This window comes from Lycium ferocissimum, chromosome 5 (genome assembly GCF_029784015.1).
Source record: "Lycium ferocissimum isolate CSIRO_LF1 chromosome 5, AGI_CSIRO_Lferr_CH_V1, whole genome shotgun sequence".
NCBI lineage: Eukaryota > Viridiplantae > Streptophyta > Magnoliopsida > Solanales > Solanaceae > Lycium > Lycium ferocissimum.
The window spans coordinates 70,826,391-70,897,930 of NC_081346.1; the positions used below are offsets into that span (position 1 = coordinate 70,826,391).

The 71,540-nt window shown below is 34.3% G+C and overlaps 6 protein-coding genes, 1 long non-coding RNA gene and 1 pseudogene across 7 annotated transcripts; 6 read left to right on the plus strand and 2 right to left on the minus strand.

Annotated features, from left to right (window-relative positions):
• The first annotated feature begins 4,276 nt into the window (after nt 1–4,276).
• Nucleotides 4,277–5,683, plus strand: LOC132058520 (F-box protein CPR1-like; annotated as a pseudogene).
• A 5,244-nt stretch (nt 5,684–10,927) lies between these two features.
• On the plus strand, nt 10,928–17,815 carry LOC132057277 (dnaJ protein P58IPK homolog). The gene is made up of 9 exons (XM_059449811.1): nt 10,928–11,170; nt 12,549–12,714; nt 13,846–14,047; nt 14,150–14,310; nt 14,672–14,765; nt 15,226–15,438; nt 15,598–15,678; nt 16,416–16,634; nt 17,317–17,815. Exons 1-9 carry the CDS (start codon nt 11,065–11,067, stop codon nt 17,491–17,493), a joined length of 1,419 nt encoding a protein of 472 aa, XP_059305794.1. The 5' UTR covers nt 10,928–11,064; the 3' UTR covers nt 17,494–17,815.
• Nucleotides 17,816–19,477: 1,662 nt separating this feature from the next.
• LOC132057278 (serine carboxypeptidase-like 50) lies at nt 19,478–21,368 on the plus strand. Its single transcript, XM_059449812.1, has 2 exons — nt 19,478–20,656; nt 20,872–21,368. Exons 1-2 carry the CDS (start codon nt 19,617–19,619, stop codon nt 21,224–21,226), a joined length of 1,395 nt encoding a protein of 464 aa, XP_059305795.1. The 5' UTR covers nt 19,478–19,616; the 3' UTR covers nt 21,227–21,368.
• A 4,311-nt stretch (nt 21,369–25,679) lies between these two features.
• On the plus strand, nt 25,680–27,270 carry LOC132057279 (fasciclin-like arabinogalactan protein 12). Its single transcript, XM_059449813.1, has one exon. It carries the CDS (start codon nt 26,345–26,347, stop codon nt 27,086–27,088), a length of 744 nt encoding a protein of 247 aa, XP_059305796.1. The 5' UTR covers nt 25,680–26,344; the 3' UTR covers nt 27,089–27,270.
• Nucleotides 27,271–30,296: 3,026 nt separating this feature from the next.
• Nucleotides 30,297–31,321, plus strand: LOC132057280 (fasciclin-like arabinogalactan protein 12). Its single transcript, XM_059449814.1, has one exon. The coding sequence runs from the start codon at nt 30,408–30,410 to the stop codon at nt 31,140–31,142; it is 735 nt and encodes a 244-aa protein (XP_059305797.1). The 5' UTR covers nt 30,297–30,407; the 3' UTR covers nt 31,143–31,321.
• Nucleotides 31,322–37,824: 6,503 nt separating this feature from the next.
• On the plus strand, nt 37,825–53,474 carry LOC132057281 (uncharacterized). Its single transcript, XM_059449816.1, has 11 exons — nt 37,825–38,385; nt 40,754–41,065; nt 41,147–41,255; nt 41,350–41,443; nt 42,887–42,974; nt 43,069–43,152; nt 49,673–49,766; nt 49,850–49,937; nt 51,025–51,130; nt 51,218–51,310; nt 52,579–53,474. The coding sequence occupies exons 1-11, from the start codon at nt 38,206–38,208 to the stop codon at nt 52,960–52,962; spliced, it is 1,632 nt and encodes a 543-aa protein (XP_059305799.1). The 5' UTR covers nt 37,825–38,205; the 3' UTR covers nt 52,963–53,474.
• Nucleotides 53,475–55,076: 1,602 nt separating this feature from the next.
• Nucleotides 55,077–62,472, minus strand: LOC132057282 (uncharacterized). The gene is made up of 8 exons (XM_059449817.1): nt 62,333–62,472; nt 60,572–61,066; nt 59,164–59,338; nt 58,055–58,340; nt 57,127–57,199; nt 56,964–57,054; nt 56,225–56,304; nt 55,077–55,735 (listed from the first exon to the last, which is right to left on the minus strand). The coding sequence occupies exons 1-8, from the start codon at nt 62,429–62,431 to the stop codon at nt 55,484–55,486; spliced, it is 1,551 nt and encodes a 516-aa protein (XP_059305800.1). The 5' UTR covers nt 62,432–62,472; the 3' UTR covers nt 55,077–55,483.
• On the minus strand, nt 58,360–59,157 carry LOC132057283 (uncharacterized). The gene is made up of 3 exons (XR_009415122.1): nt 58,919–59,157; nt 58,593–58,664; nt 58,360–58,533 (listed from the first exon to the last, which is right to left on the minus strand). It is a non-coding gene; the product is annotated as an uncharacterized LOC132057283 (long non-coding RNA).
• Nucleotides 62,473–71,540: the final 9,068 nt, after the last annotated feature.

A 71,540-nucleotide genomic window follows, 5' to 3' on the forward strand; every position in this document is an offset into this window, starting at 1 on the left:
CTTTTCGATGATAATAAGATTTACCTAACTTCGAAGCTAATCAGATTAGTACTCATATTGGTTTGTCTGGCTGATATCAAACAAATTTGGTTCTTAATCGATATTTACTGCAAGTTTTGGATACCTCTTTGGTGGTGGTGCTTCATTTAGTTGTTGATATAATTATTGATCTATATTATATAGTTTACTAGTTATGTGCACTGGATTGTTTGCCCAACTTATTAATATTAATATGCATAGATGTGTAACAACTTCATAATATTAGGTACACACATGCATTGCAAAATTTTATGAATTTTTTGACTACCTCTTTATAAGGTGCTGCTTCATTTAGGATGTGATATAATTGTTGAATTTATTATCTTAGTTTCCAGAACTGTGCTTTCTATGCGTACGCATAAATGTATATGTTTGTTACTGCATCTTTATAGGTAAACACATGCATGTGAATTGTTCTAAACGTGTCGTATCTAATAGCTATTTACTCGTTCATCCCAAAATCTTTCGATTTTTCCTTCAATTTTCTATAAGAAAATCTTCTACTCCGTAAATGCCCTTAAATTTTAGGCGAATTTAGAGGAGTATGATACTATAAGTAAGTAAATATGTAAGATCTTTTCTTTAATTGCTTGAAACAGTCAAATAAAGAGAATATATCTATACATAAGTATGGAAAGTTGGCAGCCTCATTAGTTAAGTTGCCTTCGTAAGGAACAATTGCTATGTACCCTGAAATTTTTGGAAATATGCATGAATATCAGTTCTACTACATTTTTTTTTCTTTCCATGAATGACAAGTACCTTATCTAACTCAATAGTTGGGATTTTCTCTAGTAGCTCCAAAAACCCTCCAACTCCCCTCCTTCCCCTTGAATTTCTTTTTGTATTAGTATTTATTAAGGGTTTGAGAGTTAATTAAGAAGATTGATTTCTTTCAAATATATCCCATAAATTAGAAAAAGGTTGAATGTTAATATGATCTTAGTCTGGGTTGTTTATATCCTTTTTTTTTCTTTTTCCAGAAGTGTTTATGGAGACGGATGGCACCATGACAGAGTAGCAGCCCTAATTTTAGATATTGGAATTAAAGCATCAATTTAGCCCTCGAAACTTCAAGTAGATATACCACTAGCGTCTTCAGATAGTGATCTCTTTTGCTATAGATATTGATTAGGATTACATTATAGATTCATTACTATAATTATCTATGCGTCCCTAGATATTGTGGAATTTCGAGAGAGAAATGGTGGAATTTCTTGTAGTCAACAACTGAGAGAAATGAGTCCAAGTACAAGCCTATATAGCTACGTAACCGATTAATGAATAATGTAACTAACTAGCTAACAACCTGTGGTAACTACAGATTAACTGTGCAGGTTAAGTTAACTATTCTAGTTGACTAAAATATAACTAACTTGACTAGTCAATACTCCCCCTCAAGTTGGAGATTGTAGAATGTCAAACACTCCTAACTTGTAGGTGTGGGCGTTCGGTTCTTCGATTCGGTTTTTTCAGTTTCGGTTTTTGAAAGTGGACACCGAACACCGCACCGAATTAATTCGGTTCGGTTCGATTTTTTGAAGTTCGGTTCGGTTCGGTTTCGGTTTTTCTAATTCGGTTTTCTGCTTGTAAAATGGACTTTCTTTTTAATTAAAAATGAGCTATTTCGATTCAGGAATTTCTCCATTTGAACCTCGGTGTGCAATGTTGTACGCTTGAAATGTTTGTAAAGGCTGTTTATTGCTATCTTTTCTTCTACCAGGAAGTGGATAGAGAGGTCTAGCCAAGCATCCAACAAGAAGTAGCAGAAACTTTCTGTGATATAAGGGACAACTACCTTCAATCCCACGGTAGTTGGGTTGCCCACATTAATCCTTTATATTCCTTCTGTGATATAGTTAACCCCAGTTATATTATGCACCATCATTATATAATAAAAAAATTACTACATCATAGCAATTGAAATAAGTAAATATCTGGCTGAACTTTCAATTTTATCCAACTAAGAAGTAACTAATTAAGACTGCTCCCCTTTTGATTTGGAGCTAAGATTCCCTGTTTGAATATGATACACAAAAGAGTATAGCAGCATTTTCCAAATTCAAAAACTAGCCTTCCCTTCTCAATTAATACTAACTAACATGCATCTCCAAGTGTGCATTTAGAGTAGGCAGTAGCCTTAAAAAAATCAGTAGCTAACAAGCAGTAGCAAGGCAGCGAGTGGAGTGGGCTTAGGAATTAGGATAGTTGGACATATTAATTTGAGTCTTAGGGATGGGCTTCAGGGCTTGGATAGTTGGATATATTAATTTGGGCCTGAGAGAGTGGAGTGGGCTGAGTGATATGAGGGTTGTAAAAATTATTTAGTAAATTTTCGGTTTAACCGAAGAACCGAAAACCGGTGAACCGGAACCGACCAAATTTTCTATTAAAAAAATCGAAACCGAATCGAAAAAATGAATTAATTCGGTTCGGTCCGATTTTTTAGTTTTCGGTGTTAATGCCCACCCCTAGGCTACCATATTTGCTGCCAAACGGATCCCTTTTACAATAAATTAAATAGTGTATTAGAGGGCAATGACAAAAGCCACAAAAAGTATTGACTAAGAAAACCTTGGGAATTTTTAGCTATTTAAATTGCAGTTGAGAATTGCCGCTAAAATACAGGACTTTTTCCGGCCATTATATGGTCCTTTACCAGCGATCACTTGAATGGCCGGTGAAGCCTTTGCCGGCGGCAGCTTCAGCGGCCAATTTGCAATTGCCGGTAAAGGTTTTAGCGGCCATTTGTATTGCCACTAAAACTCATATTTATTGCAGCTAATATTTAGCCGTTTTTTTGTAGTACATAATTATAACTGCTACTGTAAATTATTAAAAAATCAGGAGCTATACCCAGATGAATAATTAAAATAAAACAACATTATTTTACTTACCAAATGAATGGAAATAAACCATGAAGTAATGCCTAGTGCTACACCAATGAAATCCTTCCGAAAATTACGTAAATCGGGTGAGTTTTTTTTTTCCTTTCTTGAGCAACGTTTTTCTAAATAAAAGAAGAAAGCAGCAGCAGCAAAAGAGGAGGAGGAGGGGGTGGAGGGTGGAGTAAGAAACAAAAAAAAAAAATCAAAACTTGTTTTCAAGAATTTTTTTTTTGGGGCGGGTGGTGCAAAAAATCAAAATCAAAAACTTTTTTTTAAAACAAAACTAATTTTTTTGGCGTGGGTGGGTAGAGTAAGAAACAAAAAAATAAATTCAAAACTTCTTTTTAAGCTTTTTTTTTTTTAGGGGGGGGGGTTCAAAACTTTTTTTTTTAAATCAAAATTTTTTTTTTTTTTTCGAGGGTGGAGGTGGTGGGGTTGTTCGGGTCACGGGAGTACGTGGGGGGGGGTGAGGTGTGGGGGAGGAGGGGGACCGGTGAAAAATTAAAAAAATTAAAATATTTTAATTTTTTGGGAGGGGGTGTAGGGAAGGGGGTGAGGGTGCGGAGGAGGGGGCTGGTGAAAAAATTAAAAAAAAACATCAAAACTTAAAAAACAAAAATTGGTGGGGTGGGAGGGTGAGGTGAAAGGCGAGAGGAGGGGGAAACTTCTGAAAAAAAACAAAACAAAAAGAAAAAAGATTCAAAAAATTTTTTTTTAAAAAAATCGAGATAGGTGGGAAGAGGGGGTAGGTAAAAAAAGGCGAAACGTTTTTTTAAAAAAAACCGGGGGCGGGAGAAGGAGCAGGAGGAGGGGTTGGTGAATTTTTTGGGATTAAATTAGATATTTTTATATTTTGTAAAAATTAAGAAATTTTAAAATATACGTTTTAGACCTCAATTTTCCCCAAATTTAATTGGATTTTGGATTGGAGCGGTCCCCACATGCCGCCTACAGTAATTTGAACTCCTGAGTGTCAACCTAAGTTAAATCATCATTTCATTTTAAACAAAGTTTAGCAGTAGGACTGAGAAACCCTAGGAGAAGAAATGACACAAAAGAAGAAAGAATCCATTGTAAATACGATTAGCAATGGAGAAGAAAAGTTCAATCTTTTGTATAATCATGCCGGACATTAAAGAAAAAGTTCAAGATATATTCTTCTCTTATCTCGTTGAAAAAGAAAAATGCCAATGATTTACTAGAATATCTAACAATCTTTAGATAGTTATTGTCCTTCGACGACTAAGTTATAAAACACAATCAATTGATTATCCCTAAAACGTTACTTTGAAATTTAGTATTCTTTATTTGGTCAACAATTGCACGAGCTAAGTTATAAAACACAACCAATTCAAGGTAAGTTGTACAAGTTTGCTCGCAAATTTGTTTGTAACTCTAGGTGTTGTAGCTTTCTTCTTGGTTTTCATATACTCCACTCCATGTATATGTGTGTGCCTGAAAGATTTAACATCTTCAACAAATGAACTTCTAAAGCACTCTACTTGTCCTGTCTAGGTCATGGGAATTCACTTCCAAGAGGAAATAATGATGGACATCCTCATCAGGTTACCTGTGCGATCTCTTCTTCGGTTCAAATGTCTTTCAAAATTTTGCAAGGCATTAATCACTGATCCTTACTTTAAGATGAAGCATCACATTCATGCCAAGGATTACCAAAATCTGCACAAGAGAATCAATACTACTTCACCATCCAGAATCTGCACTGGCTGATTGTGTATGCGGATTGGGATATGACACAACTAGTGATGACTATAAGATCCTTACGATTAACCTGAATGCAAGTTATTGTGACAATGTTTTGATTGAAATTCTCGCGCTAAAAGTGGTTCCTGGAGAAGAATCGGTAAATATCCTACTAGCGTTCATCGTGTTAGGGGTTTTAGGGATTGTGGTACAGATGATTTGCCATTTGTACATGGAGCATTTCATTGGCTTGGTATGTTACGATATCCTACTATCATTTCACAATATCATACTATCATTTCATTTAATAATTCAACTGAGGTATATGGAGAGATACCGTTGTTGGAGCGAATGTTAAATAGATTCCACATGCAGTTCATCGAGCATGGTGTTTCAGTATTGAGAGGAATGCTTTGCTTTTACTCTACATACAGTGATACGTGGGAGGTCACTTTTAAGTTGTGGGTAACGAAAGACTATGGTATCAAGGAATCTTGGACTAAATTAATTACAATACAAGAGGCTAATCTTTTTCATTCCGCCAGACCGAAACATATGTTTGCGGATGGTGAAGTGCTGCTGTGCTGCAAAAGTAGCGGACGTCTTAGTTCTGTATTCAGGACATCTGGAGGACCGTTTGGATTTTGGCCTCAACGTACCACCGCTAAGCAAGGAATTGTTTATACGGAGAGCTTGATCTCACCTAAATTACTTTCTTAGTGTGCCTATGTATGATCATGAAGCTTTTTCCCTTTTTCTTTTCTCGAAGATCATGTAACAATCTCTTATTCTATTAAATTTATCCATTGCTGCTAAATTTTGGGTTTTGAATGTATTTACCAAAGCTGTCAGCTTACTTATTTAGTGTCCTCGGAGGAGCCATCTCTTTGCTAAGAAGTGATTGAAACCCCCCTCTATTTCATTTCAAATGTCTGTTAACTATTAAGCTTTGGGATTATCTGCAACATGTCACCTATACTCTTGTTTGTCAACAGATTGAAGTGGATTAAATTCACTAAATAAACTGTCATTTCAGATTACTGTCTTTCTTTTTTCTTTGTAAATTTCCTATTCTGCAAGAGTTAGTTGCTGATTTTGAGCTTTTCCTTCCCATTTGCCTTTCGCCCCCAACAGTATCCACCTCCTTTTATTTCACATAGATATCAAGCAAATAATTTTTACGATTGAAGATGTTACTCACAGAAGGATGCCTACTTGAAATGTAAGTTTTATAGAAGAGTTATAAGAGCGACTATGTCATATAGTAGTGAATGTTGGGCTTCTAAAGTTCAGCATATTTAAAAGATGAATGTTGCGGCGACGCGGATGCTAAAATGAATGTGCGATTACACAAGATTAGATAAAATTAAAAATGATCACATTTGCCAGATGGTGCAAGTAGCACACATTGAAGATAAAATGAAAGAAAGTCGCTTGAGATGGTTTGGTCATGTCCTGCGTTGTATTGACCTATAGATGCATCTGTCCATAGGTGTAAAATGATAGTGAGTTAAGGTGTTAAAAGGAGATGGGTAGACCTAAAATCACATGGAAGAAAGTTGTCTCGAAAGACCTACTAATCTTTGGGATCAATGCAGACTTAGCTAAAGAAGCTAAACGAAGAATTATATTAACTAGTTCTGGTTAACTAGCTGGCAAGAAGCTGAAAATAACCCCTTAATTTGTCTCCTATCTTTCTCCCACCATACAATTACCCATGCATCCGCCATGGAATTAGTTTTCGGAACCAATATACGTGCTAATGATCAGCAAAAACTGGCAATTATAGGGTAGTAATCTCGCCTTTATAACATCAACGATAATGTTCGAACAACCACTGAGAAGATGGACGGATTTGCATATAGCCTCGATGGCTGCCTTCTCTTCAAAATATTTTCAAGTTCCAAAAACTGGTCCCGTCGACCAGTTTTTGGGTGAAATTTCACTTTCACTCGCAAAACTTTAAGTTTTTTCCAAGTAAAATGTATGTCCAAACACAACCTCAAGAACTCAAATTTTCAAATTTTAACTTCAAACTGGAGCTTAGGTCAGAATATCATATGCATTTGAAACTAATGATTTTATCAAAACCTTAAATTCTTCTTTTTCATTTGCTTCATGACTACATCTAATAGAACTGTTGGAAATAAACTCTGTGTAATACAAAGAATAAAAATATTGTCCTCTCTCCTCTCTTTATTCTTGTGTCGCCCACTTTTATTTATTCGTAGTTGTCTTATATGAAAGGCCATTGTCCCTCATTGTTGTGAAAAAAACTTTCTTGCTCCTGACATTGAATTGTGTGTTATTGGGCTTGTAAAGAGTTAGTAAAAAGGAGTGGCCTTGTACCCTTGAGAAATGGGTTGGCAAGGTGAAACGGATCAATTTTCACTGCACGTGAGATATACTTGATGTCAAATCCAAATCCGATTTTGCAAATATTATTTTGAGCTAACCCGAAACGCCGAAATATATCAAAATAAATGCTTACAATGACAACCTATATTTTCGTACATTAGTTAGTTTAATTGCGATCTACATTTTTCGAACGTTAAGACGCGTTTTTGGTCTTCACCTTTACCTCCCATAAATTGTCATCTATGGATATATAAAAGTCCATATTTCTCTTGAAGAACACACATAAAAACCTCTCTCAATCATAAAGTGCGTTTGTTTTTAAAATTTTACAATGATTTAATAAGTCTAAATGATAAGATCTATAACAAAGTTTTTAATATCACTAAAATAGTATCGATATATGATTTTCTAGAGAAGAAATTCCATCTCACTATTATAAAACTACTACCAATCACCACCTATAACCACCATCTTCAACTCAATTACCATCACCGTAAATCACCACCACAATCAATCATCACCATTACTAGCCAGAATTTACAATTGTCACTGCTAACATCCATTACCACTTCATCCACTAATTACTACTAGCAATTAGCACCATCAACCACCATTGTGTACCACCAACCACACTATTAGTTTTCACCACCAGTAACTACTACCAACCACAATCATTAACCATTATCAACCACCATCACCACTAGCTATTACATTTCCACAGACGGTAACCATGGGTCGTTTGGTAGCTGGTTAGGCGTTATGCAGGTATTGTTAATACCTGCATAAGTTATTGGAGGATTTATGTATTACATTATGCGAGAATTAGTTATGTAGGGTTTAGTTATTCGTGTATTAGTTATTTTACCTTCTAGCCGGCATAAAATAACACATCGATTACCTCATAACTTATACATTTATGAGTTATATGTGGAGTTTCTAAGTTGCAAATCAAACATCGTATTAATTTTATACATGAATAACTTAGCTCTTAACAAACTACCAAACATGGTATTACTTATGCAAGGTTTGATTTATGCAAAACTCACCTCCAAACCAGCTACCAAAAGACTAGGGGTGGCAAATGGGCAAGTTGGACTGAATTTGGGCAGGTCAAAATGGATTAAGTTAAGAAATGAGCGGGTTATTGGCTTATTGCCCTGCCCAAATGTTACTCGGGCTGAAATGGGTTAAAAGCGGGTCAAAACCTAACCCGCCCAATTCTTACTAAGCTTTAATTACCTTATTGTTCTTTTATAATTCTTTAATACCTAATAAATTATTATTTTTCTTTATTATGGTTATATATAACATATCAAATAAATAAAAAAAATTGAACACATTTTCACAAAATTTTTCATGGATCAATTTGGGTTAGATATCATTTTTTTGCACGGATTGTCCTTCTTTTGGGGTGGTCTTTAAATTTTGCCCTTCATAGTTGTGGTCTTTAAGTTTTGCCCTTCGCTTGGAAAGATCGGCAAATACCTGAGGTTCTGGGTTCGAACTCCCGCTCAGGCATAAAATAAAAAAATAATTTCGCAAGGCAGGGCAGGGGGCCGTGTATGCTGGATCCGGCATACATGCCTTAAGGAAAAACCAAAAAGTTACAGGAAAAGTCCTTTAAAAGGCGCAACTTTTTCAAGGCAGTTTGCCTTATGAGACAAATTTTTAGTTATGCCCTAAGGAAAAGTTGCTCTATCGGGCATACTTTGTTATGCCTATCCACAAGCACACTTTAGTTAAGTAACTAAAAGTATGCCCCATAAGGCAAAACTTTTCCTAAGGCATAACTAAAAGTTTGCCTCGAAAAGCAAAAAAATAAAATATATGCCTCGAAGGCAAAGTACGCATCCGGTAGACTTTTAGTTAACATAACTAAAAGTTCATGAGGCACACTTTTAAAAGATTTTTAGTGGGGGTTCAGGCTAACATGAATTTTAAGCGAAACATAAAATTATCCCAAGAAGGGTATTTCAAGGAATTGCCCCTATATATCAACCCAAATTTCAATAGACTGAGCTAAAAAATGAGTGGATCAATAACCCGTTCAAGCTTGAGTGAGTTGGCGGGTTATGATTTCGTGGGCTAAATTTGTCACCCCTACAAAAAGACCCTGCCATCATTCAAACCACCACCAACCTCGCTCATTTATCCCCGGCTATCATTATAATTTTTCTTTAAAAATATTTTATTTATATAATATTTGATTAATTACTGCTAATATTTTATATAAATTTTATATTTATTAATTTTTTAAACAAAAATATTTTACATGTTCAGATTTTGAGAAAAAACAAAAAGACTTCATGTGAAGACAAAAAAAACTAATTTCTACCACTAAAGTATGTGGTGCAGAGGATGAGGCTGCTGAGGTCTCGGATTCGAGTCCTGAGTATGAAAAAATCCTTAATAGGGAGAGCTTTTCCCGAATGAGTCCCTATGAGGCGTGAATTCAATATAATCGCGCTCCAATACGGGTACCAGACACCGGATAGGAAATAGAAAAAAAAAATGTAATTTCTTCTAATCGAAACAAATTAAATTTAAGGTAAAATTTCTCAAAACTATGAACTTTCCTACCATTTGTAACTACTCCTTTAATTATTACCATTCGTTCAAGCGATTTGTCGATGTTTTCGCGTGTATTTGTTGCCAAAGTACGGTAAAAAAAAAAAAAGGCTCCTTGATTTTAGCCTCGAATCGTAGTGGTATTAAATGAGTATATTAATATATTTTTAACCTTCTTTTCCACAGTGTAATATTCCCTTTCCTTACACGTTTCTCTTCTTCCATGCATTCTTCAACATTCAAACGTAAAAATTCAAATTTCAAATTAAATCTTCAACAGCTCTGAAAATACATTAACAAAACAACACGATCAATCAACAGCCAATGTATTTGAAGTTTTCAATATTGATTTCGTTTTTTATTTACCTATGTATTTGAAAGCATAACTAATGTATTTCTTTCCAATCAAAATGTATTTTATATTAATATAATATTTGATTAATTTGCATCACCCATGTATTTAGCGGTATGTTTTATCAATATTGATTTCATTTTATATATTTGATAGCATAACTAATGTATTTGAAGTTTCCAAACAATTTTATATTAAATCTCATGTATTTGTGTGAGTAACAATTTGCATCACCCATGTATTTGATGGGATTAATTTGAACAAAATACATAAATATATAGAAAACTTACCATGTTTTTAGCTACACCGTGTATTTGAAACTAGATGAATCGATGGAATTAATTTGAACAAAATACACAAATATATAGAAAAAACAAAAATACACCACCAACCACAATAATTGTAGTTATATCATAGAACACACACAAATACATATATTTTTCTCTCAAAACCCTAAAAACTTTCTCTCTCCGTTCTCTCGTGGGGCCATAACCACCACCATGGCTTTCAAGCAAAAACAATCACTTCCACCAAGTTGATTTTGTGGAAGAATAATCGAAAATTTCACGAGTATTTAAAACGCTTCTTTTTCCTTTTTTTTTGAAAAAAAAAGAAAAGAAAGAATACGACTAATCTTCCTGAATAGTAAATAAATTTTTTGCGAGTCTGATCATAAAAGGTAAGAAGTTATGAGAGAAAGAATGTATCATATAATATTGTTATCCAATACGTACCAGAAATGGTCAAAAACCGATAAAAGTTATATTATTTATTATTATTATTAATTAAAATAAAATGTTATTAATAATTATGTATTAATCGAAACAAATTAAATTTAATTCCCCTAACGAGAGAAAAAGCACATAGCAAATCCGACGTGTGAAGATCTCAATGGACAAACCCACAGACACCAACTAAATCAAAGACACGTGGAGATTACTGATAGGCTAATCTAACGTGGTATGACACGATAATCCTTTTAACCTTTGAACTCTTTTGTCATCACTTGTAACACAAACAAATAAACTTCACATTGTTTCAAAAAAACACAAATCTATATATATCTTTCTTTGAAATTACACACACACACACACATATATACATATATATGTTATATGTATTGTATGTATCTATAGCCAATTAAAAATCTAAATAATGGAGCCATTGATGAAACTATGGAGCTTTCTATTTACAGCATTAATACTCAACTTTATATTTGCTTGCCAACTTTTTTTTCTTCAACCCCTTGTATCTGCATTAGGTAAAGATCAAATTTTTATGATTATATTGTTTGATTCTTGATTTGGGGTTTCTTTATTTTTTTTAGCTGTAAATTTGGATACCAAGATTTGTGCATTTTTGAATGAATATATGTGATTATAATAGTGACAGTTCATTTGGAGATTTAACTTTCAAGATTTGAGCAAAAAATCTTATGATTAGAATGACTATTGAGTATTAGAGTCTATCCACTTATGTAATTTCTACTTGGAAAGTATAAAAATCATAAATTTAATTGTTAAAGAAAGTAGTAGTGAAAAAGGATAAATTTTTACTCGATTAAAATGTATATTGTTTAGGCAATTTGCTTTATTTTTCTTCTCTTTAATGTTGATAATGAGGATGTGAGGCATCATTTTAGATAAGGATGTTAGTGAAAAAAAAAGGTTAGACAGAAAGTTCAACTGTGCCAATCTTAGGTTATGCAGTAGTGAGTGAAACTATATTGGGAAAACTGATGAAAAAGGGGTGATTATATTGCTGCAGTGATGAAAATGTGGGCCATTGGTACTTAAAATGGGGGGAAGGAGCTATTGGGTTGGGGAAGGGAATTAAATTGTTGTTCGATGTTGTCTTGAGTGAGACCAGCAGTTTGTATTTGCGATAAGGATGAACCGACGAGATCATGTGCCTCTTAATATCTTTAGCGTGATTCAAATTATCACGTTTGGAGCTTGAACTAAAAACTTGAAGACGTAAGGCTAGGAATGTGTCCCACTTGGTTTAATGTGGGTGGTTTGGAGAGACGTAGGAGAGCTTTTGAGGGAGTAGAGTCGATCTTTTTTCAGTTGAGGAGTAGTGTCCGATCTCTTATTTTCTTTTGGCGCACCCATAGATTTCCTGGTTGTATAGATGATTGGGTGGAGTTTGTAGAGAATCATATCCTGTTGTAGATGATTTACCTGTTGGTGTACCCGTTGTATGCGGTCAATTTTTGGCCATGTTTATGAATGAAAATACGTTTACTTGATAAAAAAAAATACTTCAATATTTTTTTGCTCATATTTGTCAAAGCTCATTTTTCTTGGTTGAAATGGGGAGGCTCTTGATGAGAATGATTATTTCTTATTATTCAAGCTCCTGCTAGCATCAAGTAATGTAAGTTGCATCTTATCGAGGGGCGGTTTTAATACTTAATGGGAAGGGAGTTTCATGCCTACTCGTTATGTGTCTAAGCTCCCCTCTCCAATTATTGCTGTTAGGATCAAGGAGATAATCTTCATGTAAGGGATGAAACATCAGGGTTTATTTATCCATCTAGTTAGGAAACACAAAGGAGCATGCTTTACAGATTTTTTGTCTCGTAATTGAAGTGGCGCATATTGTTCTCTGATATTTTTGCTACTCTTGACGTGTAGACACCAAACCTGGTGATGCTGCTGCATTGTTTGAGAGAGTTACAAAAAATGTAAAAGTTAAGAAATACAGTGAGGCACTTAATGATCTAAATGCAGCCATAGAGGCAGACCCAGCGCTTTCAGAGGCGTATTGGCACCGTGCATCTCTCCTTCGTCAATTGTGCAGGTTGAAATCAATAATTTATTTATTTATTTTTCTTATGCCAGCTCAAAACTCATGTATGCCTTTGATTCTAGAGATCAATTCACTAGCATATTAGAAGTGGGGTCTTCCTGATAATAGCTTGCTTGATGTATGTGGACATATATTTTAGACGCTTCCTATCATCTTCCATTTAATGCTGGGTAGATTTGCAGCTTCTAGACAGCAAAGAATTACGATGATAGTGTTTGTTTAGTAGGGTGGGCAACAACAACATACCCAGTGTAATCCCACAAGTGGGGTCTAGGGAGGGTGATGTGTATGTAGACCTTACCCCTACCTTGTGAAGGTAGAGAGGTTGTTTCTGATAGACCCTCGGCTCAAGAAAAGCCAGCAGGTTTGAAAAGTAAATACAGTAGTGAAAAAACCATGTTGCAAATAACGTAGAAAAGAATAGTAACAACAAATAATACAATAATTGAACCATGTTTAGTAGGGTATCCATTCAGCGTATTGTGCGTATTGTGGGATTTCACTGGGTATGATGTTGTTGTTGTTGTTTCAGCTAGTCTAGAATAAATGTAGGTTCGAGATATCTATGTTGCTAGCTGTGTGGATATGGAACACCCGTTTGTATTATGTCCGGACTCCGGAGCTTGAATGTGGCGGAGGTAGGATTTTTGCCAAGGGAATTCAAAAAAAAAAAAAATCACCTAAAGCTAAAAAGATGCTTCACTGTGGTTAGCAAGACTTGAACTTGTGTCCTCTAAGAGAATTTGAATTCCCCTTTACCACTGAGCTGAGCTTCTGGCTTGAGTCAGGGAGATTCAACATTTAATATAATACATAAAAGACAGATTTGACCCTATATATAAAGTGTAACTTACCGACAAAGGGTGTTTGGATCCCCTTCCTTCTACCTAAATCCGCCCATGCTTGAATATACCAGTATATCCTCAAAACTACTGTTCCCAGAGTCAACTCCTGTACCTCTTCATTCATTGGCATCTTCCTCAAGTTACCTAAATATCTCAAATTGTGGGCTACTTACTTTTGAATGGTGCATAAATGTTTCTATGATCCCTCAAGCCTTGTTTCTGATTAGTTAGCATTCAAGCATCTATGATTTTGGAGATCTCTTTTTGGCTAATGTAGATATGAGGAATCAGAAAAAAGCTACAAAAAGTTTCTGGAGATGAAACCAAGAGACTCAGCTGCAGAGAAGGAGCTTTCTCAGTTGCTCCAAGCCAAGAGCGCTTTTGATTCAGCTACCAGCCTGTTGGACACAGGTGACATTAAAAAAGCATTGGAATATATTGATAAAGTCGTACTCGTTTTCTCTCCAGCATGCTCCAAGGTATTCATTCTAACAATTTGAGGTTTTTGTCATCTTTAAGGATGTGGTTGTATTGTATTATTGATGTACCAATAATAATGTCTTCTACTTATGAATTTCTAGGCCAAACTCCTTAAGGTGAAGCTATTGCTAGCAGATAAAGATTATTCTGGTGTCATATTGGAGGCAGGATACATGCTTAAAGAGGATGAAGATAATCTGGAGGCTTTGCTGTTAAGAGGCCGTGCCTACTACTATCTAGCCGATCATGATGTTGCCTTAAGGTATGCCTGACAAACTATCAATTTGGTCCACTCTGTCCTGCCTCCCACTACACCAATCCAAGAAAAGGGAATTCAGCATAAAGGTGAAAGAGAGAACCCCAAAAAAGGAATTTTTACATTGTATTGCCATCTAATAGCCGGCAAATGTATATCTTTTGTATATTAATGTATATTTACATATAATATACATATTTTATACATAGCTAATGTATAATTTTTATATATTTGGCTAGTGGCTGTAATTATTTTGGACAAGTGGCCAAATTTATAACTTCCCTTTAAAAAATGGAGGGAATATTTGGAAAAAACCTAACGTTATGCTATGGAGATTTCTAAAGAAGCTTTTTACACCCTTCTTCAGGCACTACCAAAAAGGTCTCCGTTCAGACCCAGAGCATGGGGAATTGAAGAAAACGTATTTTGGCTTGAAAAACTTGCTGAAAAAGACTAAAAGTGTAAGCCTCCTTATCTTCCCTTTATCCTGTTTCTAGGCGTTTGGCCATAGATTTCAAATATTTCTCAATTTATTTGGAATTTATGGAGTTGGAATTGGAGTTGAAGATGGAGTTGTGTTTGGTTATACTTTTTGCAAAGAATATTTGAAGCCATGTTCATGTTCAGTTGGAGTTGTGTTTGGTTATACTTTTTGCAAAGTATGTTTGGAGCGATGTTCATGCTTGAATGTATTTAAATACAACTTCAAAAGTGAAATTTAAGTTGGAAAATAGTAACCTGCTTTCCAAATTTGAAATACAACTTCAAGTTGGACTTGGAATTTTCATGGCCAAACACTGATTTTCAAGTAAAGTGAAAAAGTATTCCGGAAAAAAAGTGAATGACTTTTATGGCCAAACAGGTCCATGTCTCCAAGAGGTGCTACAATGTGAAATTCTCAAACCCTAAGCTTTCATGCAGGCAGAAGATAATGCAAGTAAGGGTAAGCTTCGTCTTGCCGTGGAGGAGTACAAAGCAGCCTTGGCAATGGACCCCAACCATTCTGCACATAATGTAAATCTTCATCTTGGTTTGTGTAAAGTCTTGGTGAAGCTGGGAAGGGGGAAGGATGCTATATCAAGCTGTTCAGAAGCCCTTGAGCTTGATGGAGAGCTTATTGATGCTCTAGTGCAGGTTCTTTCTTTATCCGATTTTTACTATTTTCAACCTTTAAACAAATACAGTCAATGACATTAGGATGACCGAATTGTATTAGACCAAGTTGTTTGCTTAGAAATATCTAGTTTCCACCATAAAAAATGCTGAATCTTTGGGTTGGACATATTTTTGCAGAGGGGTGAAGCCAAGCTTCTAACAGAAGATTGGGAGGGAGCTGTTGCAGATCTGAAAGAAGCAGCTGAAAAATCTCCTCAGGTTTGTTGGCAACATTTTGCTGTGGTTTTCTTTTTCCCTTTTTAAACCTCTTCTCCTCAGCGTAATGTTTCTTAATGTAGTATACTACATCTAAGATGAGACAAAACGTTGGCAGGACAACTCAATCTTGCCCAACACCTGGTAGATATATGATATGATATGTGTTTTTCTCATAACAAGGATTAGATTTTGCAAGTTTTGTGCTCCCTCTGTTCCAATTTATGTGAAGTTTATGTGAAGGTATTTGACTGGGCACGGAGTTTAAGAGAAAAGGAAGACTTTTCAAACTTTCGGTCTGAAATACGCCGTAGAAATTTTGTGACTATAAATCATCTCATTAAGGCTAAAATAGAAAATTAAAAGTGAAAATGTTACTAAAATAGATGCGTCATTCTTTTTGGAACTGACTAAAAAGGAAAGAGTGTTGCATAAATTGGGACGGAGGGAGTAATAATATGACCAAAAAGTCGGCATATGAAAAGGAAAAGAAAAAGATACATGATTCAGTGCGCCTCCAAGTAAAGTAAAGTCGTTCCTTTTGACTTAAACTAAGTTCGTATGGTTTTTGTTCAAGCGATTGTTGTTGCTTATCTGCTGATTTTTGTATATGAATCCATATATGTATGTATGTATGTATGTATGTACGTATATATATGTATGTATGTGGCCCTTTCTTTCGAGGTTATCTTTTTAGCCTTAATCTGGTAATCAAATAATCCCGAAGTACACTTCTATAGGATAGGAATATTCGTGAAGCGCTGATGAGGGCTGAGAGATCATTGAAATTGAGTCAAAGGAAGGATTGGTACAAGATCTTGGGAGTGTCAAAGACAGCATCTGTATCAGAGATTAAAAGGGCATACAAAAAGCTTGCTCTGCAATGGCATCCTGACAAGAACGTTGAAAACAGAGAAGAAGCCGAAAACAAGTTTCGTGAAATAGCAGCTGCATATGAGGTTTGTCTTTGTTTCTTCCCCATTATTTTCGTTTGATCTGTTCGGTTCTTAGTTGGTTTTGCAACAGTCTTAAGATACCTCATAATGGATGGCAACATTCTTAATAGCTCCAAATTTTTGATATTTTGGGGGTCATTTTATTCTACAAGATATCTTTATGAGCAACAGCAGTGACCAGATTATGCTAAAAAGTTTCCGACAATCCTTTGCCAATTTGGTTCTTTTACTGTATCAGAGATATTTGGCCCAGTGCATGTTTCCTGGTTTAGTGTTCCAACATGTGGTTTTCTTGCTCCATACGTACTGGAAATATTTGTTAATGAGAGGAATGACATCTATGGTCCCTTATCCTGGCTGGGTAGTAGATTCAAAAAAGTCCCTTAAGTATTAACTGGGTAGTTTTGGTCCTTTAAGTTTGGCAAAAGTGAGCACTTTTTGTCTCCGTCAAATATTTACAGACTATGATTGTTAAATATCACATAAATTAATTTGAAAATGTGCATAATCTGTGTTCAGATAATGTTGTATAAAATGGTCTGTTTTCAACTTTCTACCCTTAGTTTCTCCTCTATTAGCGCATTTTGAGGATGTTATTTTGTTTAATCGTGATTTGGAAAACAAAGAATAAAATACCCGTTAGGACTTTCTGCTAGTTGTCTGAATGGCATGCATCTCTTAACAGGTTCTCGGGGATGAGGAAAAACGTACACGATATGATCAGGGAGAAGACATTGATGACATGGGTTCAGGAATGGGCGGTGGGGGATTCAACCCATTTGGCGGAGGAGGAGGGCAGCAGTATACGTTCCACTTTGAAGGTGGTTTTCCAGGTGGGGGATTTGGCGGATTCCATTTTTGACCTCCATGGTGTTCGTTTGTCATGTTTCCCAATGGCTTTGCCAAGAAACTCCTCACATGGTTGCTGCAAGGGATGCACAACACAAAGTACAGTAGGCTATTATACTCATTCCCGAGAAGTTTTTGCTTCGCGAATACCATTTTTTCTTTCTTTTATGTATTCAGTAGCAGTAGACTTGAGGAGAATTGAGAATTATTCGGATCGATAACAGGTCCATGTGTAACTTCCTAACTCGAATGGAATGTTGTGGAGCAGATAACTGATGTAGTTACATTATCAAATACTAGTTATTCTGAAGCCAAGTGACAGAAGATTCGAATTACTTTCTCATTTCTATACTGGCTAATTTGGAATAGAGGCATGGTTGGTTGAGGGGTTAATTGATGGTCATCAAACTTATTTTTTGTAACATTTAAGTCACAAAATTATTTTTGTAAAAGTAATCACTAAACTAGCTATATTTGTAATACTAAAGTGACGGAATTAGTTTTTGTAACAGTAAAATTACTAGATTATGAGTTAGTTGTCTAGGAAATGCATATTACTGGAAAGTTAAACTTTTGGCGTTGGATAATGATCATTTTGTCACTGCGTACTCTCTGTGAGAAATCTTTGCCTCAAAAATTTACCTTTTCATTTTTAAACAAAACCAATCAAAAAGATAGTGGCAAAAGAATGTTAATTAAGAACCGATGTCTCATGCCGACCCCGGCTGCAGTTGGTACTACACTATTACATCCAAAAACAAATCCAATGTCTATAAGGCGAATTTACGACACTTGAGGAAAATAGTAGTTGTGGTGCTAAGGGCACTGCGTGGAAGGTTTCTCCTTGGTGGCGAGGGTTCAAATCTGTCCAACAACATATTTTTATATCTTACTTGTGGAATCACACTGGATATGTTGTTGAGCACAACAATTGATAGAGTATGATGAAAAGAGAAACATGAGTATAAAAAATTACATTTCATCAATAATTGAAGGATAATTTAATAAGTTGAAGGTGCTCTTTTTCTATACGTTTCTTTTCACTAATCATTCACTATCTTAATATTAAAGTTCGGTTGAACTTGGTGGCAATATAAAAGGTAAGATTTATATTAATTAAAAAGGGTACAATAATTGCTCAACACTTTCATGCTCAGAATTAGATAATAGATAAGAGGATGCTCAGATGGGTGTGTGGGCATGTTCGGAGAGATATGATTAGGAATAAAGTTGTACGGGATAATGTGGGAGTGGCATCAGTGGTAGACAATATGAGGGAAGTAAGGCCGAGGTGGTTCCGGCATGGGAAGCGGAGGCCGAGGATGCGTAGGTAAGGAGGTGCGAGAGGTTGGTTGTAGCAGGAGTTAGGAAAGATAAAAGTAGACCGAAGAAAAACTTGGGGAGGTGATTAGACAAGACATGGTATAGCTTCAGCTGAATGAGGACATGACCTTAAATAAGAAAATATGGAGGTCGAGAATTAGGGTAGAAAGTTAATAGGTAGCTAAGTTTTTAATAGTAATATTCAGTTTTCCCGTAGTTTCTTATTTCTCGATATATATTACTATTTCTTGTCATATCTATTTTGTATCTTGCTATTTTACCGTCTCTTTCTTACAATCTTGTGCCAATTACTTTTCCTGTGAGGGGTCTAGCGGAAACAAATCTTGCTACTTTCTCTTTTATCGGCGCCCGATAGGTACACAGGCTTCTCTGGTACAAAATGGGCCACTTCAAATAGGTTCATTGCTCCGGCCCAGAATACGTTTAATCCAACATGGGATAGGAACCGAACTGTCTCACGACGTTCTAAACCCGCCCCCTCAGGACTACCAGTAGCTTCGGTCACTGGCTACCATGACCCAAACGAAAGTAAAAAGACTTCGTCTCAAGGGCATTTCCGCCAATCACTTAAACAGTGCCAACCTAAAAAGAGCGATGGAAAGTGGATTTAAGGTTCGATAGTCTCACTTATGGGATTATACCGGCTATTACTTGAATTCTCAGAGATAAGAATATCCGCCTGTGTAGTAGAATATTTACCTTGTACTTATGGACAAGTGCACAACAATAAAAATTAAGGCATTTTCTTATCTTTAGTACCTCTACTTTATAACTGACACAGGTCAATCATCAATGCCCTTGTTGGAGCTACCATCAATGGAGTCCAAAATAAAACAACTACACCTCTTTATACTCCTCTTATTACTCACCAATTGCTTATCATCATTAGCAATAACTCTTGAATCTTCCTTTCCTGAAGAAGCACTCCCAACAAAATCAGGCTACCTAATAGTTAACACAACAACTAATTCATCAATTTTTTACACTTTTTATGAAGCTCAAAAACCAAGAACCAATCTTTATGAAACCCCAATTCTCGTTTGGCTTCAAGGTGGTCCTGGTTGTTCTTCTATGCTTGGAAACTTCTATGAATTAGGCCCTTTTCGCGTTTCGTTTTCTCTCAGGCATAACGTCGAACACCTTACGCTCGAACAAAATCCAGGGTCCTGGAATCGTGTTTTCGGGATCCTTTTTCTTGATAATCCAATTGGAACTGGATTTAGTATTGCTACAAGTCCAGATGAGATACCAAGAAACCAACATGAAGTTGCTAGACATCTTTTTACTGCTGTAACCAAATTTATCGCGTTGGATCGTCTGTTTGAAAATCGACCTATTTATCTCACTGGTGAAAGTTATGCTGGAAAATATGTGCCATCATTTGGTTACTATACACTGAAAAAGAACGAGGGGTTGCCTAAATCGAGACGATTAAATTTAGCTGGGATTGCTATTGGTAATGGACTAACTGACCCTGAAACTCAAGTGGGAACTCATGCTTTAAGTGCTTATTATTCAGGGTTGATTAATGAAAAGCAAAAGGTGAAATTGGAAATGCTTCAAAAGGAAGCAATTCAACTTACTAGAAATGGAAATTGGAGCGAGGCAACGAGTGCTAGATCAAAGGTGTTGGGGACCTTGAGTAATATGACTGGGCTTGCGACTTTATATGATTTTAGGAGGCTAAAGACTTATGAAGATGAATTGGTTGCTAAGTTTTTAAGCAATGTAGAGATTAAGAGGGCTCTAAAAGCGAGAGAATCGATAGCTTTCGACGTGTGCAGTGATTTGGTAGGCAAAGTGTTGCACGAGGACGTGATGAAAAGTGTGAGGTACTGTTGGTTTTTTAAAGATGGTGCAGCAGCAAAAAGATTAAACATTGAAATTGTACTTGAAAACAGAAAATCTGCAGAATAAAACTCAAAATACTAAAATATCTTACCAAACGTATCTAAATAAATTTAAATTTAAACAAAGACTCGTCCTGCAACTAAACTACTTATTATTGTTCTAGTAAATTTGCAGTAACAAAAGCAATTTTCAACAGGTACATGGTGGAGTTCTTGGTTAAGAATACTAAGGTGTTGTTATACCAGGGGCTGTGTGATTTGAGGGATGGAGTGGTGTCAACGGAGGCATGGATGAAGGAGATGAAGTGGGACGGAATTGGAAAGTTTTTGGAGGCGGAGCGGAATGTTTGGAGAGTGAACGGCGAGCTTGCTGGATATATGCAGAAGTGGGAGAATTTGACCCATGTTGTGGTAATGAACGCAGGACATCTTGTGCCTACCGATCAAGCAGTGAATTCTCAGGCAATGATTGAAGATTGGGTATTGGAAAAAGGATTGTTCTCCACGGGTCAGATTAAGCAAAAGCCTAGCAATATTGGTAAATCGCTTTGAGTTGCTTTCTGGCATGTGCTCCTCTGTTGCTGTACTTGCGCTATGACTTCCTACAAATTTGAGTTTTATGCTTGTTGTATCAATTCCTTACACGAAGTTTGAAATGTCTTAAATAGAAATAAAAGGCAAAACTTTCTGATAATTGCAAGCAGTGTTCATTTCACCATCACTAGTTTATCCTGCTCCCATTGCTTGTTCTTCCTTGATATTCACATTTCATGTTTTCTGGGAATGAAAAACTAAGAGTGTGTCTGGTATGAGGAAAACATTTTCTAGGAAAACAATGAGGAAAATGACTTCCATTACAATTTCCATAGATGACATTTTAAGTTCAGTGTCTCCTCCTCCCCACCCAACCAATGCCCCAAACCCTTGACCAACCCACCCCCCGTCACCCCGAACCCCCACTTCCCAAAGTGTTTTGCTAGATTGGATATGCTCTTGCTTACGTACCAAACACTAGAAAATAAGCAAAAAAACCCATTTGTTTTCAAATAAAAAAAATCATGGAAAACATTTTCCTTCGTACCAAACACACCCTAAGATGTTGCATCCTAACAATTCAGATGCACTGCAGTTACAGGTACATGGCCCATCAAATAGGTGTGATCTTAAGAAAAATAGATAATTGTGGAGGGGCTTGAAGATTAGTAGGGAATGACACAATTTTCATGGTTAATTGATAGACATAATTTACTCACCAAGATAAGGTAACGTCGCTCTGGAAACACAGCATTTGTTCAAATAATATCATCCTATTTTCAGTTTATTCACACAAGTGCTCTATTTAATTTCTCGTAGTCATTCTTCCAGACTAAGTTAATAACGAATTTGGGAGGTAAGTATTTCATTCTCTTGCCTCAAGGTGGAGTAGATTAACCAAGACAGGTGACTCTGTCAATTATTGCTTAGAAATTGTCAATGATTGAAAAGAAAAAGAGTAATATTTTGAAGGTCAGCATCTAATCTCATATAATATGTGTTTAGATAAAGAAAGCGCACGTCATCGGAGGAAGAACACTATTTTCTTTGGTTTGAAGAGGAAAACAAACAACATTGGCCAATAACACCATTAGACCTGTGTATATTTTCTTCGACAACAATAGAAGTAGCTTGTTCTTCTGCCGAGGGTCAACTGGAAACAGCCTACCTACCTGCTAAGGTGTAGGGGTAAGGTCTGCATACACTCTATCCTCCCCAGACCCCACTTTGTGGGATTTCATTGGGTATGTTGTTGTTGTTGTACAATAGAAGTAGCTAAAGGTATTCAATCTCCTCCTTCCTGCTCCTTCAAACATAGGGATTTCATTCTTATAAAGATCTGTTATTTACTCAATATTGACACTTTCATCCTAGCTCCACCCAGATTTTTATTGTGGAGTCCATGTGAGTACTAGCAGTGGACCACCTCAAGCTCCTTTTTTACCTTATTGCCTCATGCAACATATGCGTACTGTTTTGAGGTGATAAATGAGAAGGGGAAAATCAGTTAGGATCTCTCTAAGCTAAAGCCATTTCATTGACAAAAGATGACAGTCAGACTGAAGCAACAAATGTCAGAATTAAGGTTTCCAAAACATGGCTGGATTGGAAACATTCTAGTATCCCAAGGCAAAAGCCATATGCAGTGATACATTTAAGAAATTATTTCACCAAGGGTACTACTACCTGGATCCAAGAATAGCAACATGGACTTGATGCCTCCGCGGAAGCTTTTTGATAACCGTGACCCAAAAGTCAGCATAGGAAAGAAAAAAGAATCATTTTCTGTCTGCAGTCTAAGTGTGGTCCTTCCTTTTGACTCGAACCAAGTTAGCGTGGTTTTTGCACAAGCGATTTGTTGTTCTTTTTGTGGGCCTTTCTGTAGAGGTGTATCTTTTTAGCCTTAATCTATGAACACTTCTATAGGATATAAATATTTGTCTTTGTTGCTCGGACCCTTCAAAATCCCCGTTGCACCAGTGTCGATCCGATATGATTTGGGTGTGAGATCCACATCGGATTTGGTCACCTTACCTTGGGTGGTTTGGACTACATTTATGACCAAGCAGGATAGATTAATTGGGTATTTGGTTTGATTTTCGGGTTCATGTCATATATAGTTATATAAAGTATGGAAATGTTTTGCTATAACACGAGATATTTTGTGAGATGTTTATAAAGAATTGAATCTTATTAGTTTTAGTTCAATAACTTTTATTAATCAAGGTACATACTTATATATGTCAAAGGGGAGCTTTGGAGCAACGGTAAAGTTGTCTCCGTGTGACCTATAAGTCATGGATTCGAGCTGTGGAGTCAGCTCTTGATGCTTGTATCCGGATATCCTGCCTACATTATACCCCCTTGGGGTGCAGCCTTCCCCAGACCCTGCGTGAAACACGAGATGCTTCGTGAACAAGGTCTGTCCTTTATATACTATATATGTTGTAGTATACATTTATTGGCCGTATCTCCTCACAGTATCTGCACCTGGATCCATAACCCTGAATCCTAAAATTTATGTGATGAAGAATCTAACCTCTAGATCTGCATCCGAGTCCGAGCAACATAGATATTCGTGAGACACTGATGAGGGAGGAGAGATCTTTGAAATTGAACCAACGGAAAGATTGGTACAAGATTTTGGGAGTGTCAAAGATATGGTCTGTATTAGAGATCAAAAAGGCGTACAGAAAGCTTGTTCTGCAATGACATCCTGAAAAGAATGTTGACAACAGAGAAGAAGCAGAAACAAGTTTCGTGAAATACCAGCCGCATATGAGGTTTGTTGCTTTGTTTTTTTCCATCTTTTCAGATTTCGTTTGATCCGTGGCTGTTTCTGTTCTTACTTGGTTTTGCAATTGTTGTGTGATACCTGATATATTGGTGGACAGAATTCTTAATAGCTTCAACCTTTTCATTATTTTGGGTCATCTTATTTTATTCTACAAGATATCTTTGTGTGCATCGGCGGTGACCAGATCAAGCTTAAAAGTTTCTGAAAACCCTTTGCCAATCTGGCCATTTTACTACTGTGTCAAAGATATTGGGTTTTCCATGTTTTCTGGGTTAGTTTTCCGATTTGTGGTTTTTTGGCTCTATACATACTGAAAATATTTGTAAGTAGCTACTTTGCAATGTTAGATTGATAACACAAGTGAGAAATTTCAGATAAAGTAGTTTGGAAATATTATGTCAGTGCATGGTGGGTGGTGACATTTATGGGTTGAATTTGTATGCCAATCTGTTAACAGATAGCGTTGTGTAAAATGGTCTTTCTTCAACTTTTCCCCTGTTTGCTTCTCCTTTATTATCATTTTGCCGAACATTACTTTGCTATAATCGTGATTTGAAAAAGGATGACTTCTTTGAACATTTGGCTATTTGTCTCAATGTCATGCCAGTCATCCTTTGAACATTTTGCTATTTGTCTCAATGTCATGCCTCTCTTACCAGATCCTCGGCTGTGAGGAAAAACGTACATGATATGACGGGGGAGAAGACATCGTGATATGGGTTCAGGAATGGGAGGCGGGGTGGGGAGGGGGTGTGGGGTTTTGTTTGGGTTGGGGGGGGGGGGTTCAACCCATTCGGCGGAGGACCGCAGCCGCTTAATTCCACTCTGAAGGAGGATTTCCAGGTGGGGGATTTAGCGGATTCCACTTTTTACCTCGATGGTGTTTGTTTTTCATGTTTTCTTAATGGCGTTGCCAAGGAACTCCTCACATGGTTGCTGCAAGGATGCACAGTACAAAGTACAGAAGGCTCTTATACTCCTCTCCAAGAAGTTCTGCTCTGTGGTTACCATTTTTTGTCTTTCTTCTCTAATGGAATGTTGTGGAGCGGGTAACTGATGTAGTTAACATTATCAAATATAGTAGTTCTTCTGATACTTATTTTAATTACTTTCTCATTTTATGCTGGCTAATTTGAGATAAACGCGTGGTTAATTGAGTGATGCATACTGGTACACATGGTCAATTCTATGCTATCTGCCACCAGAAACAAGGTAGAGTGAAGTTCTTCATGCCAAGTAAAGACTTGAGGGGGACAACTTGAATTTCTTCACTAAAATGTTCAACTATTGTTGAAGGATAATCTTTTGCAACTAATGCATGATCATCATGTACTTCTTTTGAGTAATAATATACTCAATCTAGCACTATCTTGTCTAGACTCTGAGTTTGGATGAATTTAAATGGAGAAACATAGTTAGTGAGGATTTATGTAGCCCTCAACTTATTTGGGACTTGAATGTTTACTCTTAGCCGCTAAACTTTTGTTATATTATCTTTGTCATGCATTGATATTGCAAAATCATACCTAATAACCAACAAATTGATGTACGAGTATAATCTTTTTTGTGTTGCATTACATTATCATTAGCTGTACCAATATATTCTGGATTGTGACCAATCAAGTTGCAACTTGCAACAGTACTAGCCTTCTTGTCCCACCATTTGGATCAATGATGATTGATGATGATTATTCCCCTGTAATATTTTAGCAGTTGAGTACATATTCCAACTAGAAAGATTGTACCCCAGCAGAAATTACAATAGAGAACTGAATGGGATTCACAACTTCAAAATAATTTAAACTTTTCCCATCTGTTTTTCCTTCAATCACAAGCAAACAACCAGCAGCTGCTATAACATCATCAAAAAACTATTATCCACTTGCTCACCTTATATGTAAACCTTTCACCAAACATCACCCTCCTTTGCTTTCATCCCAATAGTCCACTAACTTTTTTCCATCCCTTTCCCCTTTTTTTTTATACCAGTGGTGTTTGGGCCACCTTGCGCGCACTTTGACTAATTGCGTGGGATATGTGTTACCTCCCACCAACACAAGTATCGAGTAACTATCCACCAAGGCTTGGATAGATGGGAAAAAAATCACCTAGTATTTTTACTACTGCTAGAATTTGAACTTGAAACCTCATGATTCTCAATTCATTTCCTTTCATCCCAATACCCACTAACTTTTTCTCTATCCTTTTCCCTTTTGTAGTTTTCTTAATTGCTTTAGAGCAAGAAATTTACACCCTCATTATATAAATGGTGCAGTCTCCTTTTGCCACCACCAGAACAACTTCAACTTAAGCTTTAAGTAAAAAGGAAAAGCACAAAAATGAAACACAACTTAGTGTCACCCTTTCTCTTCTTGTTTCTCCAATGCATTGGCATTTTGGCTCAAGGTCCATCTCCATCTCCAATTCCACCACCTGCTCAAGCTTCCGCTCCTGCTCCGGGACCACCTGGCCCTACTAATGTGACAAAGATCCTAGAAAAGGCAGGACAATGTTCGACGTTTATCCGGTTGTTACAAACCACTGAAGAAATCAGCCAAATTACCTCATTACTCAACAATTCCAACAGCATCACTATCTTTGTGCCACCAGATAATGCATTTTTGAGCATGAAAGCTGGGACTTTGAATTCCTTTAATGCTCAACAGAAATCAGAACTGATCAAATTCCACATTCTCCCTCAATACTTCTCACTTTCCCAGTTCCAAACTGCTAGCAACCCGGTCCAGACACAAGCCGGTGGAACCAGTAACCGCGAATTCCCTATCAACATAACAACAAATGGGACTTCAGTGAATATAACAACTGGAATTGTCAATGCAAGTATCTCTAATACAATTTACATTGATAGCCAACTAGCTATTTATCAAGTGGACAAGGTTCTTCTCCCATTGCAATTCTTTGTACCGCCAGCACCGACACCCGCTCCTTCACCACCAAACCCGAAAAAGAAAGATGATTCGTCGGATTCTGACTCTGCTTCCTCTGTATCTTCTGGTGCAATCAACTCGCCCCACGGCCTTCTCTTCTTTTTGGCTTTGTTTTCTTTTGTATATTTGAGCTAATAAGTTGAAGTTGCTGTTATTATGCATGCAGTGTTGTGATTTCATTTAATTGTAAGTTTGGGTATTGCCATTTAATTGTAGTGCTTGCATGCATGCATTGTTGTGATTTCACTTAACTGTAATTTTGGTCTTCTGCCATTTAAATTTGGTTTGGCTTTACTCTACCAGATTTTCAGTAAGAACTTTCTTGCTTTTTATTAGCTTGTTATAATTTATGAACTGGGATTGTCTCATATCGGAAGGGTAAAATGAGTATGAAAGCTTTATATATTATAGTTTTTTCCAGCTTTATTTAAAGTTTGAATTTAAAATTTAGATGTATAAGTTTTAAATTTAAACGAATTCTAAAGATGATTATTCCGACCATCCTTCTTTCAACTCTATACATACAAGCCTGCACTGGAAAGTGGTTAAGTAAATTTGCATTATATTGTATCCTAGAAAGACTTGTCTATCATCCCCTTAAGGTGTAAATACACATAATCAAGTTATTTACAAGGTAATAAAAAGGTTAAGTTTTACAATAATCATTACTGACTGCATGGTAAAAATGATAATTAGTCATTTATCACTTGTTAAACTACATTTAATAGTTTAAAACAAAAAAAAAAAAAAAGTTTACAATGTCAATGTATATACCAATGCCCTTCCAATTTATGTTTTCCTCTTTAACTGTTTCTATCAAAGTTAGGTTTCTGCTAATCCTGAAGCATATACAAGTGAAAATATGGAGGACAAAGTTTCTCAATAGCTTTAAACCCGTTATTATGGAGTCCGTCTTATTTAAAGCTTAAATTGTTAGAGAGATCATACTTTTATTAACTTAATTTTGTCTTCAACTCGTCCTCTCACGTGCTGATTTGATTCTTAATTTTGTGTTCAATATGCACTGTATAGCAATGACTCAGGTCACTACAAGTAATTTTGTCATTTTCTGGCTAACCATTCTCTGATTTAGTTTAAAGAGAGAAAACCTGAGTTTGTTTAACTTGCAAATAGTACAATTACTCCTATGATTAGCAAAACACCCTACACTCAACCTTAATCATCAAACTGAATTTTCAGATGAACTGTTGAGGTTCTTTCACAATGTAGTAAATGAGAGCCAATCATTCTTCTACTGATTATCCAATTCAAACGAGCGGAGTACTTGTCTCCTCTTTTTTCCTCCACCTTTCTCTTGTAATTGATTTTTTAGACTAACAAGGAATTGTTACTTTGTTAGTGTTACAATAAAAGTATCTACTCAATTATTGCTCATTACAATTTCGTCAATTAACCATTAAGAAGCATCATTGCAATTTCATTAATTAACAATTAAGAAGCATCATTGAAAAAAAAAAAAAAAAAGGAAATTTTGTAGATGAGAAAAGCTTTGTGGATAAGAAAAATCCCTTTCCTCATTCCCTACCTAGCACTTACATTTTATTTTATCCTAATTAATCGAATTTATTCGAGAAAGATAGTACTTTTAAAGCCAAGAGGTTGATACCGAAATTTTAAATCAACTTATTGATCTCTTGTAGTTCAGAAATTTGTCGGAAATCTCCAGTTAATTTACTCTTGTAGTCCTAGCCGTATAAGGCTAGGACTATGTGTATGTACCCATGCAATGTTGTACCTAAGTAGCAAGTACAACCCAGAGGTTGATACCGAAATTTTAAATCAACTTATTGATCTTATGGTAAGGAAAGTTTTCTTCTGATTCCAATTCTTGCACTTACAGTTCAGATATTTGTCGGAAATCGCCAGTTAGGTTACTCTTGTAGTCCTAGCCGTATAAGATGGATACTAGGCACTATGTGTACGTACCCATGCAATGTTGTACCTAAGGGAGGGAAAATGATCCTCATTTAACTATCTAACAAGTATAGCCCAGAAATTAAAATCAGAGTTGATTAATACCAATGGAGGTTTCCTAAAATCTTCAGTTAACTGCTAACTTTTGGTTATACTGTTTTATCATGAATTTAAATTGCAAAACACACCTTATAACCAATAAAGTAATTGTCTGATTGATTACAAGTAGTTATCTTACATTAATAACCTCATCAGTTGTACCAATATGTTGTCTATTGTGACAGTTGAAATTACATCTTAATTTGCCCTCCAGTCCACCATAACCATTGTGATTATTGTCCTGTAAATATAGTGCATTGCATATTTTCCCCCATAGGATCCTCAGTACCTAACAGAAAAGCTACCTGATACATGAATCATTCCGCATTCACATATGGTTCAGAGAAGGGACCCACCCCAAGAATGATGAGTAGGCAGAAAGATATCCTCGCGTGTTATCAGCGGTATATATATTGATTATATGGCTTGTGTAACAACCCCGTCCGTATATATATATATATATATATATATATATGTAGTATATATATATGATATTATCCGCTTTGGGCCTAGGCCCGCATAGCTTTAAAACGCGTCACTAGGAGATAAGACATTCTTACTTATATACCCAGCACCTCTCCTGTGTTATGTCGATATGAGACTTTCCTCCTAAGCCGGGATGTCATAGCTTGAACCCGTGACCTATAAGCTATGTTGTTAGGACTCTCCAAAATATTGCCACACTTGTGTCGAATCCTCAAAAAATGTATTTCCTCCGTTTCAATTTATTTGACCTGATTCAAAGTACGACGGTCAAACTAACTAATTTTCGTGACTTAGGACGTAGGAGCTCTAGTCTTTTTGAAATTAAATTTACAAATTTAGAAACTAAATAAGTACTATAAGTCACAATAACTAACACTTCAATATATTGAAAAAATTTGACAAAGTTTGTGACAAAGAAAGCATCGTTTGACTCTCCAAACAGTAACTAGGATACACAAAATGAATCACAAAGGGAATAGTACTTTTGGAGTTGATCCGACATGCATCCGGCAACCTTTTTTTTGAAGGATCCGAGAAACATAGCCAATAGGTCACATAGAGATAATTTTACCATCGCTCCAAGATTCACTTTCGCTCAGTATCTAGCACAAAAACAAAAAACTGAACAGTACCCACAAAAATATAAATTTACCTCCACTATTTCCAGGTTGTTTTTCCTCCCTTCATAAGCAAACTAGCAGCTGCTCTGAGATTATCAAAAACTTAATGATGTTCCATCTCACCTTAAATTGCACTCTTTCACCTAACTTTACACTCATTTTCTTCCATCAAAATACCCCACAAATCTTTTCCTTTCATTGTTTTCATATCAAGAAATCCATCCTCTCAACATATAAATAACACATTCTACAACTCTCCCTCCACAACACCTACCAAATTGAACCAAAAAAAACCCTCCAAGAAAAGCAAAAAAATGAAACATATATTCTTGATCTTGTTCCTTTTCTTCTTGAAATGCATTGGCATTTTGGCTCAAGCTCCTGCTCCAGCTCCAGGTCCACCACCTCCGCTAAATGTGACAAAGATCCTCGAAAAAGCAGGCCAGTGCTCGACATTTATCCGTCTACTTCAGACCACAGAACAACTCAATGAAATCACCTCACAACTCAACAATTCAAACAATGGAATCACTATGTTTGTGCCAACAGATAATGCATTCTTGACCATGAAAGCAGGAACATTGAACTCTTTCAATGATCAACAAAAAGCTGAACTTATCCAATTCCATATTCTCCCTACATACTATTCATCCACTCAATTCCAAACTGCTAGCAACCCTTTAAGGACACAGGCTGGAGGAACAAGCAACAGAGAATTTCCTATAAATATAACGACGACGGGGAATTCAATTAACATTACAACCGGGGTTGTGAATGCAAGTGCTTCAAGTACTATATATACTGATGACCACCTGGCTATATATCAAGTGGACAAAGTTCTTCTTCCTTTAAAATTCTTTGTTGCTCCAGCTCCAGCACCAGCACCTACGTCTATAACGCCGAAAAAGAAAGCGGGATCCTCTGGTTCTTCATCTAAACAAGATGCTTCCTCTGCTACTTCTATGTTTCAAGAAATGTATAAAGGGGTGATCTACAAAGGGGGAATTTTCCTTTTCTTCTTTTCTGCTGCATTTTCTTGGAGTATATAAGTATGATGTTAGTATTTGTATGCATGTATGGTTGTGATTCTTTACCTACATTTATTTGGGATTGAATTTTGAGTGTTAAAATGGTCTTGCTATTATTTGTTTTTTTTGAAGACTTCATCTTGGTTATTAGTTGGTATTTGTATTCAAGAGGTATATAAAAAATACAGTGGATTATTCTTCATCGGGCCTGAATAAAGCTCAAGGCACCTTATATCGCTGCAAAACATAAGGGTATTCATATTACAGATCTTACTAATTAAAATATTAAGGTGTAAACTTGTAATTATTTCCAAAGTAGCATCAATAAAATATGAGAATTTTTGGAATTGACTATCAATTTATGGGATCGCAACCTAATTTTTTTGAGGATAAACTTATAAGTGGATGACTCCATTGGATTTTTAATAAAAAATTATTGCTGTGGTGAGGATTTGGCCGTGACTCCTACCTGTATAGTAATATCCAATGTGAAAATACATGAAGAAAGGGACAAAACAAGTATGGGGGATTAATTGCACCTCAATTTCAAATTAATTGAAAGTGATTACATATATCATCTACAATATATATTATGCTTTACTCAAGTTCTATAATCTTACTTTAATTCATTCGCACGAGGAAACACAACAAGAAGCGCGATGAAGGCGCATAAGAGTATATAACCAAAGCGCATAAGAGTATATAGCCAACCTACCTTTTTGTATAACATGTACATATTAATGAAGCGGTTGGATGCATAAGTTAAGTGCACGTTTGTAGCCGAGCGAGGAGCATAAAAAGTTCAGCTGAATCTCATTCGCCAGAAAATTAATTGTATATATAAGGTAAATTGTAGATGTTAAATTATCTTGATTTCATCATATTTTTTTTATATATATTTTAAATTTTTTAGGTAAAAATTCTGGCTACTGAAAATTGTGAATTTGGTTCCTATAAGGAAACACCAATGCTGAGGCAAAAAGATCAACCTCCATTGATATTTGGGGGAAGAGATAATTCAGCTTCAATTCCACTTGTTGTTGTCCACACTATTTTTGTGAAAAATAGACAGATTGAGCTTCACGTATTTCGTATCATATTTGTATCTTTTATTGTTTATTGTGCAACCTCCACTAAAGAATATTAAAGGAACCACATATAGGCCCCCAAAAAAGTCCCTTGTTTTTCCTACTTTATTTTATGTTTAATGTCACCTTTTATCTTTTTCTGGTTTTTTTTTCTTTCCATAGTCAGATATTTTGTCAAGTACATCGAATACAAAGTACAGTCAAACTTCCCTATAACAATATCGTTGGGTTCGAATTTTTTTGGCTGTTATAGAGAATTGTTGTTATACACCTATAATAGCATTTGTCATTTAAATAATAGTTGGCTGTTATAGGCAAAAAAGAGGCATAAAATCTAAAAAAAAATTAAATTGTAAAAAAATAACAAATTATTTAACTTTTAAATCTCAATGAGATGAATGCTTCACTAATTGAACATTAGAGGAAGTTAATACAATTTCAATAAATTCATAACTGAATGTATAAAGTTTTAAGCTCTAAGGTGCACATTTTAAATCTACAGTACTTGAAAATTAAATTCTTTCAAGATTGATGGGAGAAATTTTATTGTAGCTTGTTTAGTAGAATTCACTCTCTTAGTGGTGATATAATGCTTGAATTTACGAAGATTTGCGTCTAAACTTTCAGCAAACGGGTATCCAATTGCTTTCCCTTGAAGGGAATCTAAGAGTTGAACTGTTGAATCTTCTAACCAGTCCAACTAACAATAGGTTGAGGTTCTTCGTCAGCACTTTCATTGTCGTCTTCGGCTTCCATATTCTCATGTTCTTCCACTCCAATGACATGAGCAATAATCTCTTCATCAGTGAAAGCTTTAATGATAGGAAGTGTTGCATGAAACTCCACATATGTATTCATATGTAATATTCTGTCATAAATATAGTATATTAAGGTATCAAATTAAATATTTAGTCAAAGTCTATACTACTTATTATTGGTAATCATAGATATTCTATTTTTATAAAGATGGTTAATAATTACATTACCAAAAAAAAGCAGATAGTTGTTATATGGGGGGTGATTTTACAAAGAGCGTACTGTTATAAAGTTGGTTGTTACTGTTATAGGTAAAATGCTGTTATAGAGAGGTGCTGCTATACGCGGATGCCGTTATAGAGATGTATGACTGTATATGAGTTTAGATGGAACTGGCATAAACAGCGAGAATTTCTATAATCTGACTCCTTCTTGCTTGAAATAAATTTAGACGTAACAATAGTTACAATTTTAGTACATAGAACAGAAAATAGACGAGTTGAAACATAATGACAAAAATATCGGGGATTCCTATAACTCGACCCCTTCTTGTTTGAAATTTAGACGTAATAATATTTGTTTTAGTTTGTAGGACAGAAAATTGCTCATAGATTGTTCAGTAATCATATTGGCTATACTCTTCATATCATATCAATTGTTCTTAAAGTTTGCTTGATTTCATTTTCAATTTATCATATATAGTATCCTTGTATAATGTAAGAATATATAAACAACACCATGTCAGTACGTCACCCATATACATATATAGTAAATTCAAGTTTTCTTGAGTATGCAGGTGGAACCAGAATTTGAAGTCTATGAGTTATGAACTTGTCAACAAACTTATTACTTGTTTTGATTACTAAGTTCGCAATTAAATCTACATATTTAATTAATACAAATAAAAAGTTAAAGTAAAACTTACCAATTCATCCGAATCTGTACATAATATGTTGTAGCCCTGCCCTGATAAATGTAACTTTGGGATTGACTATAGAGGAAATCTTTTGCAAGATCATCTCTTATCTTTTTGTTCCTTCAAACTCTTAAGGAACAAAACATAATACATGTATAAAAAAAATAGCGTCTAATAGAGATGGATGAGACTTATAAGAGTAATGCTGTCAAAATAAACTTCTATAATGTGTAGCCTTTCATTACACAAAAAGGGTAGTTTTTTTATATTAATAGGAAAGACCAGTATTATGTGTCGACCAATCATATTATTCACTTTACTCGAGTAAATGAAGCCTAGACATAGATGGTTCAATTGTTCACTAGTTCCGTCGGACTGACACTACTTAATACTTATCTATCTTGTTAAATTGCACACGAGTCTGAATGAATTGGAAGAATTTGCTTGTGTTAGTTCAATTGTTCACAAGTTTTGTTAAGATTCGGTACTATCTTTTTTATCCATATCTTGTCAAATTATCCATAAGTCTTGACAAATTAGCAAAATTTTTAATTGTTCAAACTTAATTATTTAATTGCAAACTTATAAGTTATAACGACTGCCTTATATTCATTAGTTATTACTCCCTCCGTCCCAATTTATGTGACATCTTTCGAATTTTGAGATTCAAACTAGTCTTGTTTTTACCGTGATTCTTTCATATATATTTTGAATTGTCAATTATTGAAACTTATGGTACTTTTACGTAGTTTTTAAATATGCAAATTTTATTTCAAAAAACTTAAAAAATTTCATGCTTGAATTTCAATCAAAATTAAATTGTTTGACTCTCGAAATTCAAACTATGCCATATAAAATTGGACAGAGGGAGTATCTTGATTCCACATCTTTCTTCATAAAACCATTAATTTAGTAAGTTACTTGTAGTATTAAATATACAAGTTGATGAAGGAATTTATGCTAAGGTCAGCTACTGAAAAGAATTTAGTGGTGGGACTAAAAATGGAGGGATCTAAAGAAGAATACTATAACAATCTTATCAACGACATTATTGTTGCTTTTTTCTTTCTTATCCTTGGATGATTTGACCTTTTAAGTAAATACATGAATGAGGAGGAAAAAGGAAGAAGACGAGGTTGGATAATTTGAACCAACAAGAATATGAGTTCTCTTCTCTTTTCCTTTTTAAATGTTACTTTGAAAACCATTGTTTGGTTATGCATTTAAATGATTTTTTGATTAGTTTTAAAGATGACTTTTTCAAAGTGAAGTATTTTTTCAACTCACAAATCTTGCACTTTTTTCCCCAAATAAAATGAAAGTCCCCATGCATGACTTTTACTTTACTACAACAACAATATAGTCAATGTAATCTCATAAGTGGGAGTATTACATCCTTGACTCAAAATAAAAAAGGACAACAAAATAGTAAGATATAAAACAAATGTAACAATAGATGCACACAAAGACTTTACATTCTCTATCATGTGTAAGTAGAGGGCTGTATTGAACATGTGCGTTCTTGATCCTGACTCAAAATAAAAATAGGACAACAAAATAGTAAGATATAAAACAAATGTAACAACAAATTGCACATTAAAGACTTTTGTCCCGTATAGCTTCATTCTCAATCATATCTCTTGAATTTATATGGTAAAATTTCTCCACACATCCATTTAAGCATCCTCATCTCTGATTTGTGTATGTTTTCGCATGTACCTTCATATTAAATGAATTAAGATATTTTTTACCTTCTTTCCGCAAAATCTCCTTCTTGGTGGTGCATTCGCACGCGTAAAAGTTCAAATTTCAAATTACAATAATGTCGGTCTAACCAATGTACTACAGTTTTCAATATTGTTAGAACCTTGTATTTGATAGCATAACCGATTTGACGCGACACATTCTTTGTGTGGGTAACAATTTGCATCACCCATGTATTTAGTGGTAATGTATTTGAAGTTTTCAATATTGGAGGCAAGCCTCCATTTCACCCATCGTCACCATATGTATTTGATGAGGATTAATTTGAACCCTCCAATACGTATTTAAAACTAGATGCGAATTAATTTAAACACAAAATACACAAATATATAGAAAAACTTACATCATCGTCAATCACCCGATATCCTTGGATTATAAACCTAAGATACTTGAAACTTCCCTTCTTGGGTATGACTAATGCCTCTATCTTCACTTCCTTTTTTTGAAAAAAAGAAGAAGAAAGTAGTGATTGGTGAGAATGGAAGTGTAGTTGAGACTTCGCCCTAAGAAGTTATGAAAAAGGAGAGAATGGTAATGTATATTAAGTGATTAATATGTTACCATTAAAGGGGATATGGGATTGGGGTGCTAATTTTTGTGTATTTCGGCCTCGAAATTTATAATAGTTATTATTTTTTAACTTCAACTTCAAATATTTTTTTTTTCAAATATTACTCAATTTATGCCCAAACGCCTAATATGAACATGGTTGAATTTATATTTATACAAAATGGTGATTTACAAGAATGGCCATGAAAATGAATGTCTCTAAAGGTTTAGGATCAAACGAAGAAATTTTCGTTGAAAATTTGGAAAAAACTTGGCAAAATTTTGGACTTGTCCCATGGCATACAGAATTTTTAGGAATCAAATTGAAGTTCAAAAACCGTATTTTTGCAAAAAAGTTAAACTTAAAATTTTATCCATAAGGCAAATGAGATCAAAAGTTCAAAATCATTGATTTAATTTTCAGTTTTATAAGTGGGGACCAAAATTAAACAGGTCGTTGGCATTTATGCCCTATTTTGTGTTGGTCTTTGATTTTTGCTCCTGATAACAAATACTACTTTTTAATGAGGTTGAGAAAGTATTGTATATATAAATTTATATTTTTGATTGTTTATGATATTGGGATGGAAATTATAATCTGACTTTTCTGTTAATAAGTTGTTTATCTTTTACCCTTAAAAAACTTATTGCTCGCTAGCCATAAGTTCGACTACTAATGGAGAAAACATGCAATTTCTTCAAATCCCCAGCTCTTAAAAGGGTCAAATTGAATTTTTTTTGTAATTTCTTTAAAAGCTCCCAAGGGCCAAAATCTCAAATTAGACATAAACACGTTCCTAAATCCAAGTGTCACACAGCCAAATAGAAAGGGCAAAAAAAAAAAGAAGGAAAAAAAGGAGTTGCAGGCTTGCAGCAAAGAAGAAATAGCTGCAAAAAGTCAATATCACCCTTTCCCAAAGCACTTGATCTAGAAGCCAATTGACATGACACCCAAGAATTCATTAAGGGGTCGTTTGGTAGATAGATAAGTCTTATTCAAAATTATCCGAGATTATATATCTGTCTTAATGGGTTTAATTTATTCTATTGGATTATTTTATACCATCTAGTCGGGTCGTGACATTGGATTATTTTTATTTACATTTTGGTCTTTGACGATAACAAATATCAAAAAAAAATGATGGTATAAAATAATCATCTTATTTTTTCATATTTGCCCCTATTAAGGGATAAGAAGGTATAAGTTGGGATATCAAATTCACTTATCAGAGTTAATTTTTTTGTGTGTATTTGGTATAAGATATAAATTTATCCCAGGATAAATTTATACCTTTTACTAAACATGATATAAAAATTAGTGCTGCGATATCCCAGCATATACCTTCTACCAAACGACCCCTAACATCCTAAACAAAACTGTATTCCAAAAACCCCAATTGCTTAAATGATCTCAGTATAAACCCCATATGTTAGAATTGTAGATAAGAAGAGAAAAAACATTTTTTTTTTTTTTTTGGATTGGTGAAAAAAGATCAATTCTGGGGTTAGTAATAAATATATATTTTAATCCATAATTAGTATATATTTTAATACATATTGATTATTGACTTGCAGATATAATTATTTTCCCGAAAGACCAATTATATCAAAAGCCCTTTAAAAATAGGAACCAAAATCAAACCCCAGCTCTTAAAAGGGACACACCTTGAAATTTTGTGTCTATTTTCTTTGCAAGCTCCCAAAGGCCAAAAAACCAAATTACAAACATAAAACACAACCTTAAACTTAAATCCAACTGAATCTCAAACTCCATAACACACAGAAATAAAAACAAAAAATAGGAATTGCAACAAGAAGAAGAAATAGCTGCAAAAAAGTCAATATCACCCTTTCCCAAAACACTTGAAACCCAAGATTTCATTTACAACATATACAAAACTGTATTCCAAGAAACCCCAAATTCTTAAATGATCTCAGTATAAACCCCACATGTTAGAATTGTAGATAAGAAGAGAAAAAAGGGGTTTTTTTTTTTTTTTTTTTTTCAAGAATGATGAATTCTGTTGTTAGTAATAATAATAATTCAATGTCACCAGGGAATAACAATAACACACAATCACCTGGTTTGAAGACATATTTCAAGACTCCAGAAGGAAGGTATAAGCTTCAATATGAAAAGACTCATCCTCCTGGTCTTCTTCATTATGCTCATGGAAAGACTGTTACTCAGGTATTATAATGAATTAGCTCTTATGCTTTTGTGGGGTTCTTTTTTTTTTTTTTTTTTTTATTTTCATTCTTGATTGTGTATGATGTCCAAAATTGGATTTTTGAGCTGAGTTTTACCAGGGGTTTGGGTAATATGGTTAACTAATTTTGAAACATTTAGTGTGATGCCCTATAGTAGAGTGGAAAAAAAAAAAAAGAAGCTTGGCACCTATATTTGAAGACTTATTATAAGAATCCTGCTGGGCTTAGATTGTAATTCAGGTATTATAAGGATTAGCTCTCTTATGCTTTTGTGGGTGGATTCTTGTTTTTTTTTTTTTTTTTTTGTATTTTTGATTGGGCATGTTGATGTTAATTTTAGCTTTTAGGGGTTTATATGATGGTGAAAGATTGGATTTTTGAGCTGAGTTTTAGAAGAGAAGGGAAGGTTAACTTCAAGTTCAAGGTTCTTTTTTTTGTGGTGTGTGTTGGGGGGGGGGGGGGGTTGTCATTCTGCCAAATTTTCAAGCATTTTGCTACTTAGGGGTCGTTGGTTAGGAAGTGAATTATTCATGTATTAAAGCCAGCATAACTAGTACCATGTTTGAAGACTTATTTTAAAACCCCAAAAGGAAGGTATAAGCTTCAGTGTGAAAAGACTCATCCTGCTGGACTTCTTCATTATGCTCATGGAAAAACTGTAACTCGGGTATTATAATGAATTAGTTCTTAATGCTTTTGGGGTTTCTTGTTTTTTTCATTCTTGATTGTGTCTATTGTTATTAATATGATGTTCAAGAATGGATTTTTGAGCTGAGTTTTAGCAAGGATTTTTGGCTAATATGGTTAATTTCAAACATTAAAGGGTCGTTTGGTAGATTGTACAAGAATAGTACTGAATAGGGTGTATTAGTTATGCTAGGATTATTAAGACCCCAGAAGGAAGGTATAAGCTTCAGTATGAGAAGACTCATCCTGCTGGGCTTCTTATTATGCTCATGGAAAGACTGTTACTGAGGTATTATAATGAGTTAGTTGTTAATGCTTTTGTGGGGTTCTTGTTTTTTTGCATTCTTGATTGTGTATGATGTTGAAAATTGGATTTTTGAGCTGCTTTTTAGGAAGGGGTTTTGGTAATATGGTTAATTTTTCATTCTTGATTGGGTATATTGATGTTAACTTTAGCTTTAGGGGTTTGTAAGATGTTCAAGATTGGATTATTGAGCTGAGTTTTGGAAGGGTTTTTTGGTAATATGGTTAATTTCAAACATTTCGGGGTCGTTTGGTAGAGTGTATGAGAGTAGTACTGGATAGGGTGTATTAGTAATGCTGAGATTAGTTATCTTTGGGTTTATTAAAACCCCGTAAGGAAGGTATAAGCTTCAGTATGAAAACCTCACCTGCTGGGCTTCTTCATTATGCTCATGGAAAGACTGGTACTAAGGTATTATAATGATTACCTCTTAATTCTTTTGTGGGTTCTTGTTTTTTAAATTTTTAGTTGTGTATATTGATGTTAATTTCGAGTTTAGTGGTTTCTATGATGTTCAAAATGGATTTTTGAACTGAGTTTTAGAAGGGTTGTGGCTAATTTCAAACATTTAGTGTGAGCTCATCTGCCCTATAGTAGAGTGGATCAATAGAGGTTCACCTAACCCCCCTCCCCCACACCCACAAACCACCAAAAAAAAAAAAAAAAAAAAAAAAGAAAAAAAAGAAGAAGAAGAAGAAGAAGAAGAAGAAAGAAGAAGCCTTTTGCCACAAAAAAGCTTGGCAAAGTTGTAGGGTGTAGCAGGTACCCAGAGGATTAGTCAAGGCTCTTACCGCGCCATAGCCCTTTTCTCACAAAAAAGAAAAAGGAAGGTTAATATCAAGTTCAAGGTCCTTTCTTTTTTCTTTTTTAGGAGAAAAGGGGTAGGGGTGGGGGTGGGAGGTTGTTGGTTAGGACGTGAATTATTCATTTAGTAAAACTAGCATAACTAGTACCATGTTTGGTAGCATTTAGATGCTATGTATTGGTTACCAGTTTACAATCCTGCAGATAAATTATGTTATGTGTCAATTAATGCATTATTTTATGTAGGGTAGAAGGTGGAATAACTAATACATACATAACTAAACCCTGCATGACTAATCCTTGCATAATTAATTTCTGCATTGCTAATACCTGCATACCTCTAACCAACAACCAAACAATCCCTTAGTTGTGCTTAGAACTTTAGAGCAATTCATTTTTACAGTTAATTGGTTATTTGTTATCTGTCTTTTCACCCCAAATTGAGAATCCGTTATCTGTCTTTTCGCCCCAAATCAAGAATCCATTATCTGTCTTTTTGCCCCTAATCGAATATCCATTATTGAAGTAATACTAAAATAATATTGATTTTCAGGTAACCCTTGCTCATCTCAAGGATAAGCCGACGCAGGCGCAGCCCCATTCATCATCAACGTTTGGAGTGAGCAGTGGTGTTAGGTCAGCTGCAGCAAGGTTCTTAGGTGGAAATGGTAGTAACTCACTTAGTTTTGTTCGAGGAAATGGTGGAAGTAAGTCTATTAGTGGCATGACTGGCAGGGTTGGATCATTTGGGGTGTCAAGTTCAAGTAATTCTGTTGGTAATTCAAATTTTGATGGCAAAGGAACCTATTTAGTGTTCAATGTGGGCGATGCAATTTTTATCAGCGACTTGAATTCTCGAGATAAGGTAAGCTCATCAACATATTTTGCTCTCTGAGACGGCAGATTTGATGATTATGGATCATGAGAGATTTATTGTCCAATCTAGGACCCTATAAAGTCTATAACTTTCAGCAATTCAAACCCCATTTGCCATGCATTTGATCCGGATGCAAAGGAAGGACATGACTTGCTCATTGGGTTAAATTCTGGGGACGGTAAATTTCCTTCTATCTGTCTATGTGACATGTGATTTACAGCCTTCCAATAGGATTCTTTTTTCAACCACAATGTCTGTTTTCACACTTGCAGTTTATTCAGTGTCTTTACGGCAACAACTACAAGATGTTGGGAAGAAACTTATTGGGGCACAGCATTACAACAAGGATGGTGCTGTCAACAACAGGCAAAGCTCTCAAATAGAACTCTGTCATTGTTATTCCCTTCGTCCCTATTTATGCGAAGGTGTTTGCCTAGGCACACATAAATGAAAGACTTTTAAAATTTGTGGTTTAAAATAAGCTATAGATATTTATGTGGTTATAAATCATCTCATTAAGGGTAAAATAGTTATTTTAAAGTTAAATTGTTACTAAATATAGAAAGATGTCATTCTTTTTGGGATTGACTAAAAAGGGTGTCACATAAGTTGGGACGGAGGGAGTATTATCCTAAATGCTTTCTTGTCTTTATCTTGTCTTTTGGGGAATAATGTTTATACACCTAGGCTTCCCTGACATCTTTTTTTAAATTGACTTTGAAATAGATGAATATTTAGTCAGAGATGCGTCATATATGATTTTGATGGCTAGTACACCTTGTTAGTTCCCTAAAATTTTCCTTATAGTAGATAGCTTTCCCTTTTGATAAGGTGGAATATTATGTTCTCTTTAACTATTCTTGCTTACTCTCTATAAATGGAAGCCTCATTTGCTGATTGGCATACTACCATCATTGAAATAAGTGCCATTGAGTTGGTTATTTCCCATTAAATATTAAATTGGTAATCATAGCTGTGGCATCCAGAAAATATGCTGCTTTTGCAGTACATTTAAATGGCCTTTATGATTACAGAATGTTCTCTAAGGCACTTCATCTCATGTTTCGAATTAACATTTTAAGAAAACAATCATTAATCATAGGTCCATCTCTTATGGACTATTAGACATACTTCACGAACTCACCCCTCCCCCAAGTGGAGGGAGGATAAGTAGATTAGTCTATGAAGTATAAGGATAAAATGAAAATATGATTAGTTTTATTTTTTAGAACCCTCACAAGTAATCAGAAAGTTATTGAAGGTGAAAAGAAAGATTTTCTTTTTGAACAAACAAAAGGCACTATATATAAGAAAGGGCATTAAGGAGATGCAAAGGTACCCCCCCAAAAAAATGAAGAAGGAGAATAAAGAAAAAAACTAAATAAGATAAGGAACAAAGAAAAAGAAGAGGGGAAAGATCTTTGTTACCTTTCTCAGAAAAAGAAAAAGAAAAACAAGAGGGGTAAGATCTTGAAGGCACCTTCATTTAGACAGAACAGATTTAGGATAAACAAAAATCTTCAGCTCCATTCATCTCTTCCTTATTCAAAAGAGTAAGTTAAAACTAGATAAGAAATTGTTAAATGCTTTATAAAAATTGTAAGAGTAGTTCAAAAATGTTTTTTGTTCATGCTGGTTAGATGGGGACAATTCATAGTAATAATTTGGTGACATGAGAAATACTGCTATAATATATAAATATTTATGTTCTACACTCGCCCTTTGTAATGTGTCTTCGTCAAGGGTTTATATACCAAAAAAGAATGATTTATTTGCCATTTTAACAATTTTCTTTGCATTCAACGCCAGTCGCTGTACTAGTGTCGCATGGGTGCCTAACAGTGATGGGACTTTTGTTGTTGCTCATGCGGATGGAAATTTTTATGTCTACGATAAGGTAAATATTGAATCTAAATGGTGTGTTACTAATTTCCAATTCTCGTATTTACAACTTCTGTTAGACCCAATGTGCACCTTTTGTTGTTTCTCAGAGCAAAGATGGTTCCGCTGATCCTTCATTTCCAGTCATCAAAGATCAAACTCAATTTTCTGTCTCCCATGCACGCTATAATAAGGTACTGTGCTTATGAACATAGTACTTTTTTGCAGATTTAATAATCGCCAGAGATATAAGTACCAAGAAATAAGCCAACAATTGTCTCTTGTTTGTCTCCAATCATTTGCAAATTTTGTTTATCTTTTGAGATCAAAAGATCAATCACACCTAAATCTCAAATTATTTGGGGTCGGCTGTATGGATTTGTTTATCCATAATATGGTATTTAGGTTCATTTAATTTCAATACTAAATAATATGACTTGTAAAGCATAGTAGAGGTTCTCTGTATCTCACAATTAATCCTATGCCAATATACAAGTCTCTTACCTGAATAAAAGAATAAAAAGACTCATGACATAAAGCAATAACGAAGCCTTAAATCTCAACTAGTTGCTAATTGCTATAGCCTATATGTGTTATTTATTTCCATTTCGTCATGTTTTTAGCTAAATAGGCATTGATTTTGGAGAGGTTGTAGGTATACTAAACATCTTGAAGACTTTGAGAAGAGAGATTTTATTAATTCTCAAGTGTGTCTATACAACCAATCACAGAGGTATTTATACACAAAACTGAAGACTAACTAGGAAATATACAATTAAGGAAACAAGATAAAATCTCTATAATAATGGAAACTAAATCAGATAATAATCTGTCTAATTATGATTTAGAATCTGATCATATCAAAATCATATCAGGATCTGATCCAATCTTAATAGAATCAGATTTGTCAACACTCCCCCTCAAGTTGGTGCATAGATATCACACATGCCCAACTTGCAAACTAAGTTGTGATAGGTTCTACTGCTAAGCCCTTTAGTGAAAACATCAGCTAGCTGCTTGCTGGATGTCACATGGAACAGGCTCAAGGTATCATCAGTCAACTTTTCCTTGATGAAGTGTCGATCAATTTCAATGTGTTTTGTCTGATCATGTTGTACTGGATTATGGGCTATACTGATGGCTGCCTTGTTGTCACAGTACAAGGATAATTTATTATCTCCAGACATTTTCAGTTCTTCTAGTAGCTTTCGCAGCCACAGAAGTTCACAGACACCCTGAGCCATAGCTCTATACTCTGCTTCAGCAGTTGATCTAGCAACTATACTTTGCTTCTTGCTTCTCCAAGTGACTAAGTTCCCTCCCACAAGTGTGCAATAACCAGTTGTAGACCTCCTATCATCTAGAGATCCAGCCCAATCAGCATCTGTAAAAGCTTCTATATGGAGGTGACCATGTTTGGTGAAAAGAAGACCTTTTCCAGGAGCAGATTTCAAATATCGCAAAATGCAAAAGACAGCCTGCATGTGAGAATCACGAGGATCATGCATGAACTGGCTTACCATGCTAACTGCATATGCTATGTCAGGTCTAGTGTGTGAAAGATAAATGAGTCTTCCAACCAATCTCTGATATCTTTGTTTATCAACCGACTCTCCTATCCCTGCTTGTAGCTTGTGGTTGCTCTCAATTGGTGTTCCTGCTGGTTTACAACCCAACATACCAGTTTCTTCCAAGAGATCTAGAATATATTTCCTCTGAGAAATGAAGATTCCTTTTCCTGATCTAGCCACTTCAATTCCCAAGAAATATTGCAGCTTCCCTAGATCCTTGATATCAAACTCGTGAGCCAAAAGCTTCTTTAGCCGACCCATCTCTTCTTTGTCATCACCTGTCATCACTATATCATCAACATAAACTATTAAAAGAGTGATCTTACCCTTGTGATGTCTTATAAAGAGAGTATGATCAGCATTGCTTTGTTGATAACCAAAAGAAAACATGGCTTTGCTGAATCTGTCGAACCATGCTCTGGGAGATTGTTTTAGCCCATATAAAGCTTTCTTCAATCTACACACCTTTCCTTGACTTGTTTCATTATCAAATCCAGGAGGAATCTCCATATACACTTCTTCTTCCAAGTCACCGTGTAAGAATGCATTTTTTACATCAAACTGCTGCAATTCCCAGTCAAGGTTGACTGCACAAGATAACAAGATTCTGATTGTGTTCATCTTTGCAACAGGAGCAAATGTTTCTTGGTAGTCCACTCCATATGTTTGAGTGAATCCCTTAGCTACCAATCTGGCCTTGAACCTCTCAATCGAACCATTGGCTTTATGTTTCACAGTGAACACCCACTTGCAGCCGACCAACTTCTTGTCTGGTGGAGGAACAACTAATTCCCAAGTCTTATTTTTTGCTAGAGCCTTCATTTCTTCAAACATTGCTTCTTTCCACTTGGGATCCTTGAAAGCTTCCCTCCAATCCTGTGGAATAGACACAGAGGAAATGGACAAGGCAAAGGCTCTATAGGAAGGGGACAAGGAATCATAGGACACAAAGTTAGAAATAGGATGTTTGGTACAGGATCTGACCCCTTTTCTTTGAGCAATAGGTCTATCTAAATCATCAGAAGAATCAGAAATTAAAGATGACTCACCAGAAGAGAAGGATTCTTGGCAGGGAGTAGGTTGCATGATGGCTTCTTGTCTCTTGTTTCTCCTTGAATATCTCATCAAATCAGGTTTGTCCAGACGCCCAATAGTCTTTTCGTGAACAGTAGTCTCCCCCTGAGCAGTACGTCTTACATCCTCCTGAACACTCTCTCTGATGGAACTCTCACCTAGAGTAATGTCATCAAGAAATCCAGAACTAGGTATCACCTCTTCTTTTTCATTATTCTCCCCCTGAAGAGGTGATTGGGTTCCATTGAAGTAAGGTTCAGATTCTCTAAAAGTAACATCCATACTTACAAAATACTTCCTTGATGGAGGATAGTAACACCGATAACCTTTCTGTGTTGGAGAATACCCAACAAACACACATTTAAGGGCCCTCGGATCTAGTTTTCCTGCATTCCTACTATGAACAAAACAAACACACCCAAACACCTTTGGAGGAACAGTATAGACATTATTCCCTCGTAAAATCTCTAAAGGACTCTTAAAATTGAGTGCTTTGAGAGGCATTCTATTGATAAGATAAGCCGCTGCTAGAATTGCATCTCCCCAGTAAGGTTTTGGGAGATTCATGGTGAACATGAGGGATCTAGCAACTTCCAACAAATGTCTATTTTTCCGTTCAGCCACTCCATTTTGTTTACTAGTGTAAGGACAACTAGTTTGGTGGATGATCCCGTTAGACTCCAAATAAGTACCAAATCGACTATCCATGTATTCAGTGCCATTATCAGTTCTCAAAATTTTTATCTTAGTTTCAAACTGAGTGCAGACCATCTTATGAAAAGATTGAAAGCAAGAAAATACATCACTTTTTGCTTTTATCAGGTAAACCCAAGTCATTCTAGTGCAACAATCAATAAAAGTGACAAACCATCGATTACCGGACAGAGAGGCTGTCTGAGTAGGCCCCCAAACATCAGAATGGATAGTCATGAAAGGAACTGTGCTTTTATTATTACTTGACGGATAAGAGTTTCTAGTATGTTTGGCATACTCACAAGCGTCACAAAACAAAGATTCAACCTGAATCCTAGAAAACAAACTAGGATATAGTTTTTCTAAAATAAAAAAGGATGGATGCCCCAACCGCCTATGCCACCGTATTATTTCTTCATTGGCATTCTTATTTTCTCCAAAAAAGCCTTGACATAGAACATCACTTTGATTCCTCTCCAACATATATAAGCCATCATGCACTCTACCACTGCCAATCCTCTTCCCTGTTTGAAGATCCTGAAAGACACAATGATCAGGAAAAAACTCAATTTTGCAGTTTAGAGCTTTGGTAGTGGCGCTTACTGATAAAAGGTTAACTGGAAACTGAGGTACATGAAGTACAGAAGATAGCTGAATATTGGGAGCACAAAAAACAGAACCTGTTCCAGCTATCGGGGAAAGAGAACCATCGGCTATTCTAACATTGTCTGTTTTTAGACATGGAGAGTAGTTAAGAAGTTCTTTAGAGGAGCCTGTCATGTGTCTATTCGCACCAGAATCAATAATCCATGAATTAAGATGAGCAGTAAAAGCAGTACCTGACTTCACCAAATTAGATGTTGCACTAGAGGAAGAGTCAAGTTGCGACAAAAAGGACTTGAGATGCTTGAGTTCACTAGGAGAGAAAAATTCACCAGAGGTTGTCTCCTTAGATGACTCTACTGTCTCTGACAAATTTGCTTGAGCTCTCATTGAGTTGACTCGTTTTCCTCCACGACCTCTAGAGGGTCGACCATGTAACTTCCAGCAAGTTTCCTTGGTGTGGCGTGGCTTCCCACAATAATCACAATGTAAGTGATCTTTATCATAATTAGCAGCCTTTATGTGCTGCCGAAAATCACTAGCGTTCAATCCAGACTTCTCAATTGGTATTGTGTAATCACTAGCAGTCAACCCAGACTTCTCTATTGGTGTTGTGTAGAGCATAGCACTCCTTCTGCTTTCTTCCTGCTGGACATAGGAATAGGCTTCCTCAAGAGAAGGAAAAGGGGTTTTACCAAGTACTTGAACCCTTATCTGGTCAAATTCGTGGTTCAACCCGGCCAAGAAATCATAGATCCGCTCCTTTTCAACAAGTTTCTGGAACTTTACTGCATCCTGAGTACAATCTGCTTGGAAGTCTTGATAATAATCTAGCTCTTGCCACAAACCACTCAATTCAGAAAAATACTGAGAAATTGACATCTCACCTTGCTTTGTGCCATGGACTTTTTTACGGATCTCAAAGATCTGAGCATCATTCCCCATGCTTGAGTAGGTGAGCTTAGTTGCATTCCAGATTTTTTCAGCAGTGTCTAGCAATAGATATTGTCTGGTAATCTGGGGTTGCATAGAGTTGATAAGCCATGCCATGACAAGCGAATTCTCTGAGTCCCACTGGCTGTAGGTGGGATCAGAGGAAGCTGGTTTTTTCTTATCCCCATTAATGTACCCCTGCAACTTTCTAGCTTTGATAAATAATAAACTGGATCTAGACCAAGCAAGGTAAGTGGTACTACCATCAAGTTTCACAGGGCTAATCTGTAGGTGTGGATTAGTTTCTGACATGGTGGCAAGAAAAAGACTAGAACAGGAGAAAACAAAAGGAAAATCAGAGAATTTTTTTTACAGCGGCTCAATAGTGCGGGAGAGAGGAAACTCTATCTCCTAAAAAGGCACGAGCTCTGATACCATGAAGACTTTGAGAAGAGAGATTTTATTAATTCTCAAGTGTGTCTATACAACCAATCACAGAGGTATTTATACACAAAACTGAAGACTAACTAGGAAATATACAATTAAGGAAACAAGATAAAATCTCTATAATAATGGAAACTAAATCAGATAACAATCTGTCTAATTATGATTTAGAATCTGATCATATCAAAATCATATCAGGATCTGATCCAATCTTAATAGAATCAGATTTGTCAACTTAGTATTTTACATCACCTTATTCCTCTTTCATCACCTTAGGTCATCATACCTATGCTGGTGCATATGATGGTCTATATAGGATATGACTAAACCATTTCAAGTCTACTCAGTCTGATATGATTATTTCTACTCCGTATAAAAAAATATCTTGTGCAATCTGATAATATTTGTATTTACGTCATAGTACTAATGGATGTCACACTTTACTACTCCCTCCGTCCCAAATTATTTGACACTCTTTCCTTTTTAGTCAGTCCAAAAAAGAATGACACGTTTCTATACTTAGTAAAAATTTAACTTTACAATACTCATTTTACCCTTAATCCTTAATGAGATGATTTATGGCCACACAAATATCTATGGCTTGTTTTAGACCACAAGTTTCAAAAGTCTTCCGTTTTGGTCTCCAGCATATCCTAAATGCTGAGGAATACAATTTACCAGTTTCAAAAATAAAAAAAAGTCTTCCGTTCATTCTTAAGCTTCGAGCCCAGTCAAACACCTTCACATAAATTGGGACGCAGGGAGTAATATTTTATTGCTTTTCTTTTATGTTCTTCTGAATCTTTTTAATTAGAATAATTATCAGAAAGCACGCACATGTTCCTTCTGTTTGATGAATATGATGGATGAAGGGTATATATTCCTTTAATTGTTCTTACTTTCTTGATATGGTGGGGTTATACTTCTAATGAGTGTAGTCAAATGCTGTAAATTAGTTCATTTTTCATATAGAGAATTGAAGCACCACATTTAGCAGAAAACAAAAATGTGGTATCCTGTTTCATCTTTCTAAAAGCAAAAATGAACCTTTTCCCTTATATGCTACAAGCTGATTTTCCTATTTCTTTTTTGTGGGAAGGTTGTGTATTTTGTTTAGTCTTTCCATATAAATATTATAATGTTTTGATGTCCTACTACCTAATGAGCCATTACTTTTCAAACTACATTAGCATGTTTTCTTACTCATTGTAGTAAAGTAAACAAAACATCTTTTGGCTACATTTACCTCTTCTGCAGTAGAATATTTGACATTTTAAATCTAAAGTCTGTGAAAAGCAATTTATTTTATTCCTTTCGCCGTGAAAAGCAATTTATTTTATTCCTTTCACCTTTTATCATTGAATTTATAGTTCTTTCTTGATTTTCCCTAATGCAGAATCCTGTAGCTAGATGGCATATTTGTCAAGGTTCAATCAATAGCATTTCTATCTCAAATGACGGGGCATTTATCGCAACTGTAGGGAGAGATGGTATTTTCTTCATCTGATGTCTTTTGAATCTTTTTTTGGTCCTTTTGATTGTTACTCGGCTAATAATGGCTAGTTAAATGCAGGTTATCTGCGAGTATTTGACTACAAAAATGAACAGCTTGTATGTGGTGGGAAAAGCTACTATGGTGCTCTATTGTGTTGTGCATGGAGGTGAGTGTGTGTGGTGTTTTAGGCACTAGATATATCTGTGTCTTGAAGTTGCTTTTGCCTTTCCATTTAAACTTGGGGCCTGTTTGGCCATGATTCCAAATTCATGTTGATTTGAAGTTGAAATTTTGTTTCGACATGCAATTTGGATCTCGAAAGCTGTACCTTTTCTCAAAAATATGAAAACCCCACAATTTGTGAAAACTATCAAAACTTCTCTAATTCTTACAATCTTACCAAATGAGCAAACCATAGTTCATAAACAAGGTATCAGAATCTCTAAGAAGTTGCATTAACAAATCGCATATCTCCATGTTATAAAAAAAATGCTTGCGATTACACGCTACTCCCTCCGGATCAAAAAGAGTGTCCACTTAGCCTTTTTTTCTTGAGTCAAAAAGAGTGTCCACTTATTAAATCAAGAAAGAATTAATCTTATTTTTCCAGATTTACCCCTAGTAAGTGTGATGTGATCAAATTCCAATACATATTTAATTAGGGGTACTTTAGTCAAATTATCTCTTTTTGTCTAGAAATTATTATGGTGTGCAAATGGCTAAGTGGATACTTTTTTTGATCTGGAGGGAGTATTACAAAACTTTCAAATACACATAATTTTACAAAGATTCATTGGTCCAATAAATCAACGATAGTCGTAACTAGCTATTCTTTAATCTAATCCTCACATGGTATGGACAATCTCTTCACGTCGAGCATGGTTTTTTATGCAAATTTTAAAATTGTGGGGCTATTTTTGCAAAATATAAACTTATGGGTCAAGTTTTAAATTTAAAAAAAAAATTGAATTCCCAAACTTGGAATTGAAATTCTACCTTTTAGGTGAATTTGGGATTTGAAATCAAAATTTCAAACTGAATTTGAAGTTTTGTTCAAATGTCATAAACACACAAATTTCAAATCAAAACTTCAAACTTGAAGTCCACGGCCAAACGGGCCATTAGGATCCTTCTCTTTAGTATCCCCCCCCCCCCCCCCCAAGCCGCCCCAAAATCCCACAAACACACAAAAAAATTGTTGTCGTCACTGTTTTGACTAGAAAAGTTTTACTGAGAGTGCATGAACTTGACAGTATGGATGGGAAGTACATTTTAACTGGTGGAGAAGATGACCTAGTTCAGGTTTGGAGCATGGAGGAACGTAAAGTAGTTGCATGGGGTGAGGGACACAACTCTTGGGTGAGTTTGTTAGCAGAAAAGTATAACTTACCTTTTCTTCTCTGTGACATTCAAGTCTTCCTTATTGTCTTGTCTCTTATCTGATAGGTAAGCGGAGTGGCATTTGATTCATATTGGTCAGCACCAAATTCAGATGGCATGGATGAAAGTGTTGTCTACCGTTTTGGTTCTGTTGGTCAGGTATTGTTTAAATGAAGCCCTAAGGCTGCATGAATCACTATTAAAACTAGATTCGTATGTGCATAATTCAAGATGAACACTTCATCTGAGTTAAATTTATTTTTGTATCTTGTTCAACGAAAGAACTGAAATCAAAACTGATCTTCTTTCCCCTCTGAACTGAACATAACATTACAAACCCTTGTGCAGTATGATATATTGGTGCTTACTCTTTAGTAAGCTATGTATCCCTCTTATCAAGCCTGAAGACTGAATTTTGTATCACACCGAATAATTTGTTTCCCTGAATTATTGGAAATATAAGTTACTCCATCTGAAATGTATTTGTATGAAATTTAATTCTCCTTGAGTAGATAGATATGAAATTCGTGACTTTCTAATGTCCAACATATCTATTCTTTTTCAATTTTATATGTATCTCAAAGAAGAAATTTCTAATTAATTTTTGTAATTGTAATTTGTTATTGGGAAAAGGTCCAAATTATCATTGTACTATCTGAAATTGCCCAATTTTGCCTTCCGTTACACTTTTTGTCCATTCATCCCCTTGTCGTTAGCAAATCATCTCGCCTTTTCCCTTGCCATTAATGAAGCTCCATCGTGAAATGAGTGGACTCCACATACACATATTCTTTAAGGAAAAAGGATCAAATTTACCCTTCAATTTTTTACTATGATTTTGGAGCTCCGTTTGGGGTCAGGGGCAAAAATGAGACTTATTCCTAAAGGCGGGGTAAATTAGACTAAAAGTGGCATGGTTGCTCAATTTCAGATAGTACATGGCACAAATTTGACCTTTTTCCCTTTGTTATTTTAAAGATATTTGTAAAAAATACATTTTAAAAAAATCTTTATTCACACGTGTCATGAAGTTGGTATTTCCTTGCTGGTAGCGCATTGCGGATAAGCTCCACATGCAGCCTGCTAAGTGGAGGATTTTTCTCTTCTTTAGTATGCTTATCCGATAATTCTGTTATGGGCAAACGTTTTCCAGATCAGCTGGCAAATGGTCAAGGCTCTGCTTGATTTGCAATTTTGTGTTACTTGGTGGTTAAGATGAAGCAAAATGAAAATGTGGTTCCAAATTATTTTTTACTGTAGGTGAAAAACAGTCGAGTAATTATGGTGTTTGAGCTAACCTTCATAGTTTCATGTGCTTAGCAATTTGCAAAAAAAAGTCAATTTATAATTTCATTGATAAGATATTACTGTAAATGGCTCTTGGTTCTCCTTTCTTGACTGTCTGCAAACTTGACATGTCTTTGCAGGACACACAGTTACTTCTATGGGATCTGGAGATGGATGAAATTGTAGTACCAATGCGCCGTCCTCCTGGTGGGTCCCCAACTTTCAGCACCGGGAGTCAATCGTCGTCACATTGGGATAATGCTTGCCCAGTGGGTACTTTACAACCTGCTCCAAGCATGAGAGATATTCCAAAAATTTCACCCTTGGTTACTCATCGTGTTCATACTGAACCGCTTTCTGGTTTAATATTCACTCATGAATCAGTGCTTACTGTTTGCCGGGAAGGACACATTAAGATCTGGATGAGACCGGGGTTTGGTGAAAGCCAATCAAGCAACTCGGATTCTTTATTGAGTACTACTCTAAAGGAGAAGAAGGCTTTTTCTTCGAGTTACAAGCAATGACATAACAAGTATACAACGGGTTGCAAAGTGGAGGATGCAGTAAATGGGGGTCCTTTTCGTAAATACTACCATTATTCGCTGCTCTTCGATTAGTTTGCTCATTTCTAATAAGCACATGATATGAGGTTGTACGATGAGATTTAACTGACCAATTGTATAGCGAACAATGAAGATGCTGCTGGGAGCAAGACAAGTTTGGAAGAAAGAACGGTGTGTGCCTAGATTGTAAGTATGAAATGTTGACAAGAATATTTAAGTTGATGGGCTGAAATAATTCACGTCGTATTTGAGATGTGTAATTTCTAGTTCCCACACCCTCCTAGAACTCTCCCAGCCCCTCCTTTTTTTTCTTCCTTTTGTTCTTTGTTTCTCTTTCTCTGTAGCCAATTTTGCCTAGAAACTAATGGTTGACATTTGATTTGCATCGAATTTACCTCATGTTTTGCCATGTCCAACATTTTGGCTGTGGCTTTATGGAGGTGATAAGCTTATTGAAGGCATTTTTTTGCATGGTATCTTTCTTATGCAAGTAAGTCGGGCGAAACACAAATTGAGTATGAGGTTTGAAATGTACCTTTTGCTGATTGAAAACGGGCAAAAACTATGATACTTGTGAATATTGTGGTAGTATATTTTTCAGTTGAATTTGTAATTATCGTTGTATCCATTCTCTGTCGAGGCTCTGCACTGGTAATTAGTTCCTGAAATTGCTGTTTGTGGGATGCAACTCTGAGGACTTAGATACATTTTGTTGGGATGTGAGATAAGGATGAAAGAAAAACTTTCTCATGGAGAGTTATTTTTGGATGTAGAAAGATGAACACTGCTTTTAAAGGCATAATACATAAATATGCCCTCAAATTTGGCTTCAGCTGGCAAGTATGCCCTACAACTTTGGGTGTGCACAATTAGGCACCTCAGCTTGTATAAAGTTGAACAAGTAAACATAAATGTTGACGTGGCACATAAATTATGGAGTGTCTAGATTATCATTTTGTCAGTTGCAATGTTCAACCGACAAAGTGGAGACAAGTTGAGGTGCCCTACTTGTGCATACCCAAAGACTTGCCAGTTGAGTCAAGTTTAAGGGTCTGTTTATGCCGCCTTTAAATGTTGCCTCCTTTTGATGGGTCATTTGTATTTTCTGTCCTGAAGTTTCTGCATATTGACCTTTTAAAAGTCGACTAGAAATCTTTGTTGTAGAGAAATTTAAATTTTTCACATGACAGTAATATCATTTCTTTACATCATTCCCATTTTAAAGGCTTTTAAAATTTGGATCCAGATGTGGCTTTGCTGTAGTTCAATTTGATGTTTGGAAGTCAGATTCATGCAAAGAGAAGGCATCACACGTAAGGATAATATTACTTACGGTGTGTTTGGTATGAAGCAAAATGTAATATATATATATATATATATATATATATATATATATATATATATAGAGAGAGAGAGAGAGTTAATGTTCTCCGAGAAAATCAAAAGTGCTTGTTCAAGGAAAAAATTAGTGTTTTTGCGTAGTAACAGTAAAAATCTGATTTCTAGAAGCTAAAAAATTAGTTTAAAATTAGTTTTTTCTCCGAATCACTTTTGGAACTTTAACCACTCATAAATTACTGCTTTAATATTGGCTAAAGTGGTTTTCAAGTTATTTAAACACAAACTGCTATTCTTCAAAAATAATTTTGTCGGAAAGCACTTGTGATAAAACACTTATCAAGATGAGCGAATCTGGCCAAATAGGCTATTAATAGAAAATAATGTCCAATAACATTTATATATAATTTAGGCAAACACTGTGAAGGTGGAGGTGGAGGTAAGGTGAGTTGAGGGTTTGGCAGTGAGGGTCGAGAAGGCGTGGGGTGGATGGAGTGTTGGGAGTGAGAAGACAAACAATATAGAATGCCACTTATGAAACTTGTTTTCTCTATTTTCACCAAAAGTCATTTTTTCGATTTTTAAGAACTTATTTTTCTAGTAAAAACGTTTCCAAAACATTTAAACCAGCAAAACATGAAAAAATTAGAACCCTCCTACCAAACACATCTTAAAGTAAGAGTAGGCAAAATTGTAGCTTCTTGCCTTGTGTTACAGAGTACTTAATGTATAATAAGTAGGGAAAATACTAGTGAACTGTAACATATGAACAAAGATGTGGCAAGCAATTAAACAGAAAAGTAAGAGGAAAGATACAAGATCAAATATTGTAACAGAAAATGAGGTGGAGAACAGATCCTTGTAACATCCTGGTACATACATTATTTCAGTTTCCTTTCATGCACTGCCTATCTAATGGAACAATGAACGGCTTGTCTTTTGCCTACCATTCCTTAACCCTGAGAAAGATCCTCCACTTGGATTCATTTCAAGTCTCGAGTTCTGGTTTAGAATTCTGAAGCTCGAACGAGAGCTTTGATGTAATTCAAAACTGTACAGTTATGACTTGCAATGACCAGCTATACACTCCAATCATTTGCTTACAAGAGACAGAAATTATTCTCCTTTGGATCTTGATACTATGTCAATTTCCATGAGCAACTCCAGAAGTACCAGCTTCAGCTCCATGCGTTTGGCTTTCTACCTGAGGCGTAGGACTAACTTCTGATGATTGATTTGGCCGCGCCCCTTCTTCAGAATCACGTTGCTCATTTGACCGAGAATTCCATCTCGTCCTCCATTTGAAAAGCTCAAGAAGAATAGAAGTCCCACACATTACACCTCCAAAACCCGCAAAGGTGGCAAGAAGAACAGATAGAACTGCCTGCACTCGAAGCTACAACCCCGAGAATAAGATACAGAGATTTAGTATTAGATGGAGCTCGAGGCAATTCGAGAGAATCGGATAATCTTTTTTCTTTCTGATTAAACACATTTAGTCCTTCAGTTATTGATAAACTCTTCTTTTGGTCCTTATAATATTTGACTAAACACATTTAACCATTAATTAATTGAAATGCGTATTTTAGTCCCTTTATGTAAGAAATATGTCGTATTTGTACTATTTTAGAACTATATTATCATCAAATATGAAGTAACACCACAAACTTATCATAACACACGATTAATTAAGCAGTAGAACAATAATAATTAGGGTAAATTTGTGAATATTCACTAGCAAATGGATTAAAAGTGCATATCTCAATTAATTGAAGGTTAAATATGCCTAGTCAAATATCACAAGGACCCAAATCATAATTACCAATAATTGAAGGACTGAAAATGCAATTAAAACCTTGTTTATTTGAGCTGAAGCATTACTTACCAGTGAGTAGAACAAATGAGCAAACAGAACCACCAAGGCAAACTGAATAACAGCATAAACCCAGGCAAATCGCCTTTGTACTGAACACATAAAGCATGAAAGTTTATATGTTATATTATTGTATGGTGTATAGCAGCAAATAGAAGTGAAAGTGAAATCAACACTATCAAACTTAAATTGACAGAAGCTTGTGAGAGAAAATGACAAAAATTGTCCCTTATCTTTGGCAGTAGGTTCAAAGTAATTCCTTAAGTATCACCTAAGCAGTTTTAGTCAGTTAGATATTTCCTAAACTCTAATTGTTAAATTAAACATGAAGTGTAAAAAAACATTAGTCAAAAGCAACAGTCCATCAAAATCCCAGAAATCGCAACATCGAAATACACCAGACACAAAAAATAACTGAATTGCACCTTAAAAATTTGAACCAGACTGAGAAATAGACCGAAATAACATAAACTGCAAATATAAGTTCTCGTTAAATATTTTCTATTTTTACAATAAAATTCCGGTTAAATTTAACAATCAAAGTTTGATTTATTTAACAAAGACCAAAAGTGCTCATTTTTGACATATTTAAAGGACCAAAACTGCTCAGGTAATACTTAAGGGACTACACTTTTTTTTTTTTTTGACAATGGTAACATAAAGGGACTACTTTAAGCCTACTACTAGAGGTAAGGTACCAATTTTGTCATTTTCTCAAGCTTGTAAGCCGGAGTGTGTTTAGTTCATGTACCCATAGTTGTTGCTGTCATGGATGCAAGGAGACCCAAGATGCATGAAAAGGGCAGAGATATAGCGATCGCGCCGGACCCCATTCTGGTAACCTGTAAAACAAGCACAATTGAGAACCCTTCTCTGGAGTAGGATAATATATTACAGTATTAGTCTTTACTCACCAAAAGCTGCTCCAGAAAACAAAAGTAGGCAAGCATGCTGACAATGACTAGAACAGGAACATCCTGCCAAACCCTGTAAGCAGTTTGCAAATGTCGAGTAAAATACCATGTAATTCTAAATTAAACGGTTCTTCGTTTTGATAGGCACCATGTGAGCTATTTCCTCATAAGAAAATAATAGAGAGAAACAAAATTCATTTCAACAAAGAAATGTCGCTCAACATTAAATCATATTAAACTAAGAAGAATATAGTACCTCCTACGCCCCAATTTATGTGATGCACTTTGATTGGACATGGAGTTAAGAAAAAAAGGAAAGAAAGAAAGGCTTTTGAAACTTGTATCTAAAACAAGTCAGAGATATTTGAGTGGCTATAAACCATCTCATTAAGCTTAAGCGTAAAATGAAACATTTAAAGTTGAATTATTTCTGAATTTGTAAGTGTATCTTTTTTTTTTTTTTTTTTTTTTTTTTGGGACAGGCTAAAAAGGGAAGTGCATCACATAAATTGGGACTGAGCCACTGAGGGAGTAGTTCCCAGTGATTGTTGCAAAAGCGTTAAAAGGTGCAGGCACATAATGAAGTTAAGTAGAATCCACAGCCCCCGGTGTCACCCCCCCGCCCAAAAAAAAGGAAATAAAACTTTTTTGTAGGGATCATCTGACCTTCTTTTTGGGGCGTATTGAGCTATAGTCCAAATGATTAGGAGGACTACACTACTTTGAAAAATATATCTCTTTTTCGGTTTAGGTGGACCGTGGACCACACCATTTTGAAAATAATATTTACAATCCTCTTTGGAAAAAAATACGTTCTTCCATTTTATTTTTTTTGTAGGAGAGGGTGTCTAAGGTCTTTCATCTCAAGAATTCATCCACAAAAGTCCAATAGGGAAATTATTTATATTTATAATTGTAAAAGAAGGACCTGTATCGGGCAGATTGAACTTGAGCTCCACTTCCTCTATGATTAGTACTTTGAATCCGCAAAAGAGTGACAGGTAAATTTCGAACCTCTTCATTACAGACATCACAAATCTTGTTGCCTTTTATGCTAAACCATTTTATAGCACATTCTTGATGAGCTAAGGCTAGTTCACCTTTACAGCTACATTCCATCTTCAGAGTTTCCGAACCTTCACCAAGTTCAACGAAGCAGATTCTGCAAACAGCATCTTCTTGAGTGATGTCTTCACCAAAATTAGTGTTTTCATCTGAACCATAATACTAAGAGAGGTGTAGGTTAGTTATCCCAAGTGAGTGAAAAAGAATGTTCAGGCAGTAAATGCTACATAAGAGTACTGTCATGTCTTCCAGCTTTAAAGAATATTCTCTGTCCAAATATAGATCAAGTACAATATCCAAAAGCTACCAGATTTTAAACAATGGTTGTATGGAATATAAATGCTCTAAGTCAACATATAAATGCAGTCTATCAGAAATCAATATCCTATAAACATGATCACCAAGCAGCCAACATTTTATAAACGGAAAGTTGCAGTCTATCAGAAATGGCGTACATATTCCTATAATCAGCCCTTCATGATCACTCAAGCAGCTCACTCAATCCGACCCGAATTTTTTTTTTTCAGCAAAGAAAAATAATATGGATAATTTTTCCAAAAAAAATATAAAAATATTCCGTATTATTTTTACCGAAAAAAAAAAATTCGGGTCGGATTGAGTTATTTTAGTGAGTAAAAAAATTATTTGAGGGTAAAATAATGAAGGGCTAGGATGATGCATTTTATAAATGGCCAACATATAATTATAAATCAGGGTATGAATGAACTATTTTTCAAAGTTAGTATGTTTTATAAATCACTATCTGTAGTATGAAATCCTCGGTTGTATGGCTCTCTAAATATAAGTTTAGACAGCACTCCACTATATTCCTTATGCAGTTACTTCTTTACTAAGTTTGTAAATTCAGACATAATAAAACATCAAAGACTTAACTAACAGAGAATCACTGTTTGCAGAAGCAAGCCTTTATTGTACAAAAAAGAAGGAAACATGATTAGAGACATAAATTACCTGCGCTAAGAGTTGGATTTGCATTTAATGATGATGCATCATGTCTTGTCACGCGAGGAGTAGAGGGGACTACACGATAGATACTACTCCCTATGTAATCCATCTGTTTTAACATCCCATCTTTGATCAGTTCCGGCACTGAATGTGAGCGAGGTATGGGATGCACTCCTGCTTTCTAGAAAATGGTGAAATTTGTACGATTTTAGTTGGAGAAAATGACAAGTCCAGAGTGAATTGAGAGCAAAGGGAATCTTGAAGCTAAGTGAAATCACAAAGACTTCAATCTAACAAAACCTTCATAGATATGCCAACAAACCAGCAAGAAAATCCAGGATTTGTATATAATTATACATCCAGATAATGCATTTAGAACTGTAATTGGAGCAGAATAATTATGCTTGCCTTTTAACTACACTCATTTTTCGCTAGACCTGTCCACTTCCAGCAGATATAATTTTTCAATTTTGGCTAAAATTTGAAGATCTCAGTACTGACAAATTATGAGTTATACAAATGGCAAGTTTTTCCAAACTCAAAATCTTTGTTTCGACGAGCACATAAAAGGACACATGTAAAAACATCAAGCACTTAAATAGGAAAAGATGAAGAAGATAAAGACAAGTTTTTCTTTCGAGATTCCTACAAAAAATTTAAGGGGGTTCTTATAGCATGTTTGGCCAAGCTTCAAAAATCTGCAAGTGCTTTCTGTCAGAAGTGATTTTCCGAAAAGTACTTTTGGAGAGTAGCAGTTTGTGTTTGGCTAATCAATTTGAAAAACAATTTTGCCAATGTTTCAAAAGTGCTTGAAGCTACTTCTTTTAGCTTCTGAAAAACAACTTCTACTACTGCTCAAAAGCACTTACTTTTTCTCTAAAAGCTTGGGCAAACACTTCAACTTTCTAAAATAAGAACTTTTGACTTTCCAAAAGCTTGGGCAAACAGGCTGTTAATAATTCGCCTAATCTATTTGAATTATTTACGGAGAAGGTCCAACAATTCTAATTTGTAAAAAAAATCATTTCAGAATAAAAAATGGTCAGGTTAGTGATTTTCCATCATATAACCACCAGTTTGGGGATCTTCCGCTGGGGGAGAAAATGGCATGCCCCTCCAACTAGAATCCTAATAAATGATTGATAGGCTGAACGAAGCAACAAAATATGAAGAGAAAAACAAAAGAAGAGTCCACATTTCCTTGCTTGCATATTCAAAAGTTTAAGGATGCAAACATATGGTATACATAACTTGCTTTTTCTTTTCTTTTTGTGAGCGGTATACCCAAAGTTGCAGTTTTTTTAACCATTTATTACCGAAAATGTAACATAATCTCACTGTAAATTTTACAGTTAGCAAAAAGATAGAGATTTCAATCACACCATTAACCAGGGGAACAATTATAAGTACTTACAAATGAATCAAATGCTGCATTTCCGTAGCCACCATGTGTTGATTCAGGATTAGAGTGTTCAATTGGAGTTACAGGCAATGATGAAGTTCTTTTCATCTTCGGATTGAAAATTCTTTTAACGGATAGAGTCCTGAAAATTGAGTACTTGTCCTGCGTCGGAGGAGAGGCTCCAAGAGCTAACATTGCAGCCTTTTCAATATCCGCCGTCCGATTCCGGAATTTGAAACTTAATTTAGGGAGGAGAGACTTAATGGACGACTTAGCCCTCGATAACGAGGGACCTGGAGATTCATTTACTCTAACATGGCTAGGGCTCGGTGACGGTGAAAAAAGCACTCTTTTAGGAGTTTGAATTGATGATGGGGACATGTCTATCCTAACAAAATCTTCTGTTTGTCCATCGATTGTTCTTTCAGGTACTTCCAGAAGTAAATTTTGCTGCATTTGTCGTTCAGAAAGTTGCAGTTCCTCTACTATTTCACTTGATTCACCAACCTAAAAGATAGATAAAATTGACATAAATAGCCGTCCACCAAAATAATAGCAAGCAAATGTATGCTTTTATATTGATGTATAATAAACATAAAACATACATCTTTGATACATAATAGTGTATATTTCTTCTATATTTGGCTAGCGAATGTAATTATTTTTGATCGATCGACCAAATATGTGACTTGCCCAAGATATTAAGAACCAAAATACCAAAGTTACTACTCAACTTCTTGTCTCTTACCATACAAACATAACTGAACCAATATAATCTTGAAACAAATTTTCTGATACAAAATTTAGCATGTGGCACTAGTACCAAGAATTAGTTCCAACAAGTACAAAGAAGTAGGTGAAGACCCAAATCCACAGTTTTCCCAAATTAAACCAGTTTTAAAAAGTCCTTGTACATTCCTAAAACATCCAAAATCTTAAAAAACAAAGCATAACTAAATCCCTTTGCCCCTAAAAACTATTAAGAAAGAGAATTTGCAAAAGCAAAAAATCCAAGATAATCATAATTCAACCATGAAAAAGAGGAAACTGAGAGTACCCAAGCTAAAAAACTACTACTTTTTTAAGAATTCTAACACAAAAATCCCAAACAAGCAAGAAAATGATGAATACAACTAGATAAACACACACAAAATAACAAGAAATCAAGAAACAAAAGAGCCATAGCTTAAATTGAGAAATGGGTAAAAGCAGAAAAAATAGTAGATATATAACACATACAAAACAACCAACTTAGTGAACACTCACAAAATAACAAGAAATCAAGAAGAAGGGAAAAAAAAAAAAAAAGGCCATAGCTCAAATAAAGAATTGGTTAAAAGCAGAAAATATAACTCTTACAAACAAAGCATCCAAGTTAGTAACCACCTGTGTTCTTTCAGACTCTTCAAAAATATCGATCAGTGAGTGTCGGATCCTCCAAAAATAGTGTATTCTTGGAGGATCCGACACGGGTGCGACAACATTTTTGGAGAGTCTGAGCAACTTAGGTAAACACACAAAATAACAAGAAATCAACAAGTAAAAATAATGCCATAGCTCAAATTAAGAATTGGGTAAAAACAGAAATAATTAGCAGTAACAGAACCAACATACAACACCCAAGTTAGTAAACACAAACAAAATAACAATAAATCAAGAATTTAAAAAAAAAAAAAAAAAACTCACATTGAGAAATGCGTTAAAGCATTAAAATTAGCAACCAAGTTAGTACACAAACAGAATATAACAAGAAACCAATAAAAAAAAAACTACCTTTTCAATAGGAAGAGTTGGATCAACACTGTTGTTGAGATTTTTAGTACAATTTTTATCATCATCTTCAGCTAAACATCTCTTATTACTAGTCTCCATAAATGTCACAATTTTTTTTTTTTGAAAAAAAAAGGAACAAAAATCTTGGGAAGTGAATTAATGAAAAAAAGAAGAAGTTGAAAGATTTGATATTTGAGAGAGAAAAGAGAAACAAGAAAATAATGAGGAAGCACTGCTTTTGGGAAATTATAGCTAACAAACAATATAGTACTACTTATTAGTGTTGTTTCTTTTGTTGTTTCTTTGTGCTTCTGTTTTTTCTTTCTTCTTGTCCTTGACTATACTTATTAACCCCCTGTTTGCATGGTTGTTTCTTGTGGTTCATTATTGTTTTGTTTTCATTCATATCATATTTATTTCTATTATTTTTAAAATTATATTATATGATGTTGTAACTCCGTTGTTATATAATCATAAAAAAGTTCAATTTATGTAACCACGAATTTGATGATTTTTGCCTGATTACTTATTTCATTTACTCATTACACTTCTTACTTATTTTTTAAAGTTACTATTTTATCCTTTACCCTAGTTTTGTTAATATAGTATAAACTAGTGTGCTCAATTTTGCCTCCTTCTAATGTCAAGAGTCAACAGTAGTCGGTCAGTTATTATTCTGTCTTTTAATTGGAGTTATTCTAGTAATTATTGATATTTTAATAGTTAGAGTAGTTAAGGGTACGGTAATAAACTTACATGTTATTATATAATACCATTCAGTCAATCAAATATTATTAAATCACAACAAACGATAAGGTTATCCAAATATTCTATTCACTAATACAATACAATATAATACGATACAATACAATACATTATGAAACCATAGGTAACGACCATCAAAAAAGAGTGTTAGGGGACGTTTGGTTGGTTAACAAGTTCTGGTGGATTGTAATGTATGGATTATAATAGGGGAAAGGATCAAAAATACCCATGAACTATTTGAAATGGTCAATTTTACCCTCTGCTAAGTTTTTTTGGTAAAAAATGCCCTCACCGTTGCGACTTTTACGCAAGAATACCCTTCAACTACCCAAATAGCTCAAATTAAGAAATTGGTGGAACCAGAAAAAATAGCAGAAATAGAACCCATATACAGCACCCAAGTTGGTAAAAAAACACAAAATAACAAGAAATCAAAAAATAATTAAAAAAAAAATCCACAGCTCAAACTAAGAAATGGGTAAAAGCAGAAAAAATAGCAGAATTATAACACACACAAAGCACCCAAGTTAGTATTCACACACAAAATAACAATAAATCAAGAAAAAAAAAAACATAGCTCAAATTGAGAAATGAGTAAAAGCAGAAAAATTAGCAGAATTAGAACCCATATACAACACTTTTTTTTTTTGATAAGGTAACAACCAGCACCCAAATTATTGAACACACACAAAATAACAAGAAATCAAGAACAAAAAAAGAAAAAACCATAGCTCAAATTGAGAAATGGGAGCAGAAAAATTTGCATAAATAGACATTTTTCAAGAAAGCAATAAAAAAGCAACCTTTTCATTAGTAAGAGAAGGATCAACAGTGTTGTTGATGTTATTAGTACAATTATTCTTATCATCCTCTTCAACTAAACATCTCTTGTTACTAGTCTCCATGAATGTATGTATAACAATTTTAAGGGAAAATGGGTATTTAAAAAAAAAAAAAAAAAAAAACTAAAAATCCTAAAGAAAATCTTGGGAAGTGAATTATAGTGACAAAAGAGAGACAAGAAAGTAATGGGGAAGCACCGCTTTTGGGAATTATGGTTAACAAACTATATACTAATATAGAACCCCTTTGGCTTAGGTTATAAGTTGCTGAAAAAAGCTTAAGCTATTTTGAGTATTTGGCTGACCAGCTTATAAGTCATTTTGTGCTTAAAGTAAGCCAAAAAAATAAGTTGGCTCATTTGGCTTAACTTAAAAAAACAGCCTACAAGCTGCTTATTTTAAGCCCATCCAAACAGGCTCATAATCGTAATAGTGTTTGTTTCTTTGTGTTTTCTGTTTATTTCTTTCTTCTCGTACTTAACTTTACTATAAGGGGACGTTCGGTTGGTTTACAAGTTCTAGTGGATTGTAACGTCTATATTATCTAGTGGATTAATAATAGCCATAATATATAAACTGACCTTTAAACTTGTCTTGTAAAGATCTTAAAAAATAGGGCATCTCAACTTGTCTTTGGTTAACTTTAACGATCATAGACACCTTTAAAATTTATATGTCACGTCAGTAGTTGTGCTTACGTGTTCAACTTTATTCAAATTGAGGTATCTGTTTGTGCACATTAATCGTATTGGTGTTTGTTTTTATGTATTATGCAATAATAATAAAACCATTTAACAGATTTACTCTTTTTCTTTTTTTTCTCGAAGAAATGATTCCACTTACGAATTAAATAGAAGAAAAAGATCTTTTTAATGAATCTCTGGTAAAAAGGACATCAAACTAAAATTAAGTTTGTAAAGGATTACAAACCCACTATTTTTTGGGTATATGGTTTAGGGAAAACAAGTATATATACATGTTGGACATATTTACGAAACGTAACGATAGTTTTCCTTATTTACAAAACATAACGATATATTAGTGGATTTTCATATATTTTTCATTTTTTTATTTTTTTTCCAGAAAATATATATATTTTTTATAAAAAAAAATATTTTTTAAAATTTTTTTTTTTTTAAAAAAAAAAATAATTTTTATATATTTTTTTTAAAATATTAATTATTTTTTTTTTTGCTCAATGGCTTAAAAAATTACCTCATATTTCGTGTATGAAAGTTGTATGAAATGTGTATGTGTGAGCAAAATTTTTTAATATAATTTTCATATACAAAATTTTGAGCGAAAACTTTAAGCCTTGAATATTGTAAAATTGTTACAATGTCATAGAATTGACATTAATTTTCCTTAATATGAAATTTATATACAAAAACGTGTGAATGAAATTCTAAGTCTTGAGGAAGATATACACATTTCATACCATTCTCATGCATAAAATTTTAAGCATAATGTTTAACTTATAAATATTGCATTTAAATACGTTCTTCGTACATAAAATTTCAACTTTTAAGCCTTGAGCAAGATATACACATTTCATACACAAAAATTTGAGCGATTATTTTAAGTCTTGAATGTTGTATCAAAGTTATATACAATGTTGTTGTAGTTGTATTTTTTATGTATTATGCAACTTTATAATGAAAAACTATTAAGACACATTGAGCAAGATACAAATTTCATATTGTTTTTCAATTTTTTTTTTCTCGAAGAGATATGATTCATACATTTTTACGATATTAAATAGAAGAAAAAGATCTTTTTAATGAATCTCTTCATACATAAGTTTTTGAGCAAAAAAAAAAAAAAAAAAAATTAATTTTTTAAAAAAATAAAAATAAATTTAAAAAAAACATTTTTTTAAAAAAATAAAAAATTTTTTTAAAAAGATTTTTAAAAATAAAAAATAATTTAAAAATATATATTTTTTTTAAATATAAAGCATGTTTTGTATATATAGGTACAATATTATTGGGCTGTATATATATAGAATATTTAAGGATATAATATAAAAAGAGTCTTTAAGTTTTAGACATTATCGATGTAAATAAAACTTTACGCTATCAGGTCGTTGGTATGATATTTACAGCCATATAAATCTATTTAATATGTGGGGTTTGAAACCTCAAAGTAAACAAACAAACAAACAAAAAAAAATTACCTGGTACAATAAGTAAAAATAATTTATTATTGTATCACTGTGTATATTATTTATTCTCCCGAACCCTACTTGTGGATTATACTAGATATAGGTTGTTGTAGTCAATATAAAATAGGGAAAAAAGGTGCAAATATACCCCTCAACTTTGCGATTTAGAGCATATAACTCTCATTAAAAAAGTAGTGCATATGTACCTCTATCGTTATAGAAATGGTAAAAATATACCCCTACCGTTACAGAAATGGTGCAAATATATCCTTTTTGCTATCAAAATTATTCTAAAAAATCATTTAGCTTATCTTTTAATAAAGAAAATGTCACGTGACTATAACAAAAATAAGTCTATCCATTTTTTTCTAGTAGACTTATTTTTTAAAGTCACGAGGCAATTTTTTTTCTAGTGGGTTGTCTCATTCATTTTAAAAATATCTCATTGGTAAAAAAAAAAAAAAGGTCTACCCATTTTTTAAAATGAATCAAACCCGACTCATTAGAAGGAAAAAAATTACCACGTGGCTTTGAAAAAAAAAGCTACATGACATTTTTTATTAAAAAATAAGCTAAATAATTTTTTTTTAAAAAAAATCCGTAAGGATATATTTGCATCATTTGTGTAACGGTAGAAGTATACATGTATCACTTTTTTAATGAGGGGTAAATTTGCTCTAATCATAAAGTTGAAGGGCATATTTGCACCTTTTCCCTATAAAATAAGTATGTACTCCTCCGTTCACTTTTACTTATCAACTTTTAACTATGTACACCTTAAAAAAAAATGAAGTGAATAATTTATCAATATACTCATATTAATTGGTGCATGTTTATATTAGATTTAAAAAATGATTTGAAATGAATATTTAATATTATAGATAAAATAGAAAAAAAGAAATTATTTAATTTTGATATCTTTAAAAGCGATAAGTAAATTTTTAAAATATTGGATAAGCAAGAGTGAACGGATGTAGTAATGCTTTACTGAGATAAACTTTTGTTTGCAATTCTAACTTTGACTTTTTTTTAAAGAACTTTGGGAGAAGAGCCTTGAGAAGGGTATCTTTGTTATTATGAAAATTTTATCACATGATTGATCATGTTAACTGTAGTATAAAAATAGTATATTAGAACTGTGGTATAAATAATTACCAAATCAAAAGTTCAATTAAATTGGAATAAAATAATTTCGTATTTTATCTGGGAAGTGTTAATTATAGTCCCACAAACCAAATGAACCTTAATTTGTTACTAGTTACAAATTACGTCAAAAGAAAAATAATTATGCAAAAAGCCTTTTGTCAAATTGTTATGTATATATCAGGTCAATATACGTGCACATTAACGAATTCTGCCAATAATATATTAAAACTCACAAACATAAATGTAGGACAAATTTATAGAGGGGATAGGATGCACTCACATTGAATATTGTAGTTGAATTTGAACCTACTTAAAATATATTTTATTGTTATGATATGTGTAAATTAATTAGTTATCTCTTAATAAGAATTTCATTGTATATGAAAGCTTAACCAGCGAAAATTTCTTAATGGAATGTCTATCTAAGGTCAAGTAGGCAGGGCAGGAGCTATTAGAACAGAATGTTCAATTAGAAGTTCATTCGTCGAAAAATTATATTGCATAAATAAGTTAAACGATTTTTTTTGAAAAATTATACTATATAAACTATTAAATTCTTTGAAGGTAACGAAAGATTTGTGTAATGATAAAACGGACTGAAAATTATATTAGGGTACCAGTTCAAATTCTAGATGTGATATTCTATTTTTTTTTTTTTTAATTTCCTTACATAGATTTCTGTTTCGATAATGATGCACATATTTTAATTTTTTGGCGGTTGAATTGATTCATCAGCTTTTTGCTCATTACATTTTATTATACTAGAAGAGATAAAAAGATAGTAATGGGGAAAAGAGAAAAAAGAGAAATTTTCTCACCACTCCCACAAATCTTAGCTTTGGTCCCAAGTATACATAATTTGGATTTAAATAAAAAAGATTTTGTATACTAGACTTAACTATCTGCGTATCTTTTATTTAATTCTTCCGATTTCATAATAGCACTAGATTTCAACCAAATTTTGTTTTATTGTGGTTACACTTTTATTTTATTTCTTTCTTTCTTTCTTTTTGTTCACTTACTAATTATTATTATATCAACTCTTTCGTTCCAATTATTGCCTCTCAAAACATCCTTTTCTATCAAGTCAATGTGGTGACCCAGTAATGAAAGTTAAATCAACTAACCCATAAATATATAGCTCTACATATATAACTTTAATGGACTTTGGCATTCAGAAAGGTTTTCAAAGAAAACATAACGACTTATGTCTTCAAGTAGTTACAAAGTTATCCGTAGGAGTATACATCACAAACACCCAAGTTGTTATACCAAATCAATTAATTGAATCCATAATATATGGCCGCAAAGTGGATAATTAACTATTGCACTAAATCGATCTGGCCGCAAAGCAAGTTCATCTGGGGTGATCAATATTTCATGCCTCATCCCATTTTTGACGCGATGAAACGGCCTTACCTATCGTGATGTGCGATAAGTATTAAGGTCGATCTCGCGAGGAACGGATCCATCATTCTTTCACTGGGGACATATGCACGAACTATAACTTCAAACATTACACATAGTGGTAAAAACAAAATTTTTAGCTCCTTAAATAGTAATATTATAAATGAAATAATATTCTTAATATCTTCTTAAGGGCTCGTTTGCTCTGCAGGATGGGATATAGCAATCCCATGATAAAATGTGGATTATTTCATCCTGCGTTTAGTTGGTGGGATAAAGAATAACAATATCTCTTTGCAAGATGTACTAAATGGAATTGCGATTAAATTTATCTCATATCGCGATATCATCGCCTATCTCATGATCACGCATACCAACGGTTAAATGATGTCTTAACTAAGAACTTATTTTCAGAGACTTTTATGTACATAAATATAACAAATGTTAACATATTTTTCAAGAAAAAAAAAAAACATCCTTAAAAGTATAACGTTTTGCGGGTTAATTTCTCTTGTGTCTAACCAGAAAAAAAATATTGCTGTCCATATATAATGTTATGTTCCAAAAATTGCCACATTAATGTTTTCCGGAGACAAAAGACTCTGAAAGTTGGCTAGAATTAACAAAATAACGATCCTCGGACGTAACGAAAAAGAAGAAAGCAATAAAGAGAAAGTTTGTATGTACATGGGAAGATTTACTATAGACATTTTTTTTTTTAATTTTTAATTTAACTATATTTGGCATGCAAAACTCCCTCACTCCATTAATTTAGATTATTTGTGCTGAATTAGTTCATAAAGGGATTAAGACATTCTTTATTAGAAAGTTCTTCATCAATTATAGGTACTAAACCTGTAATCTTGGACCTTTACAGCATTTCTTTAGTATATAAAAGCATTTTACAAGTCAGTTATTGGATCAGATATTAGGTTTTTGGTTAAAATGTGTATGAACTTAATGTTTTCTATTTTTTTTTTTTTTGGCTTAAAAAAATCAGGTGCAACGTTATTAGAAAGCTACCGTATGTATAACTTTCTAACTTAAATGGTATTTTGAGTATTAAAATAACAAAAATAAGTAACTTTTCTGATTTAAAAGAAAGAAAAGAGTTTAGTTACAGTTTAACTAAGCAATGAACTACCGAATTTTTTTCAAATGTTCTTATGCCCATTCTAAAAACAATAGACCAATCAATGGTGCTCTATTTCTAAAGATATTCGATGGTTTTTGAGAAATATAAGTTTCACAATGGACTCCGGGAATTCACGCGGAGCGTACAGAGACCAAAATCATTTTTAGGAAGGGGCGCTTTTTCGATGCATTCCTCTTGAGAATGAAGAAGAGAGATTCTCTTTTTTCTCATTTTCACCGGTGTTCGATATGACTCAGATCCCGATTAATTCGAATTCACGCTATATAATCATTCCATACCAGGAGTTTTCTCAAAATTCTTAATCTATCTATCGCAATACAATTCTTATCCTTGAATCAAACACCCTTTGTGAAATCAAAAGGTCAATTATTATCCATTACATTTCGTGCAATCGTGTGGACTCTGAAATTGCACAAAATCACTTTCATATAAGGAGTTTGACTTAATTACTAGGCCTACGTTTAACGTACATATTATATTACATTGTTTTTCTAGTTTAATTTCGTTTCTTCTTCTTAATTCTTATTTAAGATGTTCTCTCATTTTGTTTTTAAATCAAGCATGATTCTTGCCAACGTAACTAGCTGGGGTTATTAAAGTCAACTTCATAATTTATTACTCTTTTTCGGGGGGAAACAATAATAAAGGAAATTATAAGACCTCTCTTATATAAGTTATTGCCACATTCAATAATTTATGCGCGTGTTAATATAAGTTAAGTCATCATAGAGCTAGGTGCAATTTTTGACATGTAACAAGACAATTAATTTTAACATATAAATATACTACATGATGTGTATGTTCACGCACACTTGTAAAAATAATATTGAGTCATCTACTGTATATTACAAAGACAAATGACAAAATCATTAAGGTTTAGAATACAAGCGAGTGTAAACTTACTTGCACCCGATGTTTAAGTCAAATCATATTAAAGTTAGAATGTATAATAGTTAATTAGTATGATTTAGCATTAAAAGTGTAAATTGACACTCATTATATTTTTTGGATTATATGAACATCAAATGTGAGGTAATGTTTAAAGGGGCGAAGCACTCTCGGATATTGCATTATCACCACTATGGTGCAATGCCCACTGTAAGTTTCACTAGTCTACTGTAAAAGTTGATTTTCTTTTGCTTTAGAATTGCTGATCATTATTTCCAATTTTAAATCTGATAATTTAAAAAAAAAAAAAAAAAAGAGACACTAACTATGTCTTTGATTTAATTAGCTGACTTGCGAGCAGAAACAAATATTGATGGATGATGATTAGGATAACAATTATCAAAATCACAACTAGCAGTTCTTTATAGGCTGTGTTTATCTAGCTAATAAAGTAGTATCACTTTTAGTATCATATTTAGTGGTTAATTAACAATTGTTAATGCTATGTAAGTATATACTTTGAATCAAAGAAGGAAACTGCTAGGAACATTTAAAGAAAAAGAAAATGAGATGAAACATGCTTTTAGTGAACAATGAAAAGCAGCATGACTTTACAACGAAGTTTCACTTAAATGTACACATAATGACATTATTCAATTTGGACCATTTTTTTACATTTTTTTTTTATTTCAACATTCATCAAACAATTAAACGAAATCAGATTTTTCACTAAGCGAACTTATATATACATATATATATATATATATATATATATATATATATATATATATATATATATATATGAACCTAAATTTTTAACCAAAGCTTTTTTATTAATTC

What these genes read in the sequence shown, in the direction of transcription:
- LOC132057277 (XM_059449811.1), top strand. Translation starts at nt 11,065, where the DNA reads ATGGAGCCATTGATGAAACTATGGAGCTTTCTATTTACAGCATTAATA. An exon ending in CAGCTGAAAAATCTCCTCAG is followed by an intron (nt 15,679 to 16,415) that starts GTTTGTTGGCAA and finishes ACACTTCTATAG; the next exon opens with GATAGGAATATTCGTGAAGC. An exon ending in AAATAGCAGCTGCATATGAG is followed by an intron (nt 16,635 to 17,316) that starts GTTTGTCTTTGT and finishes ATCTCTTAACAG; the next exon opens with GTTCTCGGGGATGAGGAAAA.
- LOC132057278 (XM_059449812.1), top strand. Translation starts at nt 19,617, where the DNA reads ATGCCCTTGTTGGAGCTACCATCAATGGAGTCCAAAATAAAACAACTA. An exon ending in GACGTGATGAAAAGTGTGAG is followed by an intron (nt 20,657 to 20,871) that starts GTACTGTTGGTT and finishes AATTTTCAACAG; the next exon opens with GTACATGGTGGAGTTCTTGG.
- LOC132057279 (XM_059449813.1), top strand. Translation starts at nt 26,345, where the DNA reads ATGAAACACAACTTAGTGTCACCCTTTCTCTTCTTGTTTCTCCAATGC.
- LOC132057280 (XM_059449814.1), top strand. Translation starts at nt 30,408, where the DNA reads ATGAAACATATATTCTTGATCTTGTTCCTTTTCTTCTTGAAATGCATT.
- LOC132057281 (XM_059449816.1), top strand. Translation starts at nt 38,206, where the DNA reads ATGATGAATTCTGTTGTTAGTAATAATAATAATTCAATGTCACCAGGG. An exon ending in CTATTGTGTTGTGCATGGAG is followed by an intron (nt 49,938 to 51,024) that starts GTGAGTGTGTGT and finishes TGAACTTGACAG; the next exon opens with TATGGATGGGAAGTACATTT. An exon ending in GTTTTGGTTCTGTTGGTCAG is followed by an intron (nt 51,311 to 52,578) that starts GTATTGTTTAAA and finishes ATGTCTTTGCAG; the next exon opens with GACACACAGTTACTTCTATG.
- LOC132057282 (XM_059449817.1), bottom strand. Translation starts at nt 62,431, where the DNA reads ATGGAGACTAGTAATAAGAGATGTTTAGCTGAAGATGATGATAAAAAT. An exon ending in CAACTCTTCCTATTGAAAAG is followed by an intron (nt 61,067 to 62,332) that starts GTAGTTTTTTTT and finishes TCTATCTTTTAG; the next exon opens with GTTGGTGAATCAAGTGAAAT. An exon ending in GTTCAATCTGCCCGATACAG is followed by an intron (nt 57,200 to 58,054) that starts GTCCTTCTTTTA and finishes AACTGCTTACAG; the next exon opens with GGTTTGGCAGGATGTTCCTG.